Genomic DNA, 72,089 nt, shown 5'->3' with positions numbered 1-72,089 from the left:
GGCTTTATAGGTAATGACCAGCACCTTGAAGCGGGTCCGGAGACTAATGGATAGCCAGTGCAGCTCGCGGAGGATAGGTGTGACGTGGGTGTACCTGGGTGCACCCACAATCGCTCGCGTGGCTGCATTCTGGACTAACTGAAGTCTTTGAACACTCTTCAAGGGCAGCCCCATGTAGAGCGCGTTACAGTAATTGCTTTTATTTTGAAGGACCCTGCTGCTTCCCCCCCCCCAATTTATTTATGTGCACCTGATATTGATTCAGCCCTCCATATCAATCCCAATTTCTCATGGGAAAATTAATTGCCTATCTCTGCATTAGCTGAAGACAGATTTTTCTATCAGCTTGCTTGGAAAAATCATACTGTTTTATTTCCGTTTAAATCTACTGAAGTTCATAATAAAGTTTAACTCCTTACCTATGAATGCGTTTATTGTTTCTGAGTCCCTCAATTGTCTGGCAGGTGGCCAGCGCCTGACACTTCGCAACATCACTAGTTCAGCCTGGTTGGTTCAACCTAGCATAATTATCCTTTGTTGAGGAACCGTTCAAAGGAGTCTGCCGATTACATTATCTCCAACCCCCAAGGGTGGGGGGGATTTTTTTAAAAAACCAGAGATTAGAAAGAAGAAGTGGTGAATTGGAGCACATAATGCTGCTTTTTCTATAGCTACACTTTCAGTTTCAGATCACCAGTCTAAGGGCAGGCTCAGAGATGTATAATTGCAGAGTAAAAGCAGCTGCTGGAAGAAGAATAAAGAATCCCCCCCACCTCCTCCCCCCAAATTGTGGATTATTCTCATCAGTGTTTTGATCCCTTTATTATCATCCTGAAACAAACATGGATTTGGAATCACTGTCTATTTTGTGACGTGATCTTGTGTACTCTACCTGCTGTTCAGGCTACAGAGGAAGACCTGGGATGCGTCTTCATCTGGCTACAAGGATATAAGCACTTTGTTCTCCTCAAATGAATGGAGCATCTTCTGGAACACATGCTTACAAAGGAGTTTCCCAGGAGAATTCACATCATGCACATGAATACTGTGCCTTAGTGAATAGAGCTGAAAGCGCTGAGATTTCATGCAGTAATAAGGGAACTGGATTTTTTTTTAAAAAGAGGCATTAATGAATTTGACAATTAGCGGATATTGGCAAGTTCTCGTCAGGTGTCACCAGGGAGTTTTCATAGGCTTGAAGTTGAGACCAACCGAATCATCCAGTTGATAAGCTGTCCAGCAAGCCTTTGCTGCCAGGATGATCACAATGCACAAAACACAAAGGGTTTCTCACATTTTATGTCTCTATAATCTCTGACTTGGCACGACAAATGGGACGCATAAAACCTAGGAACGAATTGGGACTGAATTGAAATCCATGGGAATTTTGCCATTTGAGTTGACAAAGCCAGATTCCCTCTATCGTTTCTAAGTCTTTCATAGAGGAGTGCTAGTTGGCTATAAAACAATCAAGAGAATTGCAGGTTGTCTGGGAATTATAGCCAGGATGCTTGGCAGTTGTGTCATTGGCATCACATTTGATATTGCTTGTTTATAATTAGTGTGTATCTGAGGAGAGTTATCCCAGCTAGGATGATTCAGAATCTCTAATAATGAACGAATCCATCACCAAGGCATGATATCAAACTTTTCTTGCATATGTTTCGTGACAATTATCTGATCAGTTGAGGGTTTTTTTTGGAGGGGATGGGGAAAAAACACACTTTTGCAACAGGAAACCTTTCATGGATCACAATGAAAGAAGAATGGAGCTAGCTAAAAATAAATTTAATAAGAATGATTAGGTTGCCTATTCTCAGTTCAAATTTCCATTCACTGGAGTATGAAGCCGTACAATTTCAGGGTTAAATGTAATGCATTCTCTAAGTATAATGTATGTCTCAGAACAAAGAATAAGTCAAGTATGATTCATAAAAATTACACAGGTGGCAGAACCAAAACAACCTTGGCTGATCTGAAAAGCTAAGCAGAGTCAGATCTGATTGGTATTTGGATGGAAGACCAATGATGAGAAAACTGTTCAATGAACTTGAAAAAAACATCTCAGAAGAGGGTAGCAGCAAACCATTTCTCTAACTATTGACCCAGGAAACTATAGAGAGACATCTGTGTGCTCCATAGGATTTGAAGTCAAAGAGAAAACTTCACCTTTAAAGAAGCTGCAACTTTGCCCAGGATTCCAGGAAAAATTGGAGTTGGAGTTTATTCAATTTGTAGGCCGGCCTATTCCCCGAAGGGACTCTGGGCGGCTGAACAAAGCCAAGGGAGGGGAAATTGCAAAAAGTAAGACAAAGACAATCAGACAATACGAACAATTTAAAAGCACAACAGACACAGCAAATTTGAGTAGGGGGGGGGGGACTCAACCCCAGGCTTGCTGGGACAGCCAGGTCTTCACGGCCGTCTGGAAGGCCTGAAGGGTGGAGAGGGTCCGAATCTCCATGGTGAGCTCGTTCCAAAGGGCCGGGGCAGCCACAGAGAAGGCCCTCCTTCGAGTAGTCACCAGCTGACATTGGCTGGCAGATGGAATACGGCAGAGGCCTAATCTGTGGGATCGAATGGGTCTGTGGGAGGTAATCGGCAGAAGGCGGTCTCTCAATTAAGGCATTGCAGTTGGATACTGCGTTCTGATTTGGTATCCTCCTTTTACTCTAAAGTGATATGTACCATTTTACACCCTTTTACTCTAAAGTGATATGTACCATATTTTTTTGGAGTATAAGACATTCTGGAGTATAAAACACACTTTAGTTTTTGGGGAGGAAAATAATAATAAGAAAAATTCTGCCTACCAGTATCCATGGTATTAAGCTGATACATGGTAATAAGTTCAGCCAATGAATAAGCGTAGCAACTAAGACAGCCAATAAGGGCTATTTGGACTCTGACATTTGCTGTGCGAGCAACAAAGAGACAGGAAGGATCCTGGCTTAGCCAAGAACTGAAAGTGAAACTGCTTGTGATTTGCTTGTATTTACTGCTGCCTTGGAAAACCTGCTTTTGGTAATGTATTGTATATTATTATGATTATTTTGAATCCTGCTGAATCAGTTACTGTGCTTTCTGAATATGATTGCTGCTTCAACCTCTGGCCAGCCAGGTCAGCTTCAGTACTTATTGCAGCCTGATTCAGCAGAGCTGATTGGCAGGTGGATCGGACTGCCGGAATACCCCCAATCAGCTCTTTCAGGCTGCAGGGATTGCCCCCATGCTTCACATTTTTGGCCTTGGGGGGGGTAGATTCAGTGTATGACATACCCAAATTTTCACCCTCTTTTTTTGAGGGAAAAAGTGAGTCTTATACTCAGAAAAATACGGTAGGTAGGTATCATCAGGTCTCAAGAATTGGAACAATCAGAAAGCAGACCAAAGCAGTTTCTTTATTGCAGATCACCTATTTACAAGAATCTTTTCAGACAGACTGAATTCTCCTTAGTAGATAAAGACTTCAGTTGTCTGGCTTCGCACATCCCACAGACGGATGCTATTTCATCAGGAATGCCTTGGTATTCTTCCTCTAGCCAGTGATTCCACCATAAGAGGTATGACTTTTTTTAAAAAAAAAGATTTAATTGTAATTGGGATATATATATATAGCCTCATTTTATAAAAAAAACCCATCACCTTTTATCATTTTCTTTCAGATATAATATTATCTAATTTGCATTAATTAATTGGGGAATTCTATTTGTACACTTAAATTTCTGTCAACCCTAATGGGGGGTGGGTGGGAACAGAGTGATTGTCCCGCCCAATTCAGTTCTGTTTTGATTTCCTATATTTAGGTTTTGCTCTTCCACTTGTTTGTTTTCAAATAAGTTGGGTTTAAGTTGTAAACTGCCTGTAGTAATTTGGTAGTTGAGCAGCATATTAAATAAGTAAACCACATATTAAAAACTCAAATTCATAAGTGATTGTGGACAACTGCATGTAACTTTCTATGAGTAATGCAATTTTGAAAGAAAGTCTGTTTATTTCATGACAATCTGTTCTGACCCCCCCCCCCCTCTTCTCCGTCCAGGAACTAAAGCCAAAACAGACGTACAAAAGAATGTTTTAATCAGCCCAGCCTCTTGTTGGCTGCAAGCCTAAAATAAACAAAGAGATAATCACTCTGGCAAAACGTCCTATAAACATATGCAGCACTGCAAACAGGCTTCTTCCAGCAAACCTACTTCTCCAAGTTGGTTTCTCTTAATTCGTGAATGTGAACGTTGACTCCTGCAAACAGGGCGTGGCACAAACGGTCTCTTTTATAATCAGGAGAGGATCTTAATCAGCATCAGCTAAGCGCAATCATCTCTTACAATTACGCAGTTGTTCCTTCCGTCAAGTAGCCCTTCGACGGGGTGCATCCTGAAACAACTCACAAGTGTTTTCCTGAACACTCCCTCTGATCCAAGGCTCTGCAGCCACCTGGGGGCCAACCAGTCTCTCGTCGCCCTGCTCGGAGTTGGCACCCTGTCCAGGGTCCTCCACCGCCTCCAGGGCCGACTCATAAGACCCCTCACTGTCGGAGTCTGGCAGCAGCTCCAAAGGCTCTTGCCGGGTTACAACCACAATCTATTGCAGGTGAGGGGAAAAAACCCTCAGTCCAGATTCCCAATATACACCCCTCAAAAATTACATCAAGGGGACAGAGATCTCTGCGTATTTCACAAGAATTTAACTACATCACCTTCTTTCGTATATAGTCCTTTCTTCCATAGTTATTTCAGTAATACATAATTTAATACTCATGGCTTTGGAGACTTTATACACCGAGAGAGCATTTTGCTCATTTTCAGAAATGTTGGGAAATGTAATTTCACTTTTGGGGAAATGCAGTTATTCCAAAAGCAGTTTGATAACCAAGACTTAAAATGAGTTATTGGAATTCAGAATGAAGTGTGTTGCAATTTTAACTACATAACTTTCCACACGTGTATGCTAAAGACTGCTCTATCCATGTACTAGACCAGGGATGTCAAACTCGATTTCATTGGAGCCCGCATCAGAGTTGTATTTGACACGGGGGGGACGGACACTGAGGAATGTGGCCGAGTGGGTGTGGGCAGCTTGATATCACTCATGTTGGGGGCACCCATGGTGGCCAAGTGCTAAGGCAGAAGTTCCCAGAGACCTGCCTTCACTCTAATTCCTTCCTTCCTTTTCTTCTTTTTCCTTCCCTCTTCCTTCTCCTTTCTTCTTCCTTCTGCTTTCCTTATTTTTCCTTCCTTGCTCTCTTCCCATATTCCCATCTTTTTCTTTGTCTTTCCTCTTTCCCTTTCTCCTTTCCTTTCCCTTCTTACATGCTCGAGCATTATTCCTTTTGTTTTGCTTTTAGTTTATTTTGTTAGTCCTCTTCCAGTAAATACAGAGCTTGGGCCCCGTTTTTTGGCCACAATAGCCTCCTGCAGCCCTCTACCAGTGAAAACTGGGGGCTCGAACCAGTCTTTTGCTATTTCCAGGGTGGCCCCATGGGCCAGATCTAAGCACCTCCCCCCAGGCCAGATCCGGCCCGCTAGCCTTGAGTTTTACATCCCTGTACTAGACAGTGCATTGATAGGAGGAGGTAGGAGTATGTATGTTCACCACCTAAGTTACTTATAAATTAATAAAGGCAGGATTAAAAAAAACCCTAATAAATAAATATTATGTGAGATGCAGTTGGAGGGCCAATGGAAGACAACTTACAGGCAGTCCTCAATTTACAACCATTCATTTAGCAATCATTTGAACTTACAATGGACTGAAGAAAAATGACTTTTGATCAGTTCTCATGCTTATGACCATTGTAAGTATCCTCCCAGTCACGTGGTCACATGATCAAAATTTAAGCACTTGGCAACCAGCACATATTTGTGATGGTTCCATGTCCTGGGGTCATGAGATAACCATCTACAATCTTCCCAGATGACTTCTGACAAGCAAAGTCTGTTAGAAGCTTGATTCATTTACTGACTACATGACTCGCAAAAACCTACTGTGATTTGCTTAATAACTATGGTAAAATAAATGGGGCACAACTCATTTAACAACTATGTTACTTAGTGACAGAAATTTTGGGCCCAGTTGGAGTAAATTGAAGACCACCATTTTTTTTTGGCTTTTCAAGTGGCAGAGAGAGAATGGAATGGAGTGGAGTGGAGTGGAGTGGAGTAGAATCCAATCCAATCCAATCCAATACAATACAAGTTTGTTTAGATACACATGGAATTTTTCTCCGGTACAGAAGCACTCAATGTACTTGCTGCAATGAAATTTTTCATTTAAAATATTATTTATCAAATATCCTTTCTTTTTTTAAGGAGACTTTTCTATACATTTTCATTTCTGAATTTACTGACTTCCTGTTGTTATCAATAGTATGATGGGGCAACTCATTTATCTCTTTTCCTTTACTTTTTTCCCCCTTTTAATGTTGTTTTAGATCTAAAGAACCAGTAAGTATTTTTGGTGTTCAATTCTGGAGTCTGGGGCAGCCTAAATTATTTATTCATACTTAGCTTGATCTATGGAGAGATGTAAATCTCAACAATTAGATGAGAGATCAATTGATCAATAGATACCTTAGAAAATAAAGAATGGTAAAACAAAACTGATTTGGGTGGGAATGAAATATTACAGGGTAAATTCAGTTGAAAGTGTAATCTGTAGAACTTGTTTCTATGAAATCAACTTAAGTCCCCCAAATAAAGAATAGGGTTATATTCTAGAATAGCAGTTTCCTAACTCTTCCAGGCCTCAGAACTTATTAATTAAAAAAAATAAAACAAAACCCCATATCCGCTGAGTAAGGTAAATTATTGTTTAGTTTGGAGACAGTCAAGTCCATGCAGATTTTTGGCAAGATTTCAGAAGTGGTTTGCCACTTCTTAGGGATGAGAAAGAGGTGACACAAGGTCATCCATAAGGCAAGGGTGGAACTCACACTCTCCCACTTTCTAGCCTGGTCCTGTCAGGCCTGAAATCATTTTTCTTTTGGACATTAGGCCTGCCACACTTTCTATCATTTTACTATGCATTTTCTATTGTGGGAAATGGGAGGGAGTATATTACAGAGTCATATGGTATGTAGTCATAACAACATTCTTTCCAGAAAGCCAAGGTCATCCTTCGTCTCCGCACCTGGCCGGAACTGGATGGGTGGAACTGCCAGCATGGCAGTTGGAACATTGGACCATATGATGGACTTGTGGGTGTGGAGGCAAGATTTTGAAATTTCAACTGGGAAGCTTTCAGATTCGGGTTTCCCCAGAAGTGCCAATATGGCTCTCTTAATAAATTGGAACTTTGAGCAATACTTTGCCTTGGACTCTGATTTACTTTTGGATGCTATTTGGAATCCCGACAGGTGCCTTAACCGCTACCCCAAACCAGGGTGTCAAACTCGCAGCCCATGGGCTGGGTTCATCATGCACTGACCTCACCCACCACCGGTTTAGCTAAGGGGGAAAAAATATTGCGATATGTCATGTAACGACCACGGGTTGACACGAGTTTGATACCCCTGCTCTAATGAAATAAAATTGGCAACAAAACAAAATGTATTAATTGCAGGTGATTGCCATCCATCCATAAGAAAAGAGCAAGTTAGAAAACTTTGCAGAGAAGCTCTGATCTGTTAAGGAGTATAAGGTGAAGGGGAAGAAAAACAGAGTTATAAGATTTATAATACAGCCTCCCTTACTACAGCTGAGTTCTAGTCTTCTGGGGGAGTTTGCATAATCAAGAGCCGAGGTGGCGCAGTGGTTAGGGTGCAGTACTGCAGGCCACTTCAGCTGACTGTTATCTGCAGTTCAGCGGTTCTAATCTCACCAGCTCAAGGTTGACTCAGCCTTCCATCCTCCCGAGGTGGGTGAAATGAGGACCCAGACTGTGGGGGGCGATATGCTGACTCTGTAAACCGCTTAGAGAGGGCTGAAAGCCCTATGAAGCGGTATATAAGTCTAACTGCCATTGCTAACTGCTATTGCTATAATCTCAAAGAGCTGACATCGTTACAGTGTAGAGTCAATCATTCTTGTTCATGACCGAACTTCATTTATATTTTTATGTGTCCTTGGGATACAAATTGGCTTTCTAATTTTTACTGTTTCTAGCAGCTGGACTGAAGCAAAATCATACCTAGGTTGGTCTTATTCAGGAAAACAAAGGAGTTTATATTCAGATATAATTTTCCATGGCAAATTCAAAGTTGTTTTTGTTCATTTTAAAATGGAACGCAAAGTTCTTAAAAGTACCCACCATTCAAAATAATATGGCTATGCGTTTACCAGAACAATAGCTCAGAAGGTGGACTCTGACTGCAATCTTAAAATTTATAATTGCTTTAAAAACACACTGATTGCATAATATGCAAGCAACATTTCAGTTATTGTCCACAACTTAGGAGATAGGTTTTTTTCATCAAGTTTGATATTCTTGATTTTTCTTCTCTGTAAAAAAGTATGCGTATATATAGATGCACACACATAAACAATAGATATACAGAGAGACAAAGAGAGAGACACACACAACATCAGAGGAGTTGAACAATCTGCCAATCATTTCATTTCTGCTTGATTTACCACCACCTGTTTTAAAGTTAGAACAATTTTATTCAGCAAACTCTAATTGCAACCATTAAGATTGGATAGGCTAGACTCTTGATTCTTCACTGAATCTTCCCATAGTATCTCTGAAGGGATTGAGATGTGCCTGTTTTCATATTCACTTTAGCTCATAACCTTTGTTCACCTTTAGTCCAGTTAAATTAGTGCTAGTCATGTCAAAATCTAACTAAACTTCCTGGAAGAAATTAATAGATGAACAAATTAATTCCTTGTAAATTATCTTTGGCTCTTTCATAGGAGTTCTTTCATATGAAGCTCTACAGCCTTTGTTGCAGAAGGGGGGAAAGCTATAATGGGTGGTGGTGGGAGGTTTTTCTCCTTTTTCATTTGGAGGGATACGTCAATAGTGGTTGGAGTTTGCGCAAACTATGTGCCCAGATAATGCCAAAAGTGGGTAGGACACCCATTCTTTCTAGTTGCAAGTTTGGTAAAGAAAAGAAGATAGGGGAACAAAATAAAATGGTGCCATGTTTTCCAGGGACGGATTGATAGCTCTTTCTAGAAGTCTGAATTAACAGATGGCTATTTATTTATTTATATTTGCAAATAGGGGAGAGAGCTTTATGTACACCACTTTGTCCAGTGCAAAATAAAGGCAGGATATAAATCAGTTAAACAAGCAAACAAAGAAGGTGAAAATTGCTTGAAATTAGGCCAAGGACTACAAATTCAGGATTTTCTCTCTCTCTCTCTCTCTCTCTCTCTCTCTCTCTCTCTCTCTCTCTCTCTCTCTCTCTCTCTCTGTGTGTGTGTGTGTGTGTTTGTGTGTAAAGGACAGGGAAACTCAGAAAAAGGAAATACACTACTAAAACATGTAGGAGGGAAAAAAAGGAAACTATTTAAAATGTCTGTATGTTGCAGATTGTCTTGCAGGAAGAGCTACAGTAGTGAAACACCCTCCTTCTAGCACTATTTTGATTATTGTTAAAAAGCATTAAACATGGAACTGCCTTTGAAAATGAGACTGAAATGTTGCTTTAGTACAAATAGGTCAATGTTTAATTGGGTAAAATTGGCTGCTGCTGCTTCTTTTTTTGCCAATACTTTACAATACAATACAATACAATACAATACCAGAATTAGAAGGTACCTTGGAGGTCTTCTAGTCCAACCCCCTGCCTAGGCAGGAAACCCTATACCATGTCAGACAAATGGCTATCCAACATCTTCTTAAAGACTTCCAATGTTGGGGCATTCACAACCTCTGGAGGCAAGCTGTTCCACTGATTAATTGTTCTAAGTGTCAGGAAATTTCTCCTCAGTTCTAAGTTGCTTCTCTCCTTGATTAGTTTCCACCCATTGCTTCTTGTTCTGCCCTCAGGTGCTTTGGAGAATAGTTTGACTCCCTCTTCTTCGTGGCAACCCCTGAGATATTGGAACACTGCTATCATGTCTCCACTAATCCTTCTTTTCATTAAACTAGACACACTGAGTTCCTGCAACTGTTCTTCATATGTTTTAGTCTCCAGTCCCCTAATCATCTTTGTTGCTCTTCTCTGTGCTCTTTCTAGAGTCTCCACATCTTTTCTACATCGTGGCGACCAAAACTGAATGCAGTATTCGAAGTGTGGCCTTATCAAGGCATTATAAAATGGTATTAACGCTTCATGTGATCTTGATTCTATCCCTCTGTTTATGCAGCCTAGAACTGTTGGCTTTTTTGACAGCTGCTGAAGAGTACTGGGCCTAAAACAGAGAGTTGGGGTACTGCACTGCATACTTCCCTCCATGTAGATGCAGTTCCATTGAGGATTACACGTTGAGTGTGGTTGGTCAGCCAGTTATGAATCCATCTTTTGGTGATGCTGTCTAACTCAAATTTTTCTACTTTATCTAGTAGTAGATTTTGGTCTACTTTATCAAATGCCTTTACTGAAGTCCAAATAAACTATATTGACAGCATTCTTCTTCAAAGTGACACTAATTTTGTCACTTTGTCAAAGAATGCAGTAAGATTAGTCTGGCATGATCTGTTTTTGACAAACCCATGTTGGCTTTTGGCTATTACTTCTAGGTGTTCGCTAATTCATTACTTGATGAATAAGTAGGTGACGCAGTGGTTAGGGTGCAGTACTGCAGGCCACTTCAGCTGACTGTTATCTGCAGTTCAACGGTTCAAATCTCACCGGCTCAAAGGTTGACTCAGCCTTCCATCCTTCCGAGGTGGGTAAAATGAGGACCCAGACTGTGGGGGCGATATGCTGACTCTGTAAACCGCTTAGAGAAGGCTGAAAGCCCTATGAAGCGGTATATAAGTCTAACTGCTATTGCTATTGCTAGCTTTTTCAGAATCTTTCCTGGTATTGAGGTCAGGCTGATAGGTCTATAGTTTCCTGGATCTATTTTTCCCCTTTTTTGAAGATGGAAACCACATCAGCTCTTTTCCAGTCCTCTGGCAGTTCCTGGGTGCTCCAGCATCTCTGAAATATATAGTTCAGTGGTTCTGAGATCTCGTCTGCCAGTTCCTTCAGAACCCAGATAGTGTAATCCGTCTGGTCCTGGTGATTTGAATTCGTCTATGGTAGTCAGGTGATCACTTACCATTTTCTTCCCTATTTCAACTTGTGTTCCTAATCCAATTTTTGTGGTGATGTTTTTGATTGATGTTTTTTTTCCCTTTTGTGTAAAGACATGCAAAAAATGAGTTAAATAGTTCTGCTTTCTCCCTGTTGCTTGTCACCTTCTTGCCACTTTCTCCCAGCAATTGACCAATTGTTTCCTTAACTTTTTTCTTGTTTTTAACATGTTGGAAGAAGCTTTTCTTGTTATTTTTTTTTTTTTACTTTTGTGGCAAGCCTTTCTTCATTGTGAGCCTTAGCTTTCCTCATTTCATCTTATCAGGCTCGGGCTATTTGCTGATATTGTATCTTAGTTATGTCCCACTCTTTCCACTTTTTATACTTATCTTTTTTGTCTTTCAATTTGTCAGAGAGTTCTTTATGCAGCCATGCTGGTTTCTTTTGGGAGCTGTTATTTTTCTTCTTCATTGGTATTGTGCTAGTCTGGGCTTTTGTAATCTCATTTTTCAAAATTTCCCAAGCTTCTTGAATTGTTTTTCTCATCCATGGAATTCTTCCCAAGCTCTCTCTAAGTTTATTAGCTCTCTTAAACTAGTTTGACTCTAGTTTGACTTTATTCTACTACTTGTGTTTGCATAATGTTGAATTCCAATATTGCATAGTCACTTGCCTCCAGGGTTTCTGTGGCTTCAACACTTTCTATCATTTCCTCTCTGTTAGTGAGAATTAAGTCCAATATGGCTGATCCCCTTGTTCCCTTCTCTACTTTTTGGGAAACAAAGTTGTCTGCTAGGTTTGTTAGGAACCTGTTGGATCTTCCACTTGGTGCAGAGTTTATTTCCCAGTTGATGTTGGGGTAGTTAAAATCCCTCATTAGTATTGTGGTGTGCTTCCTACATACCTTAGTTAGCTGACTAGCAAAAAGTTCATCTACTGCCTTTGTTTGGTTGGGTGGCCTGTAGTATAGACCTATGGCAATGTCATTTCCCCCCAAACCTTTAATATTGACCCAGATGCATTCAAGGTACAGTAGTTCTCATCATTGTTGTGCTCTATTTCTGCAGAGATGTAGTTATTTCGTATATATAGTGCACCTCCTCTTTTATTTGGTCCATTTCTTTTAAATAATTTAAATCCTTCTAGCTGTATGATCCATTTGTGGGTTTCATCCTACCAAGTTCCAGTAATGGCAACAATATCATATCTGGCCTCATTTACTTGAATTTCTAATTCACCCTGTTTATTCCTCATACTCTTATGATCCATACTGGGCACTAGGTTGTTTTTTTCTCAGACTCAGTAAAAAAGCTATGTAAATTATCGAAGATTTAACCCTGAAAAGATCAACTTTCATAGAATGATTAGAAGTTTAAATCATTTTAGCAGGTTCTCTGGAGCCCTGATCAATGATAGAAAAGTGAGATTTCTGATGGTAAGACTTCATCGTGATGTATCTTTATTTTTTTTTAAAGTTTCAAGCCTTTATTCAATCAGAGTTTCTAGTCTTTTTTAAAGGTTATTTTTAGAAATGTTAATTTTATGACCATAAGTCCATATTTTTATTTTTAAAAAGTATATGTGAGTAATATAAATTAACAAGGCAATACATGCATACAGATAGATATACCAACAGACACACACATATACCGTTCTCTTTGACATTTACATTTCCTCCTTTACAATTATTTTTGGCATTTACCATTTTTCTTGATCAAAACATATAATAGATATATGGGACTTAAATTGGTAGCACCTCTTTAAAGGTGAAAGTGAAGGTTCCCCTCGCATATACATGCTAGTCATTCCCAACTCTAGGGCCGGTGCTTATCTCTGTTTCAAAGCCGAAGAGCCAGCACTGTCCAAATACGTTTCCATGGTTGTGTGGCCGGCATGACTAAATGCCAAAGGAGCATGGAACACTGTTACCTTCCCACCAAAGATGGTCCCTATTTTTCTACTTGCATTTTTACATGTTTTCAAACTGCTAGGTTGGCAGAAGCTGGGACAAGTAACGGGAGCTCACTCCGTCATGCAGCACAAGGGATCCGAACTGCTGAATTGCCGACCCTCTGATTGACAAGCTCAGTGTCTTAGCCACTGAGCCACCACATCCCTTAAAGCACCTCTTTAGCACAGGCTAATTGCAGGAGTACAGGAGTACAGATAACACGTCACTTACAGCGATATTCTGCATGTCTATCAGAAATTCCTAAACAGGTTGGCAGCATAATGTTCACACATTCAAAGTATTATTTATTCCTGAATAATGTCACTTAGGGTTGAGTCACACTGCAGAGAATTGGTTGGCACAAGGTGTGATAATGGACATTGATCCATGTTGCTTTAAAAAGGGGGATAAGGCAATTTCCTGAAGTAACAAGGGTCACTAGTTTTAATGTATATATACATTGATGGCTGAAAGCCAAATAAACAAACAGATAAGGACCTTGGCAGCAAGTCCGATAAACCTTGGCAGCAAAGCAAACAAAGTCTGGCAGTAATCTAGCCTACCAAGTTCGTTTCTCTTTAGTCCAAGCGTTGACTTTTCCAAGAAGGGCATGGCACAAGCAGTCTCTTTTATAGTCTGGAGAGGAGCTTAATGACCATCAGCTGAGCGTAATTACCTCCTGTAATTACATAGTTGTTCTTGATGCCGAGTAGCCCTTCGACGGCGTGCATCCCAGAACAACTCACTGTTGATTTCTGGATCACTCTCTCTTGTCTCCTCCCCACTGATCAAAGGCTCAGGCACCACCTGGTGGCCAACCAGTCTCTCTGTGCCCTGCTCAGAGTCGGAACCCTGTCCAGGGTCCTCCTCATCCTCCAGAGCCGACTCATAGGGCCCCTAACTGTCGGAGTCTGGCGGCAGCTCCAACGGCTCCTGCCAGTCCACAACATAGGCCACAACATAGGATATTCCTGCTCTTAAGCAACTCTTTGATTATTTGTTGCTTAAGAGCAGGAATATTCTATTTCTGAGCTTCTGAACTATTAACGTCTGTTTAGCTACTTTAGTAACAGTATATTGGACTAAACAGAAGTTTGGTCTGACCTAGCACTTCTTCTTAGGAAGAAATACTTAACTTCAGTTCTTGAATTCCTGTGCTTAAGTATAAAGCTGACGTTGTAATTGTGAGTTTACAGTAGATCAGAAGAAGTATATTAAATATATTGTTTTAAAGGTATTATAGTGATGATCATCTGAAGGAACCCCGTGACATTAGTTCTACATATTTTTCTATACATATATGAATTTGGATTAATTATCTTCCTTCCTAACCAGGTTTAGTTTGGTTTAATTTTTTCCTTATGACATCAACAGGCCATTCTACCCAGTTTTTATGCATATATAATTAAAAATAGTAAAGGAGAAATAATATGAAAGACATATGGCTACACGATGTTATCACCACTCAAGATTGCTGCAGGCCATGCTGATCCTCTGTATTAATTTGCACTTCTGGACCTTCTGACAACTCAAGTACACAGAATAAGTTACACAGGTCAGATTTACATGTACTGTGAAATTCAACTCATCAGCATAACGCTTGAGTCATTAGACTTCAAACAAATGAAAGTCAAGGATGCTCTAAAGGTGAAGTTCCAACTTAGTGACAAAAATACAACTACAGCACTATTCGCTCTCTTTTAGCTGGGCCTGTGAGATTTTATTGGGTTTTGCACGGAAAGTTCACCATGCCTCAGAATGCTAGACTGTATAGAATATTCCCAGTTGGTGGGAAATTATTGCCCAATCTGGTATGTACAGAATGTCATGCAAAACCTGACAGATGTAAGAAAGTCATAACATTATTTTAGATGGTGTTATGAAATGTATGCTGGAAAATATGACCGGTGAGTAACCCTTGACTCAATTATTATTACTGTATGGCACTGTTACAATAGCCAGGAGAGACAATGCTATTGCAGAGTAGTATTTTGGAGTGCCAAAAGACCAGCCCTACTGTGGGACACACTTGTGCATTTCTCAAGGTGTGTCACAGGAGGACAAACTGACCGTGCATCAGATAAAAAGATGAGTAGCTTTTCCTGCAACATCACCCAATGCCCCTTCCCTGTCAGCCTTCGGGCTGCCATTCAGGGGGGAGCCCGTCCATTGCCACACCCGCTTGGCCATGATTACATGCCACCAATGACTCTCTGATGTTGCCGGAGTCTGTATCTGCATGTGGCTCTGCAAGGCTTCCCTCACTATTCTGCAGAGTAACTCTTCTACTTGGGTGCAACTGCCTACTTTGACGTAACTCTTCTGCTCAGATGCAGCTAACCAGGAAAGAGGCTATGATGACACTGAATGGGGGTGTGGCTGAGGGTGTGGGTCATGGTGATTGGTGATGATGGGTTGGTGTCATCTGGGTGGAGTTGTGGGTGGAACTGGGTGGGGTAATGGTAATGGTAATGGTATACGTACGTACACACACACACACACACACACACACACACACACACACACACACATATATATATATATATATATATATATATGTTGTATTTGTGCTGATAAATAAATAAAGGGAGACTAGTATAGATCTATTTCAAGCTATTTAGCTCTCATCAGCTAGCCATACCCTTACTGGGATTAGAACCTGGGTATGGCTAGCTGATGAGAACTAAATACCTTGAAATAGATCTATACTAGTCTCCCTTTATTTATTTATCAGCACAAATACAACACAAATGTAACAAAGGCAAAAGTAAAAATGTTGGGTTTCTGTCTGGATGGTCTCTTGTGACGAGCCGATTAACAGAGAAAGGAAGCAGTCTGCTTCCTCCCATATTTGGGCATACCAGGGGTTGTGACACTAAATATACATATACATATACATATACATATACATATACATATACATATACATATACATATACATATACATATACATATACATATACATATACATATACATATACATATACATATACATATACATATACATATACATATACATATACATATACATATACATATACATATACATATACATATACATATACATACATACATACATACATACATACATACATACATACATACATACATATATATATATATATATATATATATATATATATATATTTAAAGTCACAACCCCTGGTATGCCCAAATATGGCACAGGTTCGATTCCCAGTAAGGGTGTGGCTAGCTGATGAGAGCTAAATAGCTTGAAATAGATCTATACTAGTCTCCCTTTATTTATTTATCAGCATAAATATAACAAATATAACAAATATATATATAACTTGGTTAGAACTGACTTGGATTTGCTTACCTTTGTATCATTGTCATTTAGTGCTGGTTATCACGTAATATTAGATAGAGATAAAGTTTTTCACCAAACAAATTGGCTCTCTATTTGTATTCAACATGAACTCCAGATTGTGAGAGAAAGTCAGTTCTCTACCATCAATACTTCACTTCGCTTAGTTCCTGTTTGGTCTGAATGATGTCTGAAGGCGCCAAGGTAGCAGCAGTGGTCCTACCATTCCTTCCCCATTGAGAACTTCTCATCATTCTTACACGCTTCATTAATTCTATTCATTTTTTTTAGGATAAACAATCAATTCATTTTTACCATGTGCACCTATAAGCAGAGTTTTGCTTAAATCAGATATCTGAAAGAGCATGATCTTTCCGGTTCACCGACAAATGCATGCTCGACAACAGCGCGCTGACAAAACTGCAGCGATAAAACCGCGACATCAACAGCGCGCTGACGAATGAGCACAGAAGCGTGCCGACAAAAGAGCGCCGACAGAAGCACCATTACGGTAAGGTAAGGGTTAGGATAAGGGTAAGGGTTAGGTTTAGGGTTACATTTAGGTTTAGGTTTAGGTTTAGGTTTAGGTTTAGGTTTAGGTTTAGGTTTAGGTTTAGGGTTAGGGTTAGGGTTAGGGTTAGGGTTAGGGTTAGGGTTAGGGTTAGGGTTAAGGTTAGGGTTAGGGTTAGGGTTAAGGTTAGGGTTAGGGTGAGGGTTAGGTTCCGGGTTAGGTTCCGGGTTAGGTTTAGGCTTAGGTTTAGGCTTAGGTTAGAGTTAGGTTTAGGGTTACATTTAAGGTTAACTTTAGGGTTAGGTTTAGAGCACGCTTCTGTCGGCACGCTGTTGTTGGCCCGCTTCTGTGCTCATTCGTCAGCGTGATTTCGAACTCACGCTTTTCTCCCCGCGGTTTTGTCGGAGCGCTTTTGTCGAGCGTGCATTTGTCGGTGAACTGGAAAGATCATGCTCTTTCAAATATCTGGTTTAAGCAAAACTCTGCTTATAGTTGCACATGGTAAAAATGAATTGATTGTTTATCCTAAAAAAAATGAATAGAATTAATGAAGCATGTAAGAATGATGAGAAGTTCTCAATGGGGAAGAAATGAAAAGGTATCCAAAAATAGATTTAACCTCACAATAGAATCAGTGGAAAGTAGATGGGAAAGAACAAGGGTGTGAAAGCTCCTTTGAACAGCAGAGAAACAATTAAGTTGCAAAGGACCACAGAAATGTGTGCAGTTGTCCTAATGGAAAGTACAAAAAAGATGTTCAGCAAAATGATGACATGAAGGAGAGGGAGAAAAGCAATTGTTTAAGGAAAAGATTGCCGCAAACCACGAGAGTGAGAAAAATATATAGTGTGTATAAAGAGGAAAAAAAGAATACAGTCAAGAGATCAAGGAACTATTAACATAGAAAAAGGCAGATAAAGTGCAGAAGGATTTTGGCAGAATGTTTTGAAGGAAAAAAAAACATTTTGGGAGTTCGTTAAAAGAGCTAAATAAGGAGCCTCCACTAGCGTGAATGGAATTAAAGGTAAATGCGATGAATAATTTAAGATGAAAGTCAAGAGAGAGAAGGCTGGAAGAAATGTTTTAGAAATGTGAATGGGCATCACAGTGATATGTTAAAGGTGGAATAAGAGGGGAAAAAAGTGATGGAAAATGAAAAAAATAAAAACAATAAAAAGGAAGGCATCCTTTTTATATTTTTATATTGAAAATTAGTAAGGTAGCAGATATAAATGCTGGACAACTGGAGAAATGTAAATGATATATATGTGGCCCAGCAGGAGCCGTTGGAGCTGCCACCAGACTCCGACAGTGAGGGTTCCTATGAGTCGGCCCTGGAGGATGTGGAGGACCCTGGACAGGGTTCCGACTCCGAGCAGGGCGCAGAGAGGCTGGTTGGCCACCAGGAGGTGCCTTAGCCTTGGACCAGTGGGGAGGAGACAAGGGAGTGTGATCCGGAACTCAGCAATGGGGAGGAGCCAAAGGAGTTGTTCCTGGGTGCCCAGCACCGGAGAGCTATTAGGCGTAAGGAACAGTTGCGCAGTTACAGGAGGTAATTGCACTCAGCTGATGGTAATTAGACTCGTCTCAAGACTATAAAAGGACTGCTTATGTACATGCCCCTTTTGCAGGAGTCAACACATTCACTAAAGTTGGAGAACTGTCGTGTTAGCTTGGCAGGCTGGATTGCTGCCAAGGCTTGTCCGTGCTGGTTTGCTGCCAAGGACCTGTCTGTCTGTTAATAAATTCCGTAAAGTATCTTTGGCTCAGCGTGCTTTGGTGTGGGACGAGATATATATAGTGTCCTTGGTGCTCTCTGAGCTTGGTTGATTTCTTGCTGTTGTTTCATTAGCAAGCAACAGCACTTATATACCACCCCATAGTGCTTTACACACCTCTCCAAGTGGTTTACAGAGTCAGCATATTGTCCCCAACAACCTGGGTCCTCATTTTTTCGAAGTCAGAAGGATGGAAGACTGAATCAACCTTGAGCTGGTCAGGATCAAACTGCTGGCAGTGGAATGCAGAATTCGCCTGCAATACTGCATTGCAACGATTGTGCAACCATGACTCATTATCCAAGCTAGGTAACAGTAACATTGATGATGTTATCTAATTTGGGTAATGAAACATCTGCAAGAAAACAGCCAAACTCAGAGAGGACAAAGGACCCCACATTTCAACCCTGAGATGTAAATATTGTCCTTTATTAGTGTGTATAATGTTGTTCTCTCACTTTATTTATTTGTCAAATGTATATGCCACCCACTTCACTGACAAGCAACTCATGGAGTGGCCGTGAGTCTCTCTCTCTCTCTCTCTCTGTGTGTGTGTGTGTGTGTGTGTGTGTGTGTGTGTGTGTGAAGACTAAGTTATACCTAACAATTAGAAATATGTCACTTTCTGCACTTGCAGGAAGGTGAATATAAATTTGAACATTGATTGTTGAATGACATAGTAGTGGTATATGATGGAAATATAAATGGAATGCTTAGCATACAGTTCAACATGGGAAAAGGGGGGTTGATTACCCCCTTGGTTGTTTATTTAGTGTATTGATGGATAAACATGTGAGGAATACTAGATAAGTTAAAAGTATATTGTATCCTGTGAATCTGACAGCAGGTTCTCCAAGCAGGCTCATTTTGTAGAATGCCCTGGCCTTCCATCTGCTAGGAAGCTGGCCAAATTGTTTATTGCCAATGTCTATAGACTCTTGGCCATTGCTGCCAAGACTCGGGCTTACCAGATGGAGATTTCCCTCCTCCACAAGTAGTCCAGCTGAGAACTCTACAAAGCTCTTCATGATTGACCACAGGGAGGTTTCCACTGAAAACATTCCAGAACTGATAACTGACTGTGAACAATCCATGATTGATTGCCGGGTGGGTTTCACTCTGGGTCACGGGGTGATGGGTGTGTGCATGTTGGGGTGGTGGTGGTGTTAGCCTGATTACCAACTAACTATAAAAGGTGGTGGGGAGCACAGGATGTCAGCTCTGACACTTTATTCATTGTCTTAGTGCTTTGTTGGTCAGTTCGTGCTGGAGGAAGAAGATAAACGTCATTTTCAAACCGTCTCCGTGTTTGGCTCTTTGCATTAACCCTTCGGAACCTGACAGTTAATTCACAGATAACGGCATGATTTGGCTAAGAACCTTAATGATTTGCAGTGAATGTTAGAATAAATTATATAATGCAACCAACAGTAACTTTGAAAGTTAACACAGCAAATGTCAAGACAATTGTATTTGACAGGTGGAATGGAGTGAATCATTGTAACTTATACATAAATGGGAAAAAAAACCAGAATAAATAGATGAAATTGTGTACCTTGATAAAATGTGGTACGAAGTTGATGTGTAAAATGAATGTTGATTGAAAATGTGAAAATGACAACACGGTATGTTTTACACAGGCTTCTCTGTGTAAAAGTGTATAAAGCTACATAAAGTTTAAATGGAATGGGAATGAGTTATTTTAAAAGTGTGTGTGTGTGTGTGTGTGTGTGTGTGTGTTAAAGAAGGGCAGAGCTAAAAATTAATGAGCTCTGAATTAATGTGCATTGAATACCAAAGAAAATGACTCATATGGAAGAGGGATATATGTATTTAACCAGAAAGATCCATTTGTTTTGCTACCCATTTGATAACCGAGGCATCATTTTAGATGCACCTAGTCTACACTTTTCTCTCTTATTTTGAAGTATCCTAAGTTTACTTCTGCCAAATTCATGGTTTTGCATTTTCCAAAGCAGCTTAGCAAGATAGTTCTTCCAATTAAACCTCTTGGTCTGATGACTCATTAATTAGTCTTTATATATATATAAGAAAACTCTTTTCTACCAGCTTACATGCTGGGTTTACATGCCCTGGTGTATTGTGCCTCTAGCTAGCATTGCAAAAAAAATATTTCCCAGGGCACCATGTACAGAAGTATGTGATCCTCCAAGAAATATTTATCAAGAACCCTCAGGCAGAACTCGCTGTAAAATATCAACTCCACTTGACCTCTTCCGATCATTTTTTTTTCCTTTTACCAAGCAGATTCTCCTTCCTCTTCCCCACTTCCTTAAGGACAAAGAAATTCCCAGATCACTACTTCAACCTTTCACTGGCAGTATTTGTCAGATTTACAAAATACTTGTGATATGTTGCACAATGTCATAATTATTTCATCTAGAGATTCTGAATTGGGTGATGCACTCCCGTAGTTCCAAGCAAAGAGAACTTCCAGCCTGGCCCCAAACACAGCCATTGGAGATTTAGTTTCATCCATTCTTCTTGTCAACGTTTGCCTCCAAATCAGGACAACAAAATTACAAACTTCCCTATCAACTTGATGCTGTCATTGGGAATCAAGGAGTGGGATTTGGGGGTTCACCGAACTCCATAGAATCTTCGCTAGAGGATCTCCTGAACCCGTACAATAGCAATAACAATAGCAATAGCAGTTAGACTTATATACCGCTTCATAGGGCTTTCAGCCCTCTCTAAGCGGTTTACAGAGTCAGCATATTGCCCCCAACAATCCGGGTCCTCATTTTACCCACCTCGGAAGGATGGAAGGCTGAGTCAACCTTGAGCCGGTGAGATTTGAACAGCCGAACTGCAGAACTGCAGTCAGCTGAAGTAGCCTGCAGTGCTGCATTTAACCACTGCGCCACCTCGGGGTACAAACCCCCAGCAACCCACTCCTGCAACAGTTCCTTTCTGTTTCCATCTGTTTATTGGTTTATCCATTGGTTTATTGGAGTCAGCAGGACTTCCTAGTTTGATCCTGAATATCCACTTCCAACCAAGAGATATCCGAAGAAAAATGTTTATCCTTCTTTGAGTGCAGTTAGAGGCAGTAAGGTCTTGTATTTTTTCAGTAGCCAAGTATAAACCATAACCTACATACCTTCCTTTAGTTCCACGAGCTGACCTTTATTCCAAGTTGTCTTAATCTTAATTTCTAAAGTCATTTTCCAGCGAGATATGTACTAGTGTTGATGGCACTGCCAAACATCTCCAGAATTACAGCAGTTGCTGTAGCATATACCAGTTAATTGGTTTGAATTGTGGTGTAAATAGGGATTGTTGTGAGGGTTCTGTTGGCATCTTCTAGCACACCACCTAGCCTACTGAGCAGTGGTGGGATTCAGCCAGTTCGTACCTATTCGGGAGAACCGGTTGGTAACTTTCTAAGCAGTTAAGAGAAGCGGTTGTTGGAAGAAATCTCCTTTTGTTTTTCCCCACTTTACAGGGCTAATCCTGTAAGGAAGGCAGGAAGGAAACGTTCTGGTGTTGTTTCTAGCCTCATCTTTGTTGCCCTGCTTACAGAAACTGCCTCTCCGGTTAACCCTTATTACATTGTAACAGCTAAGGCAAAGCGCCCATCGACCTGAGTGACATTGAGTTGGCCACACCCACCCAGTCACATGACCACCGAGCCACACCTACCCAGCTGGTCATTAGGACAGAGAACCGGTTGTTAAATTATTTGAATCCCACCACTGCTACTGAGCCTTGGTAATCAATCCTGAGGGTGGTTTTGTAGCTAGTATGCCTCTTGCATTTCAGAATTATAATACACCAGGCAGAAGTATATCTTGTGAAACAAATACAAAGTTTTTGAGGTAGAGATATCAGCTGCTGTGCTCTGCAATGGAGAGGGCGGCAGTGGTGTTCAACTTCATGTGTGTCTATCTCCATGTGTGTCTATCTAGTTGTTCTTCCCAATCTTCTCGAGTCCATGCTCAAAGTTACACAGCAGGACATATACCACACATCATGCTATCCACTGAGAACTACTAGCCATAATAGTTGAAGCTAGTAGCTTTCTTTTCATTGCATAAACAGGGGGCATATCAGATCATGGATATTCACTGCTGAAAATCATGAAGCCTGAAGAAGGCTTCAGTGCAATCCTCAAATATTTCACCATATCAGTTGACAGATCTGTCATTTCTCTAGTTGCCCATGCAGGAAAGTCCTATTTATTTCTACGGTGTGTGGCAAAATGCATGCAGCTCTTTCTTTAGCTTGGAACCTATAAACCTACACACTATTGCATCTAGGGGCAACTGTTAAACATATGGAGATGTGTGGCTTCGCATCAGAGGTGGGTTCCTACCAGTTCGCACCAGTTCGGTAGAACCGGTTCATCAAATCTACCGAACCGGTTAGAAGAGGTTCCACCAGTGGACCCGGAAAGCAGGCTACACTTACAGAAGAGGTTCCAAAATTTTTTGAAACCCACCACTGACACACACACACACACACACAGACAGACAGACAGACAGACTGACACAGAGAGAGAGAGAGAAAGAGAAAGAAAGGAAGAAAGAAAGAAAGAAAAAAGAAAGAAAAAGAGTGAGAGAGAGATGAAAGAAAAAAGAAAAAAGGGACAGAGAGACAAAAGGAAGGAGAAGGAGAGAGAGAGAGAGAGAGAGAGAGAGAGAGAGAGAGAACACATGGCTGGCAAGCTATTCCCACCAGGTCACATGGCTGGCAAGCCACTCCCACAAAGGAGGCCACACCCACGGAGTAGGTTTGAAATGTTTTTGAAACCCACCACTCTCACACACACACACACACACACAGAGACAGACAGACAGACACAGACAGACAGACAGACTGACTGACACAGAGAGAGAGAGAGAAAGAGAAAGAAAGGAAGAAAGAAAGAAAGAAAAAAGAAAGAAAGAAAGAAAAAAGAAAGAAAAAGAGTGAGAGAGAGATGAAAGAAAAAAGAAAAAAGGGACAGAGAGGCAAAAGGAAGGAGAGAGAGAGAGAGAGAGAGAGAGAGAGAACACACATGGCCGGCAAGCTACTCCCACCAGGTCACATGGCTGGCAAGCCACTCCCACAAAGGAGGCCACACCCACGGAGTAGGTTTGAAATGTTTTTGAAACCCACCACTGCTTCGCATGCTATCATCTGAAAGTAGATTGCTTGACCTGAAGTAAGTTGTATATAGATTGTAATTATAAGAAACTCAGTGATATAGTTAGACCCTGCTAATAACTACTGTCTGCTTTAATTGTCATACATGATAAGGTCTTGGCTCCTGGCTTGAAAACTATTCTGCTAGAGAACTATTCAGCTTGAGCTAATTGTGGATTACATTGCAAATTGCTGTATGCTTGGATTGTCCCTCTTCATTTCTCCACATTTCTTTAATCAAAACTTATTCATCAGTGGAGGAAACACAAGATCACACAGAACAAAAAAACTTTATGTTCTTCAGCGTCTTTTCCCTGTTTTCTTCTCCTTCTCCTCTCCCTCTCCATCCTCTTCCTCTCCCTCCTCCTCCTCCTCTTCATCTTCCTTCTCAAAGTTCAGGTTATGAATGAAGACACTGGACCTTATTATAGAAAATAAATTTTCCCTGCTCTTCAATTTATTTAGGAATATCTATTTCTGCCCTAGTCATAATATAAATATTTTATAAGCATGTCTTGCAGCACAATCCTTATTTAAATAATTCTGAAGCTCAAAATCCCCAGGTTTTACAAGGTTGAAAGACAGTAGAATAAAAAAAATTCTGGAATCTAACCCTTTGGTTTGCACTATAACAACCATGTTGACTTCAGAAAGGTTGATTCTGATTTACTCAGCCTTCAAATGAGATTTGAAATTTAACATTATTATATATACAACAAAAGGCAAATGAGTTTTCTCACCAGAAACATGACATTTTGAAAAAAGGAACTATTTCAAAATCGTAAACAGATAACAACTCACTCAGTTTTCCTTCTGTTTTTTTTAAATTATTCCCTTTATCGTACCTTTAATTTTGATTGCATATACTTAGCTTATAAAGATATATAATGTATAATATATTTAGCTTATTGCAGGATAGATATGAATGATGGTCACTAAGAGTTGCACTTTATGAAGGCTCATAATGAAGAAAGACAAGAGAAATACAGTGGGGCCCCTTCATTGATGTAATGCCAAATAGATGGACAGGTGGACAGGTGGACAGGTGGATAGGTGGACAGATGGATAGATGGAAAGATACCCACATTTTTTGGAGTATAAGATGCACCTTTTTCCCTCAAAAAAGAGGGTGAAAATCGGGGTGAGTCATACACAGAATACAGCATTTTTTCCCACCTGAAGCCCCACCCCCTTTGCAAAAATGGTCATGCATAGCCTTTAGGAGGTTTCCAGAGTGCTCCTGGGGGATGGAGAGAGGAAAAATGAGCAAACAACGAGCTGGTTTTTGCTCGTTTTCCCCCCCCCCAGCCCTCAGAAGCACTTTATAAGCCTCTTTATAAGCTATGCATGGCCTTTTTTTTTTGAAAAAAAATGGGTGCATTTTTGCAAAAAAGGGCCCGTTTTGGGGAGGTCTGCAGAGTGCAAATACTTTTTTTTTAAAAAAATTGCCTCTTCAAAATCTTGATGCGTATTTTACTCTGGTGCATCTTATACTCCGAAAAATATGGTAGATGGGTGGGTGGATGGGTGGGTGGGTGGGTGGGTGGGTGGATGGATGGATAAATAGATAGATAGATAGATAGATAGATAGATAGATAGATAGATAGATAGATAGATAGATAGATAGATAGATAGATAGATAGACAGACAGACAGACAGACAGACAGACAGACAGACAGACAGACAGATAGGTGGTTCCACCACAAAACTGCAGTCGACTAAAGCGCGTGTGACTAAAGCGCGGTGACAAAACCGCGCCATCAAAACCGCGCGACAACAGCACGCCGACAACAGCGCGCCGACAGAAGCGCACTGTAACATAACCCTAAAAATAACCCTAAACCTAACTAACCCTAACCCTAACCCTAAACCTAACTAACCCTAACCCTAACCCTAACCCTAACCCTAACCCTAACCCTAACCCTAAACCTAACCCTAAACCTAAACCTAAACCTAACCCTAACCCTAAACCTAACCCTAAACCTAAACCTAAACCTAAACCTAAACCTAAACCTAACCTTAAACCTAACCCTAAACCTAACCCTAAACCTAACTAACCCTAACCCTAACCCTAACCCTAACCCTAACCCTAACCCTAAACCTAACCCTAAACCTAACCCTAAACCTAACCCTAAACCTAACCCTAAACCTAACCCTAAACCTAACCCTAAACCTAACCCTAAACCTAACCCTAAACCTTACCTTAAGTTAAATCGCGCTTCTGTCGGCACGCTGTTGTCGGCGCGCTGTTGTCGGTGCGCTTTTGACATCGCGGTTTTAGCGCCGCGGTGTTGTTGGCACGCTTTTGACATTCGCGGTTATGTCGTGCCATGAGATAGGTAGGTAGGTAGGTAGGTAGGTAGGTAGGTAGGTAGGTAGGCAGGCAGGCAGGCAGGCAGGCAGGCAGGCAGGCAGGAAGGAAGGAAGGAAGGAAGGAAGGAAGGAAGGAAGGAAGGAAGGAAGATAACTTACATATATACATAAATACATACAACATACATAGGATGGATGGATGGATGGATGGATGGATGGATGGATGGATGGATAGATAGATAGATAGATAGATAGATAGATAGATAGATGATAGATAGATAGATAGATAGATAGATAGATAGATAGATAGATAGATAGATAGATAGATAGATAGATAACATACATATATACATAGATACCTACAACATACATAGTACATAGCATAGTACAGCTATGCATCTAGCCTTGATGGTTGGTGCCCCTTGGCAGACCCAATAAATGTGGGTGGATCATACCAGGTAGGATAGGAAAGGCATGGGAAGATATCCTGGATCGAGCCAAATGGAGATGATTTTGCCAATAAATAGGCTAGGAATAATGCTAGGAAGGAGCAGCATAAGAAGAAGGCATAAGTTGTTGACTCCTTCACTGTAGGACAATTAGAGATGCCATGGAAGAACATTCAAAGTCTAGACAGATCCTCAGGATCAGAATGAGGAGATTTTATTGCTCAGATGTTGCTTTTATGCAAAGCCAGGTGCATTCTCATTAAGAATGGAGTACCAAAGACAATTCTGTTTCCCTCCCATGCAGCTCCTGAAGGTTTCTTAAGTTAGCTTCAGAATTCCAGTCTGGAATGCAGTGACAATCCTCGTAGACAGTCTGGTCCATAGCCATGTTAAGATCTGTCTGGTTATTCCTCTGCAGATTTCCATTCATGCAGAGAAAGCAAGACATGCTAACTAGCTTCTCTGTAGATCAGTCAACCGGTGTCTGCATTTTCCTTTTAAACACTGTTTCCAGATCATTACTCCCCTGCCTTTCCTTTGTTTTCCCAGATGTCTGAATTTATGGATGATTTACTTCCCTCCCCATGACACGAATGCAGACATTTTCCTTCTTCCTACTTTAACATTGCTTTGATGCTACAGCAATCAAAGCAATAGGTAGTGGTTTGTTCTTTTGCTCCTACTGAGAGCTGAGCTTCATGGAAACAAAATAGCAACATTCTAACATTGTAGCTTAAAGATTTTTTTGCTTTAAAGGGAAGGGAAGCTTGGCATTCATGTGGGCAAGGCATGGAGAACCAAGGGAAGATGCTTTATCCAATGTTGGCAGAAATGAAAAGAAGATTTTCATGTAGAAATTATAAAGGTTGAATTAGTGGTGGTATTCAGCCAGTTCGCACCGCTTCGGAAGAACTGGTTGTTAATTTTCTGAGCAGTTTGGTGAACTGGCTGTTGGAAGAAATCATTAGGGAAGAGAACCGGTTGTTAAATTATTTGAACCCCACCACTGGGTTGAATGGAACATGACGTTCTAAGGATGAAGATATTTCATTCGCTTAATAAGATGATCCATTGTTGGATCAACCTCAAGTTTATTTTTTAAAAATGGCCAGCAAAAAAGATGGTAGGGCAGCAGCCCAACATGAAATGGCTGCAAAGAATAGTAACCAGTTGCTGGAAGAGAGAAGGCAGGGCAGATTTGCAGTTGATCAGAACTGAATCTGATACTAGAATGGAGCGTGACCTGACAAATGCGTGCATGACAAAACCGCGGCGAAAAAACCATGATGTCATAAATGCACCCACAACAACATGCCGACAAAACTGTGCCCACAAAAGTGTGCTTTAAGTTAAGGTTAGGGTTAGGGTTAGGGTTAGGGTTAGGGTTAGGGTTAGGGTTAGGGTTAGGGTTAGGGTTAGGGTTAGGGTTAGGGTCAGGGTCAGGGTTAGGGTTATTAGATTGTTATTAGTTGTTTGTTGAAGGCGTGCTTTTGTCGGCGTGCTTTTGTCGAGCGCACATTTGTCGGTGAACCAAAAGGAGCACAGCTCTGGAGGATTTAAGGGGCTTAGGTTGGAAAACAGCAATTCTGAACTGAAACTGGAAATAAAAATTGTGGGTGAATTTTCAATGAGCAAGAATCGAAGAAGGATTGCTTCATATATAATGTAAAACTGGAGGAAATAGGCTAAAATTCAAAGTGCAGGTAGTCACCGTTTAGTGTCTACAATTGAGACCTGCTCATTAAGTGAAGCGGTCCCAAAGTCACCCATAACTTGCTAAGCAAAACCACACCTGTGCTTATGTCTTATTTCAGTTTCCTTTGCTTTACTGACCTGCGCAAGTCATAAATGTAAGGGTTGGTTTCTAAAAATTACTTTTTTATCACCATCATAACTGTGAGCAGTCACTTAATGAGGCAGTCACTATATAAGGACTACCTATATATAGCCTTCCAATCAGTGGTGAAATTCAATTTTTTTATTACCGGTTCTGTGGGTATGGCTTGGTGGCCGTGGCTTGGTGGGTGTGGCAGGGGAAGGATACTGCAAAATCCCCATTCTCTCCCTACTCCAGGGGAAGGATACTGCAATATCTCCATTCCCACCCCACTCTAGGGGGAAGGATACTGCAAAATCCCCATTCCCACCCCACTCCAGGGGGAAGGATACTGCAAAATCCCCATTCCTACCCCACTCCAGGGGAAAGATACTGCAAAATCTCCATTCCCTTCCCACTCCAGAGGAAGGATACTGCAAAATCCCCATTCCCACCCCACTCCAGGGGAAGGATACTGCAAAATCCCCATTCCCACCCCACTCCAGGCGGAGGATACTGCAAAATCCCCATTCCCACCCTGCTCCAGGGATACTGCAAAATCTCCATTCCCTCCCCACTCCAGGGGAAGGATACTGCAAAATCCCCATTCCCACCCCACTCTAGGTCCAGCCAGAGGTGGTATTTGCCAGTTCTCCAAACTATTCAAAAGTTCCACTACCGGTTCTCCAGAACTGGTCAGAACCTGCTGAATTTCACCACCCTCCAGACCTTCCGCACAGCCCTCAAGATCTGGCTATCCCGTCAGGCCTGGGGTTAAAGATTGTAATTCGTCCCCACCCGAATGATGAATGTTGTTTCTATTTTTAATTATGTACTGTTTTTATATGTCACTGTCTGTATTCCCTTCCCCACAAGTTGTAAGCCGCCCTGAGTCCCCTCAGGGAAAAGGGCGGCCTATAAATAAACTTACAATTACAATTACCTCTGCTACCAATGACGCATTATATCACCACACCTCTTGTATTTCTCACTACTGGAAGAAGAGAAAAAGAAGGAGGCGGTAGCCTCACTAAAAGGTTTAAAGTCTAAGTAGAAGAGAGGGGAAAGTTCATATTCTCTCACTCTTATACCTGTTAAGCATGAGGCAGTCACCATATGATGCAAATAGAGCTGGTATGTGGATCAACAGGTGTGGATGTCACCAATATAGGTGCTTTTGCTCATTAAGACATCCATGTCCCATGTAAGCAGAGGTAGTTCTTTGTTCTAAGCCCTTGGTGACATTCCTAAGGTCAACTGAAACAATTACAAGAGCAATAGGGGGGGAAAGTGAAATGAACTTAAAAAAAACTGTATAAGGAAATGAACAGAAAATTGAATACGCTCTTGGAATATTTTTACTTTTTGTTATTTTTCCTATAGCAAGAAAACGACTTTATTATCTTATGATTCTGTAATTTTGAGGCATGGAATCTTTATTCACAGTCAAGGGACATATTTCTCTTTTTTTAAAAAAATATTAAGAATTTTAACACAAAAAAACTAACAAAAACAAATACAAAATTTAAAAAGAAGAAGAAGGAGGAGGAGGAGAAGAAGGAGGAGGAGGAGGGAGGAGGAGGAAGAAGAATAAGAAGAAGAAGGAGGAGGAGGAGGAGGAAGGAAGGGGGGAGGAGGAGGAGGAGGAGGAGGAGGAGGAGAAGAAGAAGAAGAAGAAGAAGAAGAAGAAGAAGAAGAAGAAGAAGAAGAAGAAAGAGAAGAAGAAGAAAGAGAGGAATGTAGATGATATATTTTCTCTAATTAATTTAGCCATCACTCCAAGTTCTATTATACTCATTAACTATTCCTCCATTAAGGTTAAGGTCACGTTTTTTTTCATTTTTGCACATATAATAATCTCACTGCACTTGTCATATATAAAAACAAACTTCCATGACTTTTTTTTTACCATCTGTCCATTAATTCCAAAAGGGGAAAAAAAAAATCTAGTCTCAATTGCATGTTAATCTTGAAAATTTTCTGCATTAGTGTATGTATATGTTATCCAAAACTTTCTGACTTTTTTACACATCCATTCAAGATGATAAAATGTCTCTTTGTGTTGTTTAAAATTGCAACATAAATTTAAAGTACATTCTAGTGACATACCATTGACATTCTGGTGACATATATCAACAACACATCACTTTACAGACATTCTCTTAATGATTATAATATAATATAAGTTCACTCATTTCAACCACTTATGTTACCATTGTTCTGTTTGTATATTGAAATCATTTTTTGCCCATTTTATCATCATTCTTTGACTTGTGCTGCTGTAAAAGTTTATACATTTTAGCAATTATACTTTTCCAATGCAGATCTACAATGTTGAAAACCATATGCTCTTTTATCCATTTAAAATTTTGTAACAATTGTCTATAGGCAAACCATTGAAAATATATCCATCTACTATTAAAAGTTGTTGATTTTATTTTACATTCCTCTTGAAACAATTGTAATATATTATGGTAGATTACCTGTTTATGTGTATTTATCATTTCTTGTCTATACATTGTTTCTTGTGCTGAGAGTCACTGAGGCATTTTCAGCACAACTTGAATGTGTATTTATTCTTCTTCCTTTGGAAATGTCTAATCCACCACTGATCCCCAATGGAAGTCCTGAACTGAGATAGACTTCTTGAAAAATTCAGTGGCTTGTTTCGTGCTGTGTGTTGATTTTTAGCCAATTTAACAGATTAATTTTCTTGTTTAATAAAAATGTTATTACAATTCAAAAGATAAAAAAGCTTATTCACATAATGTCCTAGAACATGGTTTCATTCTTTGCCCATCTAACAAAATTCTTCAAGACTTTACAAAACAGTCTCTTTTGTAAATCTTATATAGAAAAAAATTATCCAGTACTTTTAATTATGAAGACATCAGCTGGTTTCATTTGTATACCCAGTCTCACATCTTCTTCAATTTCATTCTTGTAGCCTATCATTTAAATTTGACACACTAATTTGATCAGATATAGTGAAGGATATTTTTGAACAATGCATCCAGAAGCTAATTTTAGGCGTGTCTGCCTCTATGGATAGATTATGTTGAAAAGATGATATGGAAGAGGAATAAGTTTTATTGGACAAGATTGAGACTGATCTGAAAGTGGAGTTTAACATCTGCTTGATGTTATTGATGTTATTAAAAGAGCCGAGGTGGCGCAGTGGTTAGAGTGCAGTACTGCAGGCCACTTCAGCTGACAGCTATCTCCAGTTCAATGCTTCAAATCTCACTGGCTCAAGGTTGACTCAGCCTTCCATCCTTCCGAGGTGAGTGAAATGAGGACTCAGACTGTGGGGGCAATATGCTGACTCTGTAAACCGCTTAGAGAGGGCTGAAAGCCCTATGAAGCGGTATATAAGTCTAGCTGCTATTGCTATTGCTATTTTTTTTAACATAATGTAGATAATATTTTTACACCATGAAGTAGGAATTGGAAATTAGCACTTGAGATTTATTGTATTAGCAAAAGTTATTCTTGTTAGGTATTTATTTTCATGGGTCTCACAGAATGGAGACCAATTAAAATTCTTCCATCTAAATCAGTATTAATTGACCAGCCTTTATTGTATGGTTAAATTCCTAACTTCTTAGTTTCTGATCTTTTCAGAACTTATGTCAAGGTCATGACAGCTGTTACTAGATGCAGACCTCAAGACATAACATTTTCTTCTTGTAAAATCTACTTTTTTAGGGCTGCACTTTCTTTTCAGCAAAGCTCTATCACAGAGATGGAATTTAGTGATTGGACTTCATTTCCTAACAGAGCTGAATAAATGAGTGTGAACCTGCAACAGGAAGAAAATGAAATCAAAGACCTTATGGGTGAAAGGTTTCAATCTCTTTTTACTGGCATGGGGAAAAATTGATTTGATTTCCCTTGCCTGGACAGGACTCTTAAGTTTTGCTCCATATATCATAAGCTTAAGAAAAAAAGTCGGATGCAGGCAATGAATTGATGTCATTGTTAGAAGAAATTTAGCAGCAAACCTGCCCAACTCTGATGTCCGCTTAGAAAAAGGTATGAAGGTACAGCAGATTTTTTTTTTCAGAGTTTCCAAAATTTGTAAGAAATCTGGCAAGCCATGAAGTCTCTCCTTCCTTCCTCTCTTTATCTGTAAAGCTTGAATCAAAACAGGGACATTTTAATCATAATAGCAATAGCAATTGTTAGACTTATATACCGCTTCATAGGGCTTTCAGCCCTCTCTAAGCGGTTTACAGAGTCAGCATATTGCCCCCAACAACAATCTGGGTCCTCATTTTACCCACCTCGGAAGGATGGAAGGCTGAGTCAACCTTGAGCCTGGTGGGATTTGAACAGCTGAACTGCTGAACTGCAGTCAGCCTGAAGTAGCCTGTAGTGCTGCATTTAACCACTGCGCCACCATGGCTCATCAATCCTAATTACAGAGCTCTGTGTATCAAGAATCCTGATAAGCCAAGATTCCTCATTGTATGAATTTTGTAAGGAGACCATCAAGGATATTCTCCTCTTACAAGCCGCTGTTCTAAATAGAAAGTGCAGAGAATCCTTTTATTTCAAGGCATGTGGTTATGAATCAGTCTAAGAATTCTTCTGTAGAGATGGAAAAAGTTAAAGACTGTGTACATCTTTGATTGGGGAAGATCCATTTTGGTCTCTGGCCTTGAAACATATTCCAGAATTATTCAATCTGCTCCTACTGCAAAGCACACTGTAAACTGAGACAAAAGGTTAAACAAACTCTTGATAAATACTAAGTTTATCTGGAATTAGATGAAATGGAGAAGGAACTGCAAAACTCATTTCTGCACAAAAAGTACTCATTGCTGGAAAACAACAGGTTGTAAATCTTATCCTAATTGTTGTTATCTTGGTTTCTTCTATTTTTTTCAGCCACAATTGCCTTCTTTGATTTATATCTTTGGCTCCTGACTTCGTTTTCTCTGTTCGTGAGATTTCCTGATTTTCACTTCTGCAATTAAAACAGGATTGGTCAAGATGTGGAGCTCCAGATTTTCAGTCATCTTTTACCAATATGTGGGCTTGGGATCCAATGAACAATAGTAATGTTTGGAGGATTACCAAATATCTGGATTTCAGGTGACTGTGTCTTAATTCCCTTTCATAATTTTGTAAGTTTTATTTTATTTTATTTATTTATGTACAGTATTTATTTAATTTGTCATTCATGTACAAGATAACAGGAATAAGAATAAACATGAATAAGAACACAGGAAATGGGTACAGATAAATGGGGACAGTAGGACAGTGATGTTAGGGGTGGGTTCCTGTCAGTTCTAACCTCTTCTATAGAAGAGGTTCCACAAATCTACAGTGCCATTTAGAACCGGTTCCAGTTCCTTCCCACCCCATCTCCACATCATCAAGATGAAGAGCGAGAGGAGGAATTATGGGAGTTGAAGTCCACAAGTCTTAAAGCTGTCAAGTTTGAACACCCCTGAGGTTTTTTTCCTAAAGGGTTAGGGGCGCAAAGGTTTTGTAACTTGACAGCTTTAAGACTTTCGTGCTTCAAATGCCAGCCAACATTTTGGTTGCTAAGCAACAGCATTGTTAAGTGAGTTTCACCACATTTTACAAGTTGGCCATGCCCACCCCTTCACATGACTTCCAAGCCACTCCCACCTGGTCACATGATCACCAAGCCACTCCCACCCAGTCACATGACACCCAAGCCACTCCCACAAAACAGGCCACACCTACAGAAAAAAATGTGAAACCCACCACTGCATCAAAGCTAAAATTTGCAGTCACTGATATATTTGGCTTGAGCATAATATTCTCTGTTTTATGTCCCTGTTGAAATTGCTACAAGAGGGAAAGTGTTCTTTTGTGTTTGAAGAAGTTGCCTTTCCCATTACTGCCACTACCATGTTTGAATATCTCTGGAGATTCTCAGTCACTCAGGTCACGGTTCTCCCAAAGGTCTTGAGGATGTTTCACTTCTCATCTAAGAAGCTTCTTCAGTTCTGACTTCTTGGATGAGAACTGAAAATCTTCTTGGATGAGAACTTCAAAACTGAAGAAGCTCCTTGGATGAGAAGTAAAATGTCCTCAAGGAAAAAACAAAGTCCATTTGCCTGTTGAATTAGCACTTTGGGATACCACCTGTTTACACCTTATACCAGAAGACATTTTCCTATATAATAGATGTTTTATATTTTATCAATAGAAGAAATACATCAATTAAATCACAGGATTCATGCACAAATGCAATAGATTCCTTATTATTTGTATGGAAGCAGTTGGAGTGTGGAAGCAGCTTGAAGTGTGAATACCTTTTGCTTAGTTATTTATGAAATGAATCATGGGATTTGTTCTTTAATTTATACTGAAATTATACTCTTTGTGCTGTGAAAAATGTCTACTATTTAATTTATTGCCACTCAGCTTATAATTTAATATTTGATCACTTGATTCTCCCCTAATATTTAACTCTGTGAAAATAACATTTTGGGAGTTTATTCATGTTTGCCATTACTAAAATATATATCAAACATTATAAAATAGTAGACGCTATAATTGGTACATATTCACCTATCTCACAGCTTAATTCCATATTAAAATTCCCTATATTAAAAAAAAACTGTGAATTTTAATAAGATCAATACATTGTGAATTGAAGGATTTTTTCTTTTTCTTATTGCACCTAGTTCTATTTAACCAAAATCATCTGACTGGAAAAATCTCATGTTCTCAAAACTGAAGAAGAACTATATTAACACTAATTGTCTTATTGATAGATCTGTCTCTTGGTTCAAGAGATAAATTCTGCCACATATCATGCCATATGTAGAGAGGGGGATATATTTTTCATTTTACCAATCTCACAGAATAACAAAGTTGGGAGGGACTTGGAGGTCATCTAGTCCAAACCCCTGCACAAGCAGGAGACCCTGTACCCTTCCATGTAAGTGATTATCCAATCTCTTCTTGTCTTCTTGTCTCAGTGATCCAATCTCCAGTGATGGAGCACTTACGACTTCTGGAGGCAAGCAATTCCACTGGTTAATTATTTCCACCATTGGGAATTTTCTCCTAGGTTGCTTGTCTCCTTGATTAGTTTCCATCCATTGTTTCTTGTCTTCCCTTCTAGTCCTTCTAGATAATAAATTAACTCCCTTACTTTTGTAGAAGACCTTCAAATATTGGAAGCCTCCTATCACCTCTAGTCCTTCTTTTCATTAGATTAGACATACCAATTCCTGCAACATTCTTCATTTTAGCCTCCAGCCCTCTAATCATCTTAGTTGCTCTTCTCTATACTCTTTCCAGAATCTCAACAACTTTGATGCATTTTGATGCAGTAATCCAAATGTTAATGTTAATACCCACTATGTCCTATAATGTTAATGCCCACTACATTTCCTGTGGCAAAATAAGAATAAATGAACTCTTTATTCAGTGACTGCAGGCACCATTTCTGACACCCTTCCAAAATCTCACTCAACCCTTTAGGTGAAATTGGAATTGCAGAGGAAAGTGGAATGAACAAGCTCCATCTCTTGCCTTCCTTACAGAATTCCCATATTTGATTGGAAAAAGAAAGGAATAACATCTCCATCAGTGGTGGGTTTCAAAAATTGTTCGAACCTACTCTGTGGGTGTGGCCTCCTTTGTGGGAGTGGCTTGCTACCCATGTGACTGGATGGGAGTGGCTTGCTGCCCATGTGACCGGATATGAAGATTCCGACGACACTTGTCAAAACCACCTTAAATTACCTCACACACAGCACTGGCATGCATAAGAATAGGATGTAAACTTGTTTTTTTAAAAGGCATCTTTGGTTTGCGTTAAAACAACTTCAACACACGCAATGTTCTGATTGCACCACAAACGCAGTAGTCATCTTTACCTTTCACAGAGGCACTGAGTTTTATAAATATGAGCATGATAGTGTAGAATAATCATATCCAAGGACCAGTGGTGGGTTTCAAAAAAATTTGGAACCTCTTCTGTAGGTGTGGCCTGCTTTCTGGGTCCACTGGTGGAACCTCTTCTAACCGGTTCAGTAGATTTGACGAACCGGTTCTACCGAATAGGTGCGAACTGGTAGGAACCCACCTCTCATCTCCATCCATGGGAATGTTGTGCTTGACCTAGCAGACTCTTCATAGTCTACTAAATTGGTACTAAAAGACCACATAACCTTCTCGATGATGGTGAACTTCAGCTCCCAGCAGTCCTAGAAATCATGGCCAACAGGAAAGCACTCGGATCTTTTGATCAGCTATTTCTGGAAAGCTGCATTCTTATTCTGAATAGATTTTGATCAAACATTGGAATAGACCCTCTCCATTGAATTCCAGATAGGCTTTTGCCCCTGTAGAGGTCAAAATATTTTGGATATTGTCTCAGCACAATAACTATAAAAAAACCTAAAGCTAAAACTAAAACATCAAAACACTGAAACTAACTATAACCATTATATTACATCTTACGTACCATATAAGACATTTAGATATTGGGATGTTTTGGGGCCAATTTCTCTTCTATAGTGCCTGTTCAAACACAATGGGATTTTTTAAAAAAAATGATTTTGCCTTGATCCCTGCTATGATGCTGAAACTCCTCCATATACAAGCTACGAGGCATAGAGTAACTGATAGTATTTAAACACTAACTCTTTGCTACATTTCTGTAGAGGTATCTTTAGAACATGACTGTTCATTCATGGAATACTGTAATCTTTAACAGCCTGAAGAGCCCAGAATCATTAAAACCCCTTATCCCTAAAAACAGAATATTGAAAGCTATTCCGGCTTCAGCATTTCTGCAGAATAGCATGATTGCATTTGTTTCTCCAGCTGAATTATATAAAGTGTAAGTGGGTACTTGTTAATCTGTCTTAATATTGTAGAAATGCTGGCTTAAGTGTTTGTATTCATGGTCTAAGTATCATACTAATAAAAAGAATGGGAGAAATCAGAACAAACAATTAATGAGACTGATGAACAGCGCAAAGAAAGTATATGATAATAGATAACTGCATATGGACTTTTTTGCCTCTTTACTAGTAGTGCTACCTAAATAGGTGTGGTGAATTATGAACAAAAAGCTCCTAAAAATCACATTATGATGAACGGCTTTCATATTTTTTAAAATAAGCAACCATTATTTTGATCAGCAGTGATCTTTAATCTTCATTAATTGAACTCTGACTATATAACTCTCTGGAGAACAGCAAATGTGGCTCTATTAACTCAAGGCATAATTATAATCATTTTGAAATGGTATGCTGCATATGAACTGAAAATGTACAGCAAAGGAAAAACACACAGCCAAAGATCCTTTTAAAAAAAATCAAAAACATACATGAAACAAGACACAAATCAACCCAACAAATATTGACAAAATAACAATGCTTCCTTTTTGTTGTTGTTTGGTACTATCCATGGGTAATGAGTAGGCGTGAGCTTAAATGGACTCCAGAAGATGGTAGAGGACAGGAAGGCCTGGAGGAACATTGTCCATGAGGTTGCGATGGTTCGGACATGACTTCGCAACTAATAAAAACAACAACATGCTTTTAATATTGATTACCAGTATGTATCTTTGACAATTCCAGTGCATACATCAATTTCAACTGCTGTGCAAGTATCTACATGCAAAAGTCTATTCTGCATGATCTGTGTCAAATCCCACCTAACCATGACAATCCCTAGCCAAATATATCTTGGGTGTGTTGGATTATTATTTGCAGAGTTTTCAACCCAACATGGCCAATGATTGAATGACGCCAGGAATGGTCAAAATTATAATCCAGAGCATTCAGAACATCTATGGAGATTCTCAATCATCCAGGTTACGGTTATCCCAAAGTTGTTTTTCAAAAGGTCCCATACCCATTTAGGTGACCTTGATGACCTCAAAGTGGCCTTAAGGACTCTCAGAAAGAGATGGCTTTAAGGAATATGAACCCTTCCATTCTCCACCATTCAGTCAGAACTGAAGAACTTCTTAGATGAGAAGCAAAATGTTTTCAAGGAAAATCAAGAAAGTCCAACTGCTTTTTTAAAAAAAAACAACTTTGGGACTCTGCATTTCGGAGGATCTAGATTAGGAAGGAGTTCTATTAGTACTGCTCATATTTAAAATGACATTTAAATTATAACTCTTCCAATTTCTATTAGAGAATTAACCAGATCTAGACATGGTATTGAATATATATCATATAAGTAAGAGGTATGAGAACCCCATTCTGGCACTATCGGCTAAGAAAATGAGTAGTGTCTTCTGTACTATTTAAAATTGATTTGTAAATTTAATCTTGAAGTTTTCTAAGATGTATTTAGGGATAAGACTTAAGACAGGTGAGATATATAGAATTGAGGATTTATGTCTTCTAGGAGCATCTGGAATTCATTTGTTTGTTTCCACTTTGCATACCAATATGATTGTTTATATTTTCCCCAGCTTTATTCCTGAAAGGAAGTTCAAAATAAGTTATTAGAACTGTTTCTATGATATACTACAACGTTCTTTTACCTTAAGAGTATATTGGAACCACTCACTTCCAAGGGAGCAGAATGGAGCTTGGAACATACTAGAAATAAAAGGCTGAATCTAGACTTCAAAAACTGAGATAGCCACTGCCCTCTTTGTATTTAATTTAAAGTACACCTGTATCTTAAAATACACCTGCACCTCTCTGTATATTTATGAATACCTATTTTTGAGTTGGTATCTCCAGCATGAATGAAAACGCTTGTCTTAAAAATGTGAATTGAAAAAATGCTAAGAATGTCTCCTCCATTCTTCTCTTTAGACCTGACCTACAGATTCAATTTTTAGCTATAAGTGTGACAGAAGAAATGTTTGTATAATAGGCTTATATACATTCAGTATTCCTGTGCAGAATCCTTATCTTAGCTTGTGTCCCACAACAATCTGCTTGTTAGATTGTTCCAGCCAACTATTTAACCTTACAAAGCAGCCTTCTGTCTATATAGAATAGGTGCAATTATTATTGGCATGTATGTATGTATGTATGCATGTATGTAGATATATACCGTGTTTCCCTGAAAATAAGACAAGGTCTTATTTTCTTTTGACCCCTGAAATAAGCCCTTGGCCTTATTTTCAGGGAGATCTTATTATTGTTGAAGTACAGGAGGCAGCAAGCGTGGTCACCTCATGGCTGCTGCTGTGTTGCAATATTTTGGCGGAGGTCTTATTTTGGAGGGAGCGCTTGTTTTTTAGCGCATGAGCTCAAAAGTCCAATTGGGCTTATTATCCAGGGAGGTCTTATTTTGGGGAAAACAGGGTAGGGGTGTGTGTGTGTGTAGGTAGGTAGGTAGGTAGGTAGGTAGGTAGGTAGGTAGGTATTGGAAAAGGAAAAGGAAAAGGAAAAGGAAAGTGTTCATCTTTGCTTCTTAGCCAAGGGAGCCAATGTTATCTGAAGACATTTCTGTGATCATGTGGTCCTCGTGACTAGACCCTGAGATGTGCAGAACACTGTGATCTTCCCGCTGAAGTGGTATCTACTATTTTTCTATTTGCATTCACATGCCTTGGAATTGCTAGGTGGGCAGGAGCTGGAGTAAGTAACAGGAGCTGACTCCATTGCACAGTCTCGAACCCAAGTCGTCAACTTCCCAGCCGACAAGTTCAAAGTCTGTAATTGTGGAGCCATCACACCCTATATGTGTGTATGTATGTAAGTATGTGTTGAAAGATACACAGACACAGACACAGACACTGACACACACACACACACGTGTGTGTGTGTGTGTATGTATGTATGTATGTATGTATGTATGTATATATATATAAGGAGTCGTTCTCTGTAGCTCAAATGGTTAACTCCCTGCCTGGGAGGCAATAGAGCACAGGTTCGATTCCCAAAAACTTGGGTATGGCTAGCTGATGAGAGCTAAATAGCTTGAAATAGATCTATACTAGTCTCCCTTTATTTATTTATCAGCATAAATTTATTTATTTATCAGCATAAATATAACATATATATATATATATATATATATATATATATATATATATATATATATATATATATATATATCAACACATACTTATATATACACATATAGGGTGTATGTCAATAGCATGTAGACTTATATGCTGCTTCATAGTGCTTTCACAGCCCTCTCTAAGTGGTTTACAGAGTCAGCATATTGCCCCCAAAAACGTGGGCCCTCATTTTATCCACCTTGGAAGGATGGAAGGCTGAGTCAACCTTGAGCCGGTGAGATTTGAACTGCTGAACTGCAGCTAGCAGTCAGCTGAAGTAGCCTGCAATGCTGCACTCTAACCAGGTGTGTGTGTTTGTGTGTGTTTGTGTATTTATGTATGTATAATTGAAAACTTCTTGCTTCAAATCCAATGAATGGTAAATTTTACTAATATGTATATGTGGGTTATAATACAAGCCAGTTTAGCTGCATTCAGTTGGGTAGTTCAGTCCAATTAATTTTCTCAACTGGAATTTTGCTCTAAGATTCTTTTAAAAATCAAACAAGCAGAAAATTGCATCAAGCTATTTTAAAATCAACTGGATGGAATTTTAGGAAGAATGGGTTTACATATTCAACTTACCTAGAGGCAAAGACATTCTAAAAGGAGAAAAGGCATAAAATTAAAGCTTCCTTATTATATCTTGTCCTAATACTTAAAGATTGAATGGAAAATCTGATGAGATTCTATTTGGCAACAAACAGAAATTATCTGATCAATTTTCAAAAAGGAAAGCAAACACTTTTCCGTCACTAAATATGTTTATGTAAAGACTCCTTTTGGTTTTTTTTAATTTTACTTGCAAAATATCTCTGGGAAAAAAAAATCTATCAGACCTTCTGTAGCACCTTTAGATTCAGCTAAAAAAATATGCTTGTTTACTGTAGCGAAAACATTTATGATGACAAAGATGAGTAACCAGGATTTCATTATTTTGCGTTTATTAGATTATTTGGGTTTTTACTTCTGATAAAGTACTGCAGAAATAGATTGTGATACATGATAATTTGTTTCTATATTAGACTTTGTACTTCCCTCATTGTACATGGTAGAATTAAGAAGATTAAAATTATCTCATTGCTTGCAGAAAGACCCCCTGATTAATGTTCATGTTCAGAAGAGTAGAGCCTAACATTAACATCTTATTGGTTGATTATAGGTTTGGAATAACCCTTTCACTTTAAAAGGGGACATGTAACTATTTTGTTGTTAGCCTTCTAATATACTTTCAGCAAGACATTTAAGAAAACCATTTACTTGAAGTGTACAGTCCCATCTCCATAAACTAGTCTTGCTGCTTGCCAGAAGGCAAGCTCAGAACCAATGGATGGAAACTAGTCAAGGAGAGGAACAAACTAGAATTAAGAAAAAAAAAGATTCCTAACGATGAGAACAACCAGTGGAATAGTTTAGTTTATTAGTTTAGTTTATTTGTCTTGTATGCCGCCCACTCCCGAAGGACTCCGGGCGGCTCACAATAGACAAGGAGAGGGGGATAAATAGACAAAGACAACACTTTAAAAAAATGCAACATTCACAGTTTCCGTGGGGCTGGATGTTTCACAAGCCCCCCGGCCTGCTGGAGCAGCCAGGACTTGGTGGCTTTGCGGAAGGCCGGGAGGGTAGTAAGGGTCCGGATCTCCACGGGGAGGTCATTCCAGAGGGCTGGAGCTGCAACAGAGAAGGCTCTCCCCCGGGGAGTTGCCAGCCGACATTGGCTGGCAGATGGAATCCGGAGGAGACCTAACCTGTGAAATCTAATCGGTCTATGGGAGGTAATTGGCAGGAGGCGGTCTCTCATGGCTTGCCTTCTGATATTGTGTGTGCCCCATTACTGCTATAGGCTTTCAAGAACAGACGGGACAGCAATAGCAATAGCAGTTAGACTTATATACCGCTTCATAGGGCTTTCAGCCCTCTCTAAGCGGTTTACAGAGTCAGCATATTGCCCCCAACAACAATCCGGGTCCTCATTTTACCCACCTCGGAAGGATGGAAGGCTGAGTCAACCCTGAGCCGGTGAGATTTGAACCGCCGAACTGCAGCTAACAGTCAGCTGAAGTAGCCTGCAGTGCTGCCTTTATCCACTGCGCCACCTCGGCTCAACCATTTGTCTGAAATGGTATAGGGCAGTGGTGAAATTCAAAATTTTACTACTGGTTCTGTGGGCATAGCAGGGGAAGGATACTGCAAAATCCCCATTCCCACCCCAATCTGGGGCCAGTCAGAGGTGGTATTTGCTGGTTCTCTGAACTACTCAAAGTTTCCGCTACCTGTTCTCCAGAACTGTCAGAACCTGCCAAATTTCACCCCTGGTATAGGGTCTCTTGCTTGGGCAAGATATTGTGCAAGGGGTTCTCCCAGGTCCCTTCCCACTTGGTTATCCTATGCTCTATGTTCTATGCTGTCTTATTCTCCTGAAAATCTTCATAGCATTAAACTTGTGTAATACATAATTATACGTAACTACTTAAAAACATGTTTAAGTAACTTCATTCTGTGTATTTTGTACTTGAACTATTCCAAATAATAGAAGAAAAGCTCAAGGGAAATGTTGTTGAATTCCCTTGTGCTTTTGAGTTATTATTCTACTTGCAGTTATCTACTTATGTAGTTACATAATTTACGGTTATAGTTATCTGCTTATGGTTATCATAAATGGTTCAAGCAGGGACGTATAGTTCTGTTTATCGGTTTTCTGACAGAATATCTGATTTTATCTAAACTTTTGTTTAGGTCTTCTTAAGATGCTCTTAAAAATGAGACTATTTACGTGTTTCTTTTCTAAATTACTCTTTTTGTTCTTGGTCTTCCCACCTCCCCTTGACCCCACCCAAGGAATAGTGATGCATACGAATGGATTTTGCTTATTCCTGCCTATCAATAGCAATAAATAACACTCTTGGCACATAATGTGGTTGTTCGTAGGACTCTTCCTTGATGCCTTCACCTTATCTTCTTAAGTATGTGATGTGAGAAAATTAGAAGAGAGTCAAGGAAACTTGTTATCTATATCTATCTTGATGGAATATACTGAAGCTCCTTCTTTGACAGAGGCACGGGAAGCTAATGGGTGGCTCATTCAATTATTTGTATATATATAGCAGTTAGTTAGCAATAGCAGTTAGACTTATATACCGCTTCATAGGGCCTTCAGCCCTCTCTAAGCGGTTTACAGAGTCAGCATATTGCCCCCAACAACAATCTGGGTCCTCATTTTACCCACCTCGGAAGGATGGAAGGCTGAGTCAACCCTGAGCCGGTGAGATTTGAACAGCCGAACTGCAGAACTGCAGTCAGCTGAAGTAGCCTGCAGTGCTGCATTTAACCACTGCGCCACCTCGGCTCTATATATATGTGTGTGTGTGTGTGTGTGCGCGCGTGCGTGCATGTGTGTGTGTGCGTGTGCGTGTGCATGGCTGAATGTGTGAATGGAAGAAAGGAATCAATCAATCAATCAGAATAGAACTGGAAGGGACCTTGGAAGTCTTTTAGTCCAAGCCGCTGCTCAAGCAAGAAACCTTATACCATTTCAGATAGGTGACTGTCCAGTCTTTTCTTAAAAACCTCCAGTGGTGAAACCCTTACAACTTTTGAAGGCAATCTGTTCCACTGGCAGGGGTGAAATTCAGCAGGTTCTGATAGGTTCTGGAGAACCGGTAGCAGATATTTTGAGTAGTTCGGAGAACCGGAAAATACCACCTCTGGCTGGCCCCAGAGTGGGGTGGGAATGGAGATTTTGCAGAATCCTTCTCCTGCCACGCCCACCAAGCCACAACCACAGAACTGGTAGTAAAAAAAAAAAATGAATTCTATCGCTGCCCACTGGTATCTTCACCGTTAGGAAGTTTCTTCCAGGGTTAGCTTTTCTCTTTGATTAGTTTCCATCAACTGTTTCTTGTACTGCCTACAGGTGATTTGGAAAATAAGTTGACTCTCTCTTCTTTGTGGCAGCCCCTCAAAGATATGGAATACTTCTATCATATCACCCTAGTCCTTTTCCTTTCTTCTCTTTCATCTTTTCTCTTTACTCTCTTCTTCCTCTTTTCTCTAGACTGGCTCAATAGGCTGAATCAATTGAAAGTACACTTCTATCTATACCAAATTTATCTATATCACCTTCCTTTCTACCAGTGGTGGGTTTCCAAAATTGTTCGAACCTACTCTGTGGGTGTGGCCTCCTTTGTGGGAGTGGCTTGCCACCCATGTGACCGGATGGGAGTGGCTTGCCTCCCATGTGACCGGATATGAAGATGCCGACGACCCTTGTCAGAACCACCTTAAATTACTTCACACACAGCACTGGCATCCATAAGAATATGATGTAAAATTGTTTTTTAAAAGGCATCTTTGGTTTGCGTTAAAACAACTTCAACACACGGAATGCTCTGATTGCACCACAAACGCAGTAGTCATCCTTACCTTTCACAGAGGCACTGAGTTTTATAAATATGAGCATGATAGTGTAGAATAATCATATCCAAGGACCAGTGGTGGGTTTCAAAAATTTTTGGAACCTCTTCTGTAGGTGTGCCCTGCTTTCCGGGTCCACTGGTGGAACCTCTTCTAACCGGTTCGGTAGATTTGACGAACCGGTTCTACCGAATAGGTGCGAACTGGTAGGAACCCACCTCTGCTTTCTACCTGCCTTTCTGGTGCTTGTTCTAAGTAAGATATACAATATGGCTATCTAAAGACCTTTCACAGTCAACAATTTTCCCATCTGAGCACTGGATTAGGTACATCTCCGGTAATGCAATTCCTATAATTTAGCATTCGCTAAGCTGTATATGCATGTTAGGATACACAGCAATGAAGAATTATTCTCTAGGAATGAAGAAGAGATGCCTAGACTAATCCCTTGAAATAAGCCAAAATCCATGTCATTTAAGCCAATCCAAAAATGTTAATCTCTTTTTGAAAAGCAAGACACAGTCAAAATCTCCCCATTTTCTTTTGAATTTTTCCTTATTCATTCTAGCATTGGTTTTTTTTTTATCGTAATTAACTTAATACCACCTTCCTGCCACTTCAGTTTTCTGCATTTATTATTTAAATAATGGCGATTTAGATATTTTATGGTAGTTTTTTTTAAAAAAAACATCAGAGAATTATTATTTGTTGTTCCCTTTTCAATCTCTCACCCTCAAACATGGCCACCTTTGTTCATGTCTTTGCTGTTTACTTTGAATTCAGTCCCCCTCAACATCTCATTAAGTTGACCATTGTCCCTGCCCACAAAGAATTAATGCTCTAAAATAATCAAGGTGTTTTTTTTTCTATTTAACAAGCAGGAATTTTAAAGGCACATAAATAATTATGCAGAAAATGATTCAGAGAACCAATTCAAACTCCTCCCTCTGCCACATGTTCCTCAGATAAAACCAATTTTAAACAAATCTATAATTGGCACCATTTAGAGAGAGAATAGATTATCTTCTTTTCCTTTTACATTTAAGATAAAATAGCCTAACCTTCTTAGTTGTAATATATAGCACCAATTAATTGCCCCTTCAGAGTTGTATTGCCCTTCTATTTTGATAGTGCACCATAACTAGGTGTTCAGTAGAAAAATGTGGATTAAAGTTGTCATAACCTCATGACATTCCTTTCAAGAAATCACCAAAAAATATCACATATTTGGACAATGAAGATCAGGGATGGAAATTCTGCCGCAATGATGACCTTCTGCTGCATGTTATCCCCCTTTTTTGTCCATCTTGGAGCCATCTAAAATTATATCATCAATAGCAATAACACTTAGACTTATATATTGCTTCATAGTGCTTTACAGCGCCCTCTAAGCAGATTACAGAATCAACATATTGCCACCAACAATTTGGTGTTCTGACCCCCCTCGTCCCACACCAATGCACGCTGAGCCAAAGATACTTTAAGGAATTTATTAAAAGGCAGACAGGTCTTTGGCAGCAAACCAGCACAGATAAGCCTTGGCAGCAATCCAGCCTGCCAAGCTAGCCACAAAAGTTATCCAACTTTTAGTGAATGTGTTGACTCCTGCAACGGGGCGTGTGCACAAACATTCCTCTTATAATCTTGAGAGCAGCCTAATTACCACCAGCTGAGTGCAATTATCTCCTGTAACTGCGCAACTGTTCCTTGCGCCTCTCAGCTCTTTGGAGCCGGGCATCCAGGAAGAACTCACTGCTGACGTTCAGATCACATTCCCTTGTCTCCTCCCCACTGGTCCAAGGCTCAGGCGCCTCCTGGTGGCCAACCAGCCTCTCTGCGCCCTGCTCAGAGTCGGAACCCTGTCCAGGGTCCTCCATATCCTCCAAAGCCGACTCATAGGGCCCCTCGCTGTCGGAGTCTGGTGGCAGCTCCAACAGCTCCTGCTGGGCCACAACAATTTGGGTTCTCATTTTACCAACCTCAGAAGGATGGAAGACGGAATCAGCCTGGTCAGGATCTAACTGTTGAGAGTTGTCACCAAGGCACAAAATACCACATTTTCAGACTAAATTTTAAAATAAGTGCACTCAAGTTTCCAAAAGGCTTAACAAAGGAGTCCTTGGTTTCTCCAAACTGGTCTCTTTTTTGCTTGCAGATGTTTAGTTACTAGTCTAGGTTTAACTGTTACTTTACTTTTTCCAAAATGGAAAAGGCAGAACAAATACTCTGATCTTTCCCATTCCAACTACATAATCACCACATACCCATAGAGATTACAAAATAGACCAGTGATAGTGAACCTATGACATATATGCCAAAGATGACACCCCATGACATTTTGAGTGACACACCAGCATTCACCAACAACAAAGAACATTCTCAAAAGCACACCTTGTTCTCACACTAAGGACCTAAATGAGCCAGAAATAGGGCTGTCAGAATCTTTATCGACCCCTCACATCCTGGACACAAACAGTTTCAACTTCTACCCTCAAAATGATGCTATAGGGCACTGCACATTGGAACAACTATGTTAGGAATATAATCTAACAGTTGGGTTGGCAATATATAAATCATGTAACAATGTTGTACCTGTTTCTTTAAATCATACTGTAAAATGTGATTGGTTGCTGGTTTCCACAATCGGCCATAAGAGGGAGTCATAATGACTTTAGCTCTCTGTTTTGTTGGATGCTGGGCTGATCTGATCTGAGTGTTTTGGAAGCTGGCTGTTAGAAAGTGTCGTGAGCTATTGTAAGTTTTGCAAATTTTGAATACTGAATTGATTATATGATGCTGGACTATGTTATTTGGAGTATCCCTTAACTGAAAGACATTGATGACTGACTGTCTTATCCGTGTATGACTTGGACTGTTTGATGGACCCTGATACCTCTATTTCCACAAAAGTAAAAGCCTATTTAAACTGCAGTGTATGCTGGTTTATGTGTTCTCCAACACAACTTTCACAATGCTTCTCTGAACGCACTCGCTCTCCCAACGGGGAGCTTACCTAACAAACTAGACACAAGGACAGTTCCCCCCATACCATCACTAATTCCCACAGCACCGTCAAACTATCTAGAAAGGAAATATTGCCATCATTATTCTCATCTTCTCTATTACCTATCACCTTATCTTCTTATGACTATAACTTCGTGGCTTGTATCTTACAATTCAAATTGTTTAATTAGTATCCTAGTATAATTTATGTTGATTGCTTATTTAATATCTCTGACTATCACTAAATGTTGTATCCAATATTTTATGATGAATGCATTTTTGCAATGAATGCAATAATGATCTATCGCTATTGTTGTATGTACACTAAAACCTTATGCACTGGAGACAAATTCATTGTGTGCTTAATCACACTTGGCCAATAAAAAGTTCTATTTCTACATGATTTGCAGAACCTGCAAAAGCTGCACAAGAATGGGATGTATTCTCATGCAGCCTCTGGGGTCTCTGAAAATTGTGTGAGAATGGGGATGTGACTTTGTGCATTTTTTGGAAGCTGCATGGAAGAGTATTTTTTTGCTGCAGGAACAAAGGTCTTAAAACCTGGAAAAACCTTGGGTAGGCTGTAAGCTCCTGTTGATAGAAAGAGAATATTGCCTAAATGTAAGGAGCAAATGGCAGATCCTGGGGGATCTGAGCCCTGGAGGAAATCACAGCATTCCTCAAGACTCATGTGTCTTGGGGAACAGCACAAGGTGGCCTGTTTGAGTGGTAGTGGTGGCACTAGCTGATTTCAGGGCCAGCCTTGGTGCTGTCACCAAGTGCAACTGTTAAAAGTGGCCTATATGAAGTGGGAGAAGGAATTGTTCCTCTTCTGTTGGGGGTGGGGAGGTGACACTTCTGCAGAGTAAAATTTGTCATTTTCGGAATGTTTGATATTATGAGCTATTATCAAGTTCTTCATGGATGGGTGGATGTACAGAAGAGAGAGAGAGAATAGCAATAGCAATAGCAGTTAGACTTATATACCGCTTCATAGGGCTTTCAGCCCTCTCTAAGTAGTTTACAGAGTCAGCATATCGCCACCACAGTCTGGGTCCTCATTTCACCCACCTCAGAAGGATGGAAGGCTGAGTCAACCTTGAGCCGGTGAGATTTGAACCGCTGAACTGCAGATAACAGTCAGCTGAAGTGGCCTGCAGTACTGCACCCTAACCACTGCACCACCTCGGCTCTGAGAGACCAATGTTCAGGTACAAAAAATTAACCTTGTTGAATTTTGGATTATTCATGAATTGTAGAATCTGGACCTTACATAGCTTTAAGGTGGAAAATCTTTGAGAAATCAAGTCAGCAATCTTAAATTTATCTAGCAGTCCTTTCAACATTTATTTTTCCCCAAATGGATAATAACTTTCCTCATTCTTGAAGAACAACTGGGCATTACAGTTATTCTTACATCTTAGAAACAAAATCCAAGAGTAATGGGCAAAAACAAAACTAAAAAAAAGAACTTGTGCTTCTGAGCTTCTGAATGATAATTAAGAACTTTTTTGACATCATTAGTACATTCTAAATACAACCCTTAGTAGCACATGGGGAAATGAGAGCCGTACAAGTAGGCAACACCCCAGCTGTGTACATTTTTAGCCCAGCAATTCTAGCATTTTACTTCCTCTATAGAGTCTCAATTAGCTAGCAAATATTGGAATTCACATTCCTTCCAACTGATATTTTGAACAAGAGCTGCTTATGCAGCATTTCTCAACCTGCAGAAGCAAACTGTACTTCGACACTATAGCAATAGCAGTTAGACTTATATACCGCTTCATAGGGCTTTCAGCCCTCTCTAAGCGGTTTACAAAGTCAGCATATTGCCCCCAACAACAATCCGGGTCCTCATTTTACCCACCTCGGAAGGATGGAAGGCTGAGTCAACCCTGAGCCGGTGAGATTTGAACAGCCGAACTGCAGAACTGCAGTCAGCTGAAGTAGCCTGCAGTGCTGCATTTAACCACTGCGCCACCTCTGCTCTTCATTTCTTCCAGTTGCCCATCAATGTAATGAAGTACAATTCCTTTCATTTCAGCCAACACTCGATAATAATAGGAACAGTAGACTTACAATTAAGAGTGAATAATGTGGTTTTATGTCACTACCAATTTCCTATCTCCTAGGCTGGAAAGCATTTCTTGCTTCCAGAAATTAATGTTGCTTCACCAAAGGAGACAAGATAGGATCGTCTTATTCCCTTAACGAACTCAACAGGAAGAATGTTGGTATTAAGTGTCATGTCCCAGCATATAACTTTTATATACTGTTTTTGCTCTTTAGCCTCATCTAGTGGATTCTATTCTACATTCTGTGCTTTCCTGATATGTTGGTCAAAGCTTTTGTTGACTTACAGGGACTGTAAATAACAGTTTGCCATAATCTTGAAGATGTCAGGTTGGGAAGTGGACATATTAAGGATCTGATCATGCAACCCAGAGTGATAAGGAAGGATTTTCTTGGCTGCAATCACTTCATTCTGAAGGAGTCAACCGATTAACATCAATGTGACCCTTACAGCAGCTGCCAGTGCCATTTTAATAGATAGCAGACAAATACTCTACCCATTCTCATTCAGCAGCTGAGCACATCTTCTGAATCATGATCAAATCCTAGAAAACCCTATTTTCTGTGCTTCCAGAGCTAAGCAAGACTCATTCCTGGATTAACTTCTACCAAACACATTTGCACCGCTTTCTGTTCATGCCATCTGGTTCTTCTGTCAGATTCTGTTGTTGAGTCAGTTTATTTCAGGGGTGAACAGTTTGGACTGTTTCTCCCGAACCAGTAGTAAAAATGCTACCGGTTTGACCGAACCAGTAGTAAAAAACATGTTACCGGTTCAGGCGAACTGGTATTTCCGACGATCAGCTGTGACACGCAATTTATATTAGCAAGAAATGTTGGATTTCCTGCTTTCTAGATATTTTAAATTGCGCATCACAGCTGATCGTCAAAAATCAAAGGTCCTGCGCATGCATACAGATGCATGCGCACCAGTGGTGGGATTCAGTCAGTTCGCACCTATTCGGGAGAACCGGTTGGTAACTTTCTAAGCAGTTCGGAGAACCGGTTGTTGGAAGAAATCTCCTTTTGTTTTTTCCCCCCACTTTACAGGGCTAATCCTGTAAGGAAGGCAGGAAGGAAACATTCTAGTGTTGTTTCTAGCCTCATCTTTGTTGCCCTGCTTACAGAAACTGCCTCTCCGGTTAACCCTTATTACATTGGGATAGCTAAGGCGAAGCACCCATTGACTTGAGTGATGTTGAGTTGGCCTTGCCCACCCAGTAACATGACCACCAAGCCCCACATACCCTGCTGGTCATTAGGGCAGAGAACCGGTTATTAAATTATTTGAATCCCACCACTGATGTGCAACATTTATGAACCAGTAGTGAAGGAAAGTTGATTTCACCCTGGTTTACTCCCTGCTTTGTTTATTCATTTTTTGTTAGAGAATATGTTCCTCATTAGCAAGGGACAGCCCTTTTCAAAATTAATATGGACCAAAGTTTAATGATGCTCCATTTCTTTGCTCTTCCCTTTGACTATACTTGTCAAAACAGGTCAGGATTCCTTTTTCTATTAGCTTTCTACTGACGAGCAAATGCATTTTCTTTGTAGCAAGCTTTTCTCATGCAAGTATTAGTTTGGCTCAGAGGTGGGTTCCTACCAATTTGCACCTATTCGGTAGAACTGGTTCGTCAAATCTACCCAACTGGTTAGAAGAGGTTCCACCAGTGGACCCGGAAAGCAGGCCACACCTACAGAAGAGATTCCAATTTTTTTTTGAAACCCACCACTGGTCCTTGGATATGATTATTCTACACTATCATGCTCCTATTTATAAAACTCAGTGCCTCTGTGAAAGGTAAGGATGACTACTGCGTTTGTGGTGCAATCAGAACATTGCGTGTGTTGAAGTTGTTTTAACGCAAACCAAAGATGCTTTTTAAAAAACAAGTTTACATCATATTCTTATGCATGCCAGTACTGTGTGTGAGGTAATTTAAGGTGGTTCTGACAAGTGTCATCGGCATCTTCATATCCAGTCACATGGGCAGCAAGCCACTCCCATCCGGTCACATGGGCGGCAAGCCACTCCCACAAAGGAGGCCACACCCACAGAGTAGGTTCGAACAATTTTTGAAACCCACCACTGGTTTGGCTGCTGAAGTTGCGTTCTTGGGTTCTGGCTGTTTTTTTTTAATCAATGTCTTTTTAATCGAACTTCACTGCATTTCAATCGTCTTTTTGGTTCATTGTTTTCATTTTCAGTGTTTTCTATTGCGTACAGCACCTTGTGTGCTCTACCCTGACAGAAAAGTGTGTGACAAAGACAGCAAGTCAACAACTTTTTTTATTTTTAAAGTGTCAGTCAAAAACGCCACTTGTCCTATTATTATATATTTTCTCCCCATCCTATGAAATCGCTTCTGATTTATAACTTGGTAGATTGCTAATCTCATTTTATCTTTCTACCTTTACTTTCAAGGATAAAATTACCTATGCAAGTTAGGAAAAAATTAATCTAATCACACGTTAATCTCCACAGTGAATGTTGTTGCCCCAGGCAATGCTCACCCAAGATTCTAAGATCTAATTTGCTTAATCATGATTTACTGAATAAATTATAAATGTAAGGTTTGCACAAAATACCAAGAAAGAAACGAACAAGCCACATAATGCTTGCAACATTGCATGAATCTATAGAATTCATAGGTTAATGGGATAAATTCACTCAGTAGCCTCATTTGTCAGAAGGGAATGCCTAATAATTTAGGATTGCTTTTAAAAATGTAATAGTTTCAGCCCATGGCAAGCAGGAAAAGTTTGTCAGGCAGGAATGAAGTGCCAGACCTATGCAAGTTAACCTGTCAGTGTATCAACTGCACTCTGCTGTTATTTTGTCTTTTCATTATTTCATCCCTAACACTCCAAAGTAGGAAGAATATACTTAAAAGGCGATGCTTATGGAAAATAGCAATCTTTGAATTAATTTTTAAAGTGTTTTTTTTTAAATATATGAATTGACTTTGAAATATTGTTTTGGTTTACGACACAAGTCACTGCGGGCAAATGAGCTTGTGTTAGTTCAGGAGAGAATGCTTATTTATTTCTTTGTATACACTTTATACACTCATCTCCCTATCAAGCGATTCGAGAAGGTTTACAATCATCATAAAAAAACAAGATTGTAAAATATTAAAACATGTAAATATCAGATGAACAGAGAATCAATAATTTGAGAACCCAGAATACTGCAGGAGGAGGTGGGATCTTCTTCTTAATGAAGATTTGGAGACAGATCTCACTTTGAGGTACATGATTTTCCAGTGGGTGAAACTCAGGGCAGAAAAGGCCCCTTTCCTGGACCCCACAAGGAAAAATAATTCCTTGACAAATGGGGCTTACAGCACAACCTTTTGACAGAGCAAGCTGGGTGAGACAATCTCCCCTTGGGGAGAAATGTTGGAATGATATTAGGATGTTAGCACTATATTAGGATGCTTTGGTGATTAACCTTATATTAGTCAGTTAGCATTTTATTAGTAAATTAGTAGTACTATATAATCTTAATGAGAGGGTGCACATGCTGTGACAGAGATGAAAATTGTAGTGAAAAACGGATCTACAGTGGAATGAAGAATAAAAAGGAGAATGAAGTTCTGGAACATCTAGATGGGTTGTCCAACAAAAAGTGCTATGGAGGATTGGAAGCAACAGTAGGATTCCAAATCTTTTCCTACGGGTTCTATGAGAGCACGCTTTCCACGGGCACCTAACATATGCTTTGCACATGTGAGCAGCACTCAGTGGTGGGATTCAAACAATTTACCAACCAGTTCTCTGCCCTAGTGACCAGCAGGGTAGGTGGGGCTTGGTGGTCATGTGACTGGGGGGGCATGGCCAACTCAACATCACTCACGTTGATGGGCGCTTCACCTTAACTGTTACAATGTAATAAGGGTTAACCAGAGAGGCAGTTTCTGTAAGCAGGGCAATAAAGATTAGGCTAGAAACAACACCAGAATGTTTCCTTCCTGCCTTCCTTACAGGATTAGCTCTGTAAAGTGGAAAAAAAACAAAATGAGATTTCTTCCAACAACCGGTTCTCCGAACTGCTTAGAAAGTTACCAACCGGTTCTCCTGAATAGGTGCGTACTGGTTGAATCCCACCACTGGCAACACTCAAAGACTGCCCTTGGTATCAGGAGTTGAGCTGCTGTTTAGCTCAGCTGAGGCACAGCAATTCGCTCTGCAACGAGAATCAACTGAGCTAAAAAACAAGGGAATATAGGACAGGGAATGGCAGGAGCAGGAGGGTGGGGCCAGCCAGAAATGGCATTTGCTGGTTCTGCAAACTACTCAAAATTTCCACTATTGGTTCGCCAGAACTGATCCGAACTGGCTGAATACCACCTCTGATAGGAAGGAGGATGAACAGTGGTTGCAGTTCTTTTTTGTTATTATAATTTTTATTTTTAAACAAACAAGCACAGACAAACATAAAACAATCTTCCAGTTTCGTACAGTGTGTCGATTGGTTACAAAACCTTTGGACATCCTCATCATAGTCTTCACAATTTATATAGAGTCTCATATTATCAATGTGATATATATGTATACAATTATTATCATTCTTAAACATCTATTTGACTATAACTTTTATTACCTCATTTGATGTGAGATACTCTACAAACGAGCTCCCCGTGGAGATTCGGACCCTCACCACCCTCCAGGCCTTCCGCAAAGCCCTTAAAACCTGGCTGTTCCGACAGGCCTGGGGCTAACGAGTTTTTGTCCCCCCCTCGAATGGTATGGTTGTTGAGTGTTTAAATTGTGGTATTGTTTTGTTCGCGTTCTTTTTTCTTATTTTTACCCCCTCCCCCCAACATCTATTTGACTATAACTATTATTACTTCATTTTATGCAAATATTCTAAATTTAAATAAATTCAAATTAATATTTATTATAGTATTTCATTACATCATCCTGTATCCATCCAATAGTAGTACAATCTTTTACCTCTTGCCATTTGTGGTATTTGTGTTCTAATTGCTTTTTTAGTAAATCTTATATGGACATCTCTTGGCAACTTGTATTTCACTGCATATCTTGTAAAGGCTCGAAACCCCTCATCTGTTCCTTCCATTATCTTCCCTTTGTTTATCACCGATGCTTCTGCCAGAATTTCTATCATTGCTTCTGCCAAATTTTCTCCCTTTTCTTCTTCTATATTCTGGAATCTGAGGTAAAATTCTAGTCTGTTGATCTCTCATTCCAATATTCCACTCTTGTCTTTTTCAACCACGCTCAATCTGCTGTCAATAACTCCAATTTTCCTATCTCTTTGTTCATCTTTTTCTTTAATTTTTTTGAGTGGGTGGTTGGGTGGGAATCTTCCCTTCTGATCTTTGCTGCTCTTAATCTACAGATTCAACTAGTAACTACTGATTTGTTACATGTAGCATAACTAGTTTACTTCTTGGCTATAGCTACTTTCTTTGGGCTGTAAAAATGTGAATATCCACTCGATGGTAGCAAAGAGAGAGAGAAAACTCTAACTTTCTGCTGCTCAAATAGTGATCATTCAGATTTTAGTAGTCCAAAATTGGCCCCAGTATCTTAGTTAAGATCATATTTTATGGGGATGACAATCTTGCTTAATGAGTGACCTGAGACATTAAATTAGTGTAACAGTTAAATCATTTGAAATATGGCTTCAATAATAATAAATCAAAAGCTCTTTATAAGTGGAATGTACAGACTCTCTCGACAGTGATTTGTTTACATTTTGTAAAGCATCTAAAAAATTTATAAATCTGGAACCTTAGAAAGCTTCAGAGTAATCTTGTACTAGCAATAGCAATAGCAGTTAGACTTATATACCGCTTCATAGGGCTTTCAGCCCTCTCTAAGCGGTTTACAGAGTCAGCATATTGCCCCCAACAATCCGGGTCCTCATTTTACCCACCTCGGAAGGATGGAAGGCTGAGTCAACCTTGAGCCAGTGAGATTTGAACAGCCGAACTGCAGAACTGCAGTCAGCTGAAGTAGCCTGCAGTGCTGCATTTAACCACTGCGTCACCTCGGCTCTCAGCATCTACCAGCATCTTCTGTGTTAATCCCAATTCTGGAAATTACATCCGAATCCCACCCAGTTAAAAGTTCACGAACTTGTCCCCATACCCACAATTTTTTTATTTTAATATTTAATTTTAATATTTTTTCTTATTTTACTCATTATCTTATAACCAGAACTAGTCAATCTTATAGTGTTAGACTATGAAATAAAATATTTATTATTCCCTAATGGGAAAAAGTATCCTCAATAAATACAAAGACACTGAAGTATAAATAAACGTCGATAGAAGTATATTCAAATTGGAAACCAGGACACATTTAAACGGAAGGACAGATTGATTTATTGACAGGTACAATATTGGCGGCTGAAAATGGCAACCTGGAGTGGAGGGGCAGTTTAAAGTCCTCTTCATAGGTTAATGCAAATTACCATCTTCATATATATTTGGTTACTTTTCAGCTACTTTCAATTAGCAGCAATACAATAAGACACTGCAGTCAATGTAATTGATAAGGTTAATCTTACAGATTGGGTTTATTCATATCAGTGGTGGGTTTCAAAAATTGTTCGAATTTACTCTGTGGGTGTGGCCTCCTTTGTGGGAGTGGCTTGCTGCCCATGTGACCGGATATGAAGATGCCGACGACACTTGTCGGAACCACCTTAAATTACCTCACACACAGCACTGGCCTGCATAAGAATATGATGTAAACTTGTTTTTTAAAAGGCATTTAGTTTGCCTTAAAACAACTTCAACACACTCAATGTTCTGATTGCACCACAAACGCAGTAGTCATCCTTACCTTTCACAGAGGCCCTGAGTTTTATAAATATGAGCATGATAGTGTAGAATAATCATATCCAAGGATCAGTGGTGGGTTTCAAAAAAATTTGGAACCTCTTCTGTAGGTGTGGCCTGCTTTCCGGGTCCACTAGTGGAACGTCTTCTAACCGGTTCGGTAGATTTGACGAACCGGTTCTACCAAATAGGTGCGAACTGGTAGGAACCCACCTCTGATTCATATGCATATTAAAGTATATGTTAAAGAGTGGTTAAAATGACTCCACACTTTTCTTTACAATTGAGCTTTTCTTTTTTTTTACTTAAAACGAAAAGACTAGGAATCTGCAGCTAAATTATTGTTTTAGCTTAACTGTTATCTGAAAAACCTTGATTCCCCTTGGGCTGCTGTTAACAAATCTTTACCGTTATGTAAGACTATCTTTTGATAAAGAAGTGATTACACCCTGTAGAGTTTCAAGAGAGTCTATAGAGGTATTAGAAATAAGTTCCAACTTTGCTGAGATTCCATATAAAGCCTTTTTCAATTTCTGCTACACCCCGCCTGGGGAATAAAAGTCTTAAAAATTTATGGAAACTGTTTGGATGGCCATAAGTACAAAAAGAAGTACCTCTGGCTAAGAGAGGCCTCTATATCGGCTACAGTTTTCACAGTGCCTTGTATGCCAAACTGTGCAAAATGTACACCACTGCATTTTAACTCCTGAGTTACACAGATACAGTCACCTGCTCTCTTATTGGTAAAGTGTGTCTCCAAATCACAACCTAAATAGTGAAGACCCTGCATTAAGGAAAAAAAAAACAGTCAACTGTTTCTTTGCTATGGTGGTCTTTCCAATGGAAATCCTCCATGCAGTCTGAAAAAAATGCACACAATATCTAACAAATAACCAACTCTGTGTGGTGTGAGGTGCTCATTGGCAAATATTAAACCAATCCTTCCAAGCGTAGTTTGGTTGCAGGGCATGTTGGTTCACTCACAGCCACACAGTATAACTTTAAAATAGGAGAATATGAATACATGATTTGAGATTCTTGATGTACAAAGGGGACATACTGTGCAGCCGCGTGGGTTTCTTCCAGAGTTACTGCCAGTTCTGTGCACGTAAAGCAGCCGTAAAGTGAGATTTGGACATTAAGTGTGAAACCTACTGGGTCAGGCTGGACAGCCTCTTAGAACCCTTTTGCTTCTATATTAAAAGTCACATAGACAAGAGTTGGAACTTGCAATAGAATAACAGGGACAGTTAGAAGTTACTTAAAGGAAGTGTCCCCATTCACTAACAACAGGATGTTCTCGCCAACGTCCCTATGTCACAACTTGTGTTAAAAGTCCAAACCACAAAGTTCAATTAAAGTTCGTTAATAACACATAAGCCATACCTGAAACAAAAGGAGAAGTAAGACCCCATCTCCTTATAAGGTTTTCTCCTCAAGGTAACCACTAAGAAATGTGTTAAGTATTTCCGTGTTGCAATGCTTTTGAGAATGTATAAGAATGTGTGCTTTGATAATTAAAGTTGTTCAGAACTTGCAATGCTAAGCCATGGGCTAGCTTTCTGAACCTGGCTGCCAAATAAACTTTTCCTGTATCCTGAGAAGTCTAAAGCCTGTCATTTTCTGTAACACATGTGTGATTTGCGCAGTTGCCTCTAAATACGTCTCCGCGTGCACAGAACATTAAAAATGTAAAAAAAAAAAACATGCTGGCAATCGGGGAACAGGTTCGGGAGCCTGGCGAGCTTGCTGTCCCTTTCAGTGACCCAGTTGCCATTTCCACTATCAGCTCACCTGAACCAGTGTGAACTGGTAGCAACCCACCTCTGCTGTGCAGGCAGTTCAAAACTGCAATCCTCCCTCCCTTTGTTTATGTGCATGAATTTGTGAGAAAGATGGACTGTTTTACTAGTGACTTTGTGACCATTGGTTATCTGTCTGGTTGTCTCTGTGGCACGTTACGCATTTCTGATATTGATCTTCAGTCCGGCAGATGCTGCCCCATAATAATCTATAGGAGAAAGCACCGCTTGAGTCAAGTCCTCAGGTTGGAATGTTACAGCCAAAATTACTAGAGCAGCTGGCTACTACATCAGCATGTCAAGTTCTACCAGTAATATTAGATGATGTGGTTCATACCAGTGGACCCCAATCTTTGCAGCTTGGTTTCCCAGTTGAGAGGGGAGAGGAGAGGAGAACTGAGCTGTGTGAATGGTGGGCTGGCGTGCAGCTGTGCACTTAATGGTGGGCTGGTGCACATATGCACAAATGCCCACTGGCCTGTTGCTTGTGTAAATTGAGTTGCACACGTGCATACATTCATGCTCCAGCCATCCACAATTCTGACCCAATTCCAAATAGATCCAATTCCGAATAGACCATAACCTGATAGTGGGCGGCAGCTCAGGGGTTGGGGACTCCTGATTTATACCATGCTACAATAATCCTGGAAATAATAACTATCTTGCAGTAGAGCATAATTAAAAGCAGCAAGGAAGATGGGAGTTTCAGCCAAAGTTAGGAACATTCTTTTCTCCATTTGCATATTATGAGCCAGCAAAAATAATAACAGTTTTTACAAAGGTTGATGCCCTGGCATTTAGCTTGAAGCAATCTGGGCTAGAATTATGGCATGCTTGATTCTAATTTAGGAACCACCTCCCTCGATTGGGATGTTGTGTGTTGGGTTGAAAAGCAACCTAGAACTAAGAAGAAACTTCTTAGTGCCGAGGTGGTGCAGTGGTTAAATGCAGCACTGCAGGCTACTTCAGCTGACTGCAGTTCTGCAGTTCGGCTGTTCAAATCTCACCGGCTCAGGGTTGAGTCAGCCTTCCATCCTTCTGAGGTGGGTAAAATGAGGACCCGGATTGTTGGGGCGATATGCTGACTCTGTAAACCGCTTAGAGAGGGCTGAAAGCCCTATGAAGTGGTATATAAGTCTAACTGCTATTGCTATTGCTATTCCTGACAGAGAGAACCATTAATCCCTGGAGTGGCTTTGCCTTCAGAAGTTGTGGGTTCTCCAACACTGAAAGGGTTTTAAGAAGAGATCAGACATCCATTTGTCTTGAAATGGTACAGAATCTTCTAGCTGAGCAGTGGGTTGGACTAGAAGACTTCCAAGGTCCCTTCCAACTCTGTTATTCTGTTTTACTAAGCTTGATAATATGCTTGGCTAAGAAGCAATTGTGGGGGCTTTTGCTGATGGAGAGGCAGCAATGAATCCAGGCAAGATGTAGTCATTCATCTAGTATGGTGTTGAAAAATAATAATTCTGGAAGCAGTCCCAGAAAAAAAAAGGCAGAAGGATTTCTTCAACCCTGTGAAAAAAAGGTAGAATTAAAAAGATTGCTTCCTCCATAACCCACTGGAATAAAAGAGGGGGAAGGAAGGAAGGAAGGAAGGAAGGAAGGAAGGAAGGAAGGAAGGAAGGAAGGAAGGAAGGAAGGAAGGAAGGAAGGAAGGAAGGGCCACATCAAACCTGCACGTTCTGTTAATACAGCCTATCTCAATAAAATTAGGTATTTTCTTCTCGTGGAGTCTGTTTCCAAATCTGGAGAACCTCAAAGGGCTGATATTGGCATAGGGAGGCAGGATTGCCATCTCAATCAGGGAAACTGATGGATAAAACAAGATTATACTTTTTTTTTACTTAATAGACCCTTTGCTTAAAACAGAGAATTTACAAAGCCATAGCTAAATTATTTTAGCTTAACTGTTATCTGAAAAACTTGGGTTCCCAGTGCTAATGTTAACAGCTCCCAGATGCTTAGTATAATCCTTCACAGCTAGCTTGCATTCTTGCAGTTAACACTTCCACTTATCTTGTTAGTGCTGTGCTACCTCAGGCACAGCGGAGAATTTCAGGCGCCTAATTATTTTTTGCTGAATTTGCAAGGTGGCCTAATAAAAGTATAGCATATAAAACTTGGGCCCCAGAATTAAACTCTCAAATTTACCTTGCGCAATTTACCCAAGTGTGTTGTCCTTGTGGAATTTCTGCATTTCTCTAGAACGCTCTTATATTTTATTTCAGTCTGCCAGTTAGTTACCCATGTCAGAATTTCAAAAATTGTTTTATAAGAGTTGTGGGAAATGAATGAAGAAGAAAGAAATTTCCGGGGTGGGGGGAGATACAAATGCTTCCTTCCACTCACTCAAGCTGCTACTATTTAGAACGTGTTTTTTTTAATCCAAAGCTGTGGAAGTCAATATTTTGACTTTATTTTTTTTTATTCGTCTAGCTTTCCTGTAATAGTTTTCTCTATTTATCAATGTTTAATTCAAATTAATTAATGCCTTGAAGGAAACACAAAATCTCGGGCACTATATGCATATTACAATAAAGTGAAGTCAGAAAACCAATCGTGTAAATAAATAAGATGTATAACCAAACCATTTAACATAAAAAAGGTAGTGGCGTTGGGTTTAAATTAATTAGTTAAAAGCTTGTAACTAATGCATGATTTAAATTAATACTTTTCTTTCAAGCATTATTTTTTAAATAGAATTCTCAAGTTCACTCAATAGAATGAAGCAAGAAAAGGGTACTTTATTTTTTTTAAAGATTTTTATTAACAAACATGTAAAATATACACACACACACAAATTAGACGTACACCACATTTATACAATACAGTGCGAACAGGAACTTCCTGTTTTTTATATTAGCAATCATCAATCAATATCGCTCGCCTTATATTATTTCCCCTTCTATCGTATTTCATTTAGATTTCACCATTCTTAACTCTCTTATTTTACTCATAACTATTATTTTTGAGTGTTGTTATATTCTTTCATTATTTTTGTTTCTTTCGTCCATCCACCTATACCATTTATCCCATATCTGGTAGAATTCTGATTCTTCCTTTCCCTGGATTTCTTTAGTTAGTTTATCCATTTCGGCACAGTCCATAATCTTTCTTATTATTTCATCTTCATTTGGGGTTAATTTGTTTTTCCATTTCTGGGCAAAGGCAATCCTTGCCGCCGTAAGTATATGTGGTATTAAATACTGGATTTCTTTTTTTTATTTCACGGACATAATTCCTAATAAAAAAAACCTCAGGTTTCCATTCTATTTTAACCCCTGTTATTGCCTCCAGCCAGTTTTTGATCCTAAGAAAAGGGTACTTTAATAAAACAAAAAATAACAGATGAATCAGTTTCTAAACAGGAACTAAACAGTCCTTTGTCATAGACAGAAAGAAGACTAGGCACACATTCTACTCCTTTGTATCAAAATACCATATCTGACTCTTTGGTACTACTTGCTTCCAATGAATTATCACTGAACTGATGCCAATAAATTATTCTTGATGGAGTTGCCGATCTTTGGGAAGTAGGGAGATCGAAGTTGGCTCCATTGATGTTGGATATAACTTTCACTTGTCTCAATCCAAAGATTCAGATGGGCAAATATGGACCAGTAGGAGAAATTGTACAAGTGTACTCATTAGGTAGATGCATACCAGTGGTAGGTTTCAAATAATTTACCAACCAGTTCTCTGCCCTAATGACCAGCTGGGTAGGCAGTGCTCGGTGGTCATGTGATCATGTAGGCGTGGCCAAGTCAATGTCACTCAGGTCAATGGGCGCTTCGCCTTAGCTGTTACAATGTAATAAGGGTTAACCGGAGAGGCAGTTTCTGTAAGCAGGTCAATAAAGATGAGGCTAGAAACAACACCAAAATGTTTCCTTCCTGCCTTCCTTACAGGATTAGCCCTGTAAAGTGGGAAAAACAACAAAAGATTTCTTCCAACAACCAGTTCTCCGAATTGCTTAGAAAGTTACCAACCGGTTCTCCCAGATAGGTGCGAACCGGCTGAATCCCACCATTGATGCATATGCTAATTAATTTCATTCATTCATAATGCAATGGAAGCCATAATCGTTTATTATTTTGTTTTACAAAGTTATTGAGTTAGTAAGTTAGTTAAGTGAATCTGACTTCCCCATTGACTTTGCTTGTCAGAAGGTCACAACAGGTGATCACATGAACCTGGGACACTGCAATTGTCCAGTTGCCAAGAGTCCAATTTTTGATTACATGATCATGGGGATGCTACAGTGATTGTAAGTGTGAAAACTGGTCATGTCATTTTTTTTCGGTGCTGTTATAACTTCACACAGTCACGAAATGAATGGTTGTAAGTCAAGGACTACTGTATTTCCATCACTTTGCAGTTACTTCCAATGTTTACTTGGAAGTAAACCCTATCATTATCAATGGGTTACATTAGTGAGTACCATCTTAAACAAAAGTGCATTTTTATGCAATTTAAGATAGCCATTTTAATTTCTTTCAAAGTATTTTTGCTCTTTTACATAAGTAATTCCCCCCCCCGCAAAGGCCTATTAATATAAACCTCCATTTCCATACAACATCTGAAAATTAGCATCTGTTGCCTTTTAATTATTGTCAAAAAGCTCCAGCAGATTAATAAAGCCCAAGCTTTAGTTCTGGTAGTTGAATAATGCTCAGATACATTTTCAATTTCAGACAGCTTTATTTTATATACACTGTGTGTGTGTGTGTGTGTGTGTGTGTGTGAGTGTGTGTGTGAGTGTGTGTGAGTGTGTGTGTGTGTGTGTATCAATATATAGTATTATATCATAGTATAGCATAGCATAGCATTAGTAATATAATATAATAGCAATAGCATTTAGACTTATAAACCACTTCACAATGCTTTACAGCCCTCTCTAAGTGGTTGACAGAGTCAGCATATTGACCCCAACAATCTGGGTCATCATTTTACCCACCTCGGAAGGATGGCAGGCTGAGTCAACCTTCAGTCTGATGAGATTTGAACTGCCAAATTGAAGACAGCCAGCAGGAGTAGCCTGCAGTACTGCATTATAACCACTGCACAATTAATATTATGCTCTATGCTCTATGATATGATATGATATGATATGATATGATATGATATGATATGATATGATGATATGATATGATAACTGTTCTGTCCCAAGCCTCTAATTTATACTGATGCCAGCTTTCTTGTCTGCCATGACTAAGGAGGGAGAAAAGCAAACCCTTGGCTAAGAGCCCAGAAAATTATCTCTTGGAAGACAAGACCTGAACTCACGGAATTCTGCAAACTTTCACTACACCTGGATTAGCAAACTGTTGTTTCCTGCAAAATTTACTTCCCATTGCCCCATTTATAAGCTCTCTGGGAGGGGCCAATCAGTAGCCACCTGTTTCCTATTTCCTTCTATGAACCTTTTTCCAAAGCTGCTCCCTCCTCTTCTCAGCCCTACGCATACATACATCAGGGACAGCATCCCTCTGTTCCTCCTCACTGCTCCCTGACTCAGACACCATCTGGTGGCCAACAGGCCTCTCTAGTCCTTGCTCTGACTCTGAACACCCACCCCCCCCAAGTCTTCCTCAACCTCTAGGGCAGCCCAATAATATTCATTGCTGTCAGAGTCCACCAACAGCTCAGCCGGCCACTGTTGGGCCACAACAAATAACTAATACTATACTATTTTCTGTTCTGTTCTACTCTACTCTAACTATACTTTGATTTGCTTTGCTTTGCTATGTTCTATTCTACTCTACTCTATTGTTACTATACTGCTATTCTGTACTATACCATACCATACCATACCATACCATACCATACCATACCATACCATACCATACCATACTATACTATACTATACTGTTGTGGCCCAGCAGGAGCCGTTGGAGCTGCCACTAGACTCCGACAGTGAGGGGCCCTATGAGTCGGCCCTGGAGGATGTGGAGGACCCTGGACAGGGTTCCGACTCTGAGCAGGACACAGAGAAACTGGTTGGCCATCAGATGGCGCCTGAGCTTTGGACCAGTGGGGAGGAGACAAGGGAGAGTGGTCCAGAAACCAGCAGTGAGTTGTTCCTGGATGCACGCCATCGAAGAGCTACTCGGTGTCAAGAACAATTACACAATTACAGGAGGTAATTGCGCTCAGCTGGTGGTCACTAGGCTCCTCTCCAGACTATAAAAAAGACTGCTTGTGACACGCCCTTCTTACAGAAGTCAACACATTGACTAAGGAGAACGTAACTAACTTGGCAGGCTGGATTGCTGCCAAGGTTTGTCTGAATTGCTGCCAAGGTTTGTCAGACTTGCTGCCAAGGTCCTTATCTGTTTGTTTGCTTGGCTTTCAGCCACCGAGATTCTGGTCTTGTTATTAAAGTACAATCTAATTAAGCTTGTCTTGGCTTTCGTTACTGGATGGAGGAGGGGGTCAGAACACTATACTATACTAATATAAATATAAATAATATAAATATAAATAATATAAATATAAATAATATAAATATAAATAATATAAATATAAATATAAATATAAATAATATAAATATAAATATAAATATAAATATAAATATAAATATAAATAATATAAATATAAATATAAATATAATATAAATAATATAAATATAAATATAAATATAAATATAAATATAAATATAAATATAAATATAAATATAATATAAATATAAATATAAATATAAATATAAATATAAATATAAATAATATAAATATAAATATAAATATAAATATAAATATAAATATAAATATAAATATAAATATAATATAAATATAAATATAAATATAAATATAAATATAAATATAAATATAAATATAAATATAAATATAAATATAAATAATATAAATATAAATATAAATATAATATAAATATAAATAATATAAATATAAATAATATAAATATAAATAATATAAATATAAATATAAATATAAATAATATAAACATAAATAATATAATAATATAATATAATATAATATAATATAATATAATATGATATAATAATATAATATAATATAATATAATATAATATAATAATATAATATAATATAATATAATATAATATAATATAATATAATATAATATAATATAATAATAATATAATATAATATAATATAATATAATATAATATAATATAATATAATATAATATAATATAATATAATATAATATAATATAATATAATATAATATAATATAATATAATATAATATAATATAATATAATATAATATAATATAATATAATATAATATAATATAATATAATATAATATAATATAATATAATATAATATAATATAATATAATTAATATAATATAATTAATATAATATAATATAAATATATTTAAGACCTGTCATACATTTGAGTCTGCAATCTTAATTCCAACAGCTATCACCAATATTCAAAAAACCATTATTTTGGAGTGCTACCTACCTTTATAATTCCAGTCTTTGAAATACTGAGAGTATTCCAATTTTTTTTTTAAAAAAACTCAATCATTACTGAGTCATCATATCAGTTTTCAACCTTTGAGACATCACAAATTCTACAACTAAATTACAGAAACAGTTCTGTAAAAACAAACAAACCTATTGAGCGGCATGAAGCTGTTCATGTCCATTGAATTATTAAATGAAGAAAGTCTCATTCTCTCTGTCCCAGAGGCCTCAGAGTTATCATCTCACCAAAAGTAGATCCATCAAAATGTAGTTATGTGACTTGCCTTGCAGCGCTGTAAATTATTCAAAAATTCACATTGTATTTGCTCACCTGCAACTTACATAATACATTCAAATTAATTTCCACATTTCCATAGATCCATCTGCTAAGGACAATTACTTTTATTATCAAGTACAAGTGTTCAGTTTAAATAAGGAAAGGAAGGAGAAAGATAGTGAGGAGCATCTTAACCGTCTCAAAAGAAGGTCTGTTAGGAATTCTTCCCACTTAGTCATTCGGGTCATAGAAGTGATTTGATCTGTCCATCCTAATATGTGAATTGTTATACCACCAGCATTTGCAAGCCATTTTTCAACCTTGTATTTGGTTCAGTATAAATATTTTTTTTAAAAAAAATAACTATTACGAGAAAACAAAATGTCACGGTAGCCTCCCTCAGTAACCAAGAAAGAAACCACTCAACTCCAGAATTGCAGAATTAAGAGTACTTCTACTGATCATGAGTAGATAGCAGCTAGGCAAAGCAAGATCTGAGGCAAAAGCGCACATAATCATAGATATCAATATGTGACCCAACTCCCTCTCCCTGGTAACCCCATCGCATAGTCCAATCCGCACATCCCTCAGGTGTCATGTGGGTTCCATCTTCAAAAAGCATCATCAGGTTGGTTTGCCGGACAGTTGGCCTTGGCGGCAAATCCACTATCTGCAGCATGCGCAGTAGATAGCAATAGCAATAGCAATAGCAGTTAGACTTATATACCGCTTCATAGGGCTTTCCACCCTCTCTAAGCGGTTTACAGAGTCAGCATATTGCCCCCAACAACAATCCGGGTCCTCATTTTACCCACCTCGGAAGGATGGAAGGCTGAGTCAACCCTGAGCCGGTGAGATTTGAACAGCCGAACTGCAGAACTGCAGTCAGCTGAAGTAGCCTGCAGTGCTGCATTTAACCACTGCGCCACCTCGGCTCTTTTTTAGATGGTGAGAACAACTCCCTTTTTATAATCACTCTTGTACTGAATACTTCCCCACCCAAATACCATGCCCCCCTCCCCGTTTCAATGGCAGCCAAAAGCAAGTAGAAAAGCAGAGGCTGACACAAACTATATTAACAAGACAATCATGACTAGTTGAGGAATTCTGAGAGCTGAAGTCTACAAGTCATAAAGTTGCCAAGTTTGGAAATCCCTGATCTAAGACATTTTTTAGATAAAGGTAAAGGTTCCCCTCGCAAATGCATGTTAGTCATTTCTGACTCTAGGGGGCGGTACTCATTTCAAAGCCGAAGAGCCAGCACTGTCTGAAGACGTCTTCGTGGTCATGTGACTGGCATGACTAAATGTGAAGGCTCGCGGAACCCTGTTACCTTCCCACCAAAAGTGGTCCCTATTTTTCTACTTGCATTTTTACGTGCTTTCGAACTGCTAGGTTGGCAGAAGCTGGGGACAAGTAAGGAGAGCTCGCTCCATTACGCAGCACTAAGGATTTGAACTGCCGAACTGCCAACCTTTCTGATCGACAAGCTCAGCATCTTAGCCACTGAGCCACCACGTCCCTAGATATTTCTTAGGACCTTGTAAAATGTCTCTGTAAGGTAAGAAACCTCACTGGTACATCAACAATGATTTGCAAAGGCCTAGAGAGCATTTAAGGTACCTGATTTGAGATGAGACATTTTACATTAAAATGGGAACACAAAGTTAGCTTTTAGTGTATGACAAGTAGAAATGCAGACGATGATCCAAATTTCTTTTTGTGACTGAAATTACAACAAGCAACTTGGGGGGGGGGGCACTTATTTCATCATGACAATCTACAGTATCTAGGTTCATAAAAAACTAACCATCCATAGCCCATTGTTGCAAATGCAGTTGCTTCATCTAGTTAAGCATGTTGTATGAACTCAAACCAAAATGTTTATGGTGGAATTCCATTGCTGTGTCTTTCAGGATTGTATATAGAGGCTGTATTCTGTGCTAAAAAAAAGTAAAACATCTGGCTCTCCAGATGTTGCTGAGCTACAACTCCAAGAAGTCCTACTCCTCGTAGCCAATACAGCCTTGTTTGATACTTTTATATAACAGCCTCCATTCAGACTGAAAGCAGTGACTGCAGATTTGAAAAGAACGTTGCATTTTTTTAAAATAAAAAATGGGTGTTTTGTCTCATAAACGCAAAGTTAAATTTTGTCATGATTAATTTAATTATCCCTCCAAATGCTACATATTTCACAACATTTATTCTGAGTAAATATGCTTAAAATTAGGCTGTAACTAATTCCCCATCTACAAAGCAGTTACATTTTTTTAAAGAATGCCTAGAGCTAACAAACATTTGTTTCTTTTTATTTTTGGTTCCTTTGGTGAATAGGAAGGGCAATCAAGGTAATGAACAGGAGAGAGGTGAGAATTCCTTGTGTTGGGGGAATTGTCTTGAATATTAAGGCAGCCAGTCTTCCTTTATTTCTATTATTTAAAAAAATACATCCTGCATTCTTCACTTGCTACAGAGTGGAGACATTCTTCCAACTTGTAGTCCCCCTCCCCCAGTAATTATTACCTGATTATTTGTGTGGTGGATGGCTTTTAATGGAAGTAAATCAGATCCCATTGATCACCTGAAGGTAATATGATCTTTTTTTTTCTTCCTGCAATTTTTTTACCTGAAATGTTCTTATTTCCCATGTAAGCAGTGGTGGGTTTCAAAAACTGTTTGAACCTACTCTGTGGGTGTGGCCTCCTTTGAGGGAGTGGCTTGCCACCCATGTGACTGGATGGGAGTGGCTTGCCGCCCATGTGACTGGATATGAAGATGCCGACGACACTTGTCAGAACCACCTTAAATTACCTCACACACAGCACTGGCACGCATAAGAATATGATGTAAACTTGTTTTTTAAAAGGCATCTTTGGTTTGCGTTAAAACAACTTCAACACACGCAATGTTCTGATTGAACCACAAACACAGTAGTCATCCTTACCTTTCACAGAGGCACTGAGTTTTATAAATATGAGCATGATAGGGTAGAATGATAATATCCAAGGACCAGTGGTGGGTTTCAAAAATTTTTGGAACCTCTTCTGTAGGTGCAGCCTGCTTTCCGGGTCCACTGGTGGAACCTCTTCTAAGCGGTTCGGTAGATTTGACGAACTGGTTCTACCGAATAGGTGCGAACTGGTAGGAACCCACCTCTGCATGTAAGAGAGAGTAGACAAAAGAGACAAGGACTAAATAATTTCACGGAGGGTGGGGCACACCCTGATATTATTCCCAAGACAACAAACAATCAATAGACTAGGACTGGCTGCCCAAGATGAAATGTGAGGTTAGAGAGAGTTTCCTTGAACCAACAACTATCTTTAAATGTAGTTCTAAAACCATATAACTATTCCAAAAGATTTATGAATGGCCACAGAAATACAGAAAGCATTCACTTTAGTCCTTAGAGGACAAATTGTAGCCTAGTTGTATCCTTCACTTAAAAACACTATAAGTTCCACAGTTACCTGTGTGTTCCACAAGCTTGTGTTACCTCTCATCTGACAAATGAAAGGAATTGGTACTTGTAATATAAATTCTTATACCCTGGAACTCATTATGCTGATTCCTAATCTATGTTGGTCAGGGATGTCAAACTGGCGGCCCATGACCTGGATGTGTCAAGTACAGGGCACATCCACCCCAGCTCTGCAAAGGGAAAAATGTTGTGCTACGTCTTGTGATGGCAATGTAATGCAGCATGTTTGACACCCAGGATGTAGGGAGAAAAGCTGGAGAGATAGAAATCAATGGTTCCTGGGTTAAAGAGAAATGTATCCACATAAATCATGTGCCTTTTAAGGCCATCCAGAGAATGACCAATCCATTGACACCGAAAGACAGGAGAAGGGGAGGAAGGGATGGAGGGATGGAGGGAAGGGAGGGAGGGCTCCCAGATCTTGGATACACATAAGTATTATTTTCTGTCTACTATATTAATCACATCTGTTGCAGTGGTGGGTTTCAAATTTTTTTGGAACCTCTTCTGTAGGTGTGGCCTGCTTTCCAGGTCCACTGGTGGAACCTCTTCTAACCAGTTCGGTAGATTTGATGAACCGGTTCTACTGAATAGGTGCGAACTGGTAGGAACCCACCTCTGATCTGTTGGTATGTAGATGTTTTGATTATTTCTCAATAAAGAGACAAATTTTGGGTAGTCACATCTGGAAGCCTTCTGCTAATTAAGCTATATCTTGACTAAGGAATTGGTTCGGGAGAGCAAAGATGTACAGCATCATTTGTTATGAAGCCTGACAATTGACTTCCTATATCAAGCCCTTTTAATTTCCTTAGATGGAGGAATTGACACTGTATTTGAAACTGTCTTCAGATATAAACAGGTGAAATATTCTAAAGAAAAACTCGAAAATCATATTCATTTTGGCTGAATGTTTTTCCAAAGAGAATCATTTATTTAGAAACATTTGGCTAGCCCTTTGCTTATGCCGCGCTTGCCATTTTTACCTGCTTCTGTGTTTCTTGGTCTCAGCCAGAGAAAGGCTACAAGTGCCAAAATTGCATGAAAGTCTGTTGTCCCGCTGTTTACCAGCCCAACTGGGAAGTTAACTGGCAGGTACTTGAGACATCATGTTGAAACATATGGCCTTTCTGACATCCAGGGGGCACAGTTTGCCCTAACTTTCAACCAAGAGCAGACTGCTTGCCTTGCACAGAAATAGAATGACCCCAAGCTCCTGGCAAGACCACATTGTCTAAATTTGGCCTCGTCTGTAGAACTGCAGGAGCTCGGAAGCAGGATTTTCATTGACCATGCTGCTTTCCATATGGTTCCCCCAGCAAACAGAATGCTTCTCCTGCTAGACACTGAAGGAAACGATAGTTTGCTAGATTGTGGAGCTCACAAAGAAAATGGTAAAGACTTAAGAAAAGGCCGATAGAGAGGGAAAGGTTGCTATGGCATCTTGGCAACCAATGACAACATGGCAAGGAAACAAATTTTGGCACAATCTACAGCCATTCTGAATGACAGTATGACATATATACCAGAAGTGGATTCCTACCAGTTCGCACCTATTCGGTAGAACCGGTTCATCAAATCTACCAAACCGGTTAGAAGAGGTTCCACCAGTGGACCCGGAAAGCAGGCCACACCTACAGAAGAGGTTCCAACATTTTTTGAAACCCACCACTGGTCCTTGGATATGATTATTCTACACTATCATGCTCATATTTATAAAACTCAGTGCCTCTGTGAAAGGTAAGGATGACTACTGCGTTTGTGGTGCAATCAGAACATTGCGTGTGTTGAAGTTGTTTTAGAACAAACCAAAGATGCCTTTTAAAAAACAAGTTTACATCATATTCTTATGCGTGCCAGTGCTGTGTGTGAGGTAATTTAAGGTGGTTCTGACAAGTGTCATCGGCATCTTCATATCTGGTCACATGGGCGGCAAGCCACTCCCATCCAGTCACATGGGCGGCAAGCCACTCCCACAAAGGATGCCACACCCATAGAGTAGGTTCGAACAATTTTTGAAACCCACCACTGATATATACCATGCACCAAACTGCCTGACAAAAAAATATTCTTGGTTTATTTGTCACTGGAACACAGTTTATTTTATTGCTAGAGAGGAAGGCAGCTTACTAAGACATCATTGACCATAGCACAGGATTTTGCTTCAATGAAACTTTAGTGAAACTAAAGGATTGTAATTCATTTGTGACAATAAGTGAAATCTAGCAAATTTCTTCTTCCTGTTGACATTGCTTCCATCAGCAGAACTCAAAGCTGACAGTGCATTTCCATTCTTCTGTAACTACTATGAGTCTTCACCATCTGTTCCAT

Source organism: Thamnophis elegans, chromosome 4 (genome assembly GCF_009769535.1).
Source record: "Thamnophis elegans isolate rThaEle1 chromosome 4, rThaEle1.pri, whole genome shotgun sequence".
Taxonomy (NCBI): domain Eukaryota; kingdom Metazoa; phylum Chordata; class Lepidosauria; order Squamata; family Colubridae; genus Thamnophis; species Thamnophis elegans.
Note: the sequence above shows the minus strand (reverse complement) of the source record.